Here is a 72,089-nt window from a genome sequence, read left to right on the forward strand (position 1 = left end):
CTTCTCTTACCCCTCCCTTTCCTCTTCCCCTTCCCCCACATCCCCATTCTCTTGCCCCTCCTCTCTTCCCCTTCCTCCTCATCCCCCCTTCTCTTACCCCTCCCCTCTCCTTACCCACCTTCTCTTACCCCTCCCCCCTCCTTACCCACCTTCTCTTACCCCTCCCCCCTCCTTACCCACCTTCTCTTACCCCTCCCCCCTCCTTACCCACCTTCTCTTACCCCTCCCCCCTCCTTACCCACCTTCTCTAACCCCTCTTCTCTCTCCCTCTTCCCCTTCCTCCTCATCCCCTTCTCTTCCCCTTCCTCCTCATCCCCTTCTCTTCCCCTTCCTCCTCATCCCCTTCTCTTCCCATTCATTCTCCTTCCTCCTCGCCCTCCTCCTTCCTCCTCGCCCTCCTCCTCGCTCTCCTCCTTCTTCCTCGCCCTCTTCCTCCTTTATCGTCCTCTTCCTCCTTCCTCCTCGCCCTCCTCCTCCTCCTCCTTCCTCCTTGTTCTCCTCCTTCTCCTTCCTCTTCGCCCTCCTCCTCCTTTCTTTTTGCCCTCCTCCTCCTCCTTGCCTACCTCCTCCTCGCCCTCCTCCTTTCTCCTCCTCCTCCTCCTTCCTCCTCGCCCTCCTCCTTTCTCCTCCTCCTCCTCCTTCCTCCTCGCCCTCCTCCTTTCTCCTCCTCCTCCTCCTTCCTCCTCGCCCTCCTTTCTCCTCCTCCTTCCTCCTCGCCCTCCTCCTTTCTCCTCCTCCTCCTCCTCCTCCTTCCTCCTCGCCCTCCTCCTCATCCTTCCTCCTCGCCCTCCTCCTTCCTCCTCCTCTTCCTCCTCCTCCTCCTCCTTCCTCCTCGCCCTTCTCCTTCCTCCTCCTCCCCCTTCTTCCTCCTCGCCCTCCTCCTTCCTCGTCCTCCTCCTCCTTCCCCCTCCTCCTCCTCCTTCCCCCTCCTTCTCCTTCCTCCTCGTCCTCCTCCTTGCTCCTCGTCCTCCTCCTTCCTCCTCCTCCTCCCCCTCCTCCTTCCTCCTCCTTCCTCCTACTCCTCCTCCTTCCTCCTACTCCTCCTCCTCCTTCCTCCTCGCCCTCCTCCTTCCTCCTCGCCCTCCTCCTTCCTCCTCGCCCTCCTCCTTTCTCCTCCTCCTCCTCCTCCTTCCTCCTCGCCCTCCTCCTCATCCTTCCTCCTCGCCCTCCTCCTTCCTCCTCCTCCTTCCTCCTACTCCTCCTCCTCCTTCCTCCTCGCCCTCCTACTCCTCGCTCTCCTCCTTCTTCCTCGCCCTCTTCCTCCTTCATCGTCCTCTTCCTCCTTCCTCCTCGTCCTCCGCCTCCTCCTTCGTCCTCCTTGTTCTCCTTCTTCTCCTTCCTCTTCGCCCTCCTCCTCCCTCCTCGACCTCCTATTCCTTTCTCCTCCTTCCTTCTCGCCCTCCTCCTCCTTGCCCTCCTGCTCCTCCTTCCTCGTCGCCCTCCTGCTCCTCGCTCTCCTCCTTGCCCTATTTCTTCCTCCCCCTCCTTCCTTCTCGCCTCCTTACCCTTCTTCCGCCTCCTCCCTCTCCCTCCTCGCCCTCCTCCTCCTCCTTCCTCCTCACTCTTTTCCTCCTCCCTCCTCCTCGTCTTCCTCCTCCTTCCTCCTCGCCCTCCTACTTCCTCCTCGCCCTCCTCCTCCTGGCCCTACTCCTTCCTCCTCCTCGTTCCTCCTCCTCCCTCTTCGCCCTCCTCCTCCTTCCTTCTCGCCCTCCTCCCTCCTCCCTTCTCGCCCTCCTCCCTCCTCCTCCTTGCTCTCCTCCTCTTTCCTCGTTCCTCCTCGCTGGCCTCCTCCTCCTCCTTCCTCCTCCTCGCCCTCCTTCTTTTCCTTCCTCCTCTTCGCCCTCCTCTTTTCTCCTTCCTCCTCGCTCTCCTCCTTCCTCCTCGCCCTGCTCCTCCTTCCTCCTCGTTCCTCCTCCCTCTTCGCCCTCCTCCTCCTTCCTCCTCGCCCTCCTCCTCCTTCCTCCTCGCCCTCCTCCTTCCTCCTCGCCCTCCTCCTCTGCCTCGACCTACTCCTTCCTCCTCATCCCCCTTCTCTTACCCCTCCCCCCTCCCCCCTCCTTACCCACCTTCTCTTACCCCTCCCCCCTCCTTACCCACCTTCCCTTACCCTTCCCCCCTCCTTACCCACCTTCTCTTACCCCTCCCCCCTCCTTACCCACCTTCTCTTACCCCTCCCCCCTCCTTACCCACCTTCCCTTACCCCTCCCCCCTCCTTACCCACCTTCTCTTACCCCTCCCCCCTCCTTACCCACCTTCTCTTACCCCTCCACCCTCCTTACCCACCTTCTCTTACCCCTCCCCCCTCCTTACCCACCTTCTCTTACCCCTCCCCCCTCCTTACCCACCTTCTCTTACCCCTCCCCCTCCTCTTCCCCTTCTCTAACCCCTCTTCTCTCTCCCTCTTCCCCTTCCTCCTCATCCCCTTCCTCCTCATCCCCTTCTCTTCCCCTTCCTCCTCATCCCCTTCTCTTCCCCTTCCTCCTCATCCCCTTCTCTTCCCATTCATTCTCCTTCCTCCTCGCCCTCCTCCTTCCTCCTCGCCCTCCTCCTTCCTCCTCGACCTCCTGTTCCTTCCTTTTCGCCCTCCTCCTCCTCGCTCTCCTCCTTCTTCCTCGCCCTCTTCCTCCTTCATCGTCCTCTTCCTCCTTCCTCCTCGCCCTCCTCCTCCTCCTCTTTCCGCCTTGTTCTCCTCCTTCTCTTTCCTCTTCGCCCTCCTCCTCCCTCCTCGACCTCCTATTCCTTCTTCCTCGCCCTCCCCCTCCTTCCTTCTAGCCTCCTCCTTACTCTTCTTCCGCCTCCTCCCTCTCCCTCCTCGCCCTAAACCTCCTCCTTCATCCTCGCCCTCCTCCTCCTCCTTCCTCCTCACTCTTCTCCTCCTCCTTCCTCCTCGTCTTCCTCCTCCTCCTTCCTCGCCCTCCTACTTCCTCCTCGCCCTCCTCCTCCTTCCTCCTCGCCCTCCTCCTCCTTCCTCCTCGCTCTCCTCCTCCATCCTCCTCGACCTCCTCCTTTCTCCTCGACCTCACCCTCTTACCTGGATCTCTTCCTCCTTCCTCCTCGACCTCCTATACCTTCCTTCTCACCCTCATCATCGCTCTCCTCCTTCTTCCTAGCCCTCTTCCTCCTTCCTCCTCGCTCCCCTTCTTCTCCTTCCTCCTCGCCCTCCTCCTCCTCCTCAACGTCCTCTTTAACTTCCTCCTCTACCTCATCCTCCTTCCTCCTCTGCCTCGACCTCCTCCTCGATCTCCTCCTCGACCTCATCCTCTTACCTGGAATTCTTCCTCCTCGACCTAAGAATATGAGTAAAAATGATGAATTAACCCTTATTTTGACCCTGTTTCATTTTACTACATCTAGAAATATACTTTTATATTTCAACATTTATATAAATAACAGCAATAAAAAACTACGTTTATGAAACATTTAAGGTTGCCACAAGGTTTCAATTTTTTTTTAGCTAACGTTTCGTGCAATACGTTTTAGAAACTTATTTACATCCACACAAAATTACGCATCTAATGCGTGAAAACAAACGTTGCCCCTACTTTCCAACACTTTCCAGATACATTGTGGCAACCTAAAATTGTTTCCTGGGCACCCCCAGGCTACATCACCACACTCTGCCACCCATCTGCACCAACGCCCCCCCCCCCTCCCGGGCTGAACCACAACTTTCTGCCCCAAGGCTGCACCAAAATACTCCACCCCCGGGCTGCACTACCACACTCCACCCCCGGGCTGCACTACCACACTCCACCCCCGGGCTGCACTACTACACTCCACCCCCGGGCTGCACTACCACACTCCACCCCCGGGCTGCACTACCACACTCCACCCCCGGGCTGCACCACCACACTCCAACCCCGGGCTGCACTACCACACTCCACCCCCGGGTTGCACCATCACACTCCAACCCCGGGCTGCACTACCACACTCCACCCCCGTGCTGCTCCACCACACTCCACCCCCGGGCTGCACGACCACACTCCACCCCCGGGCTGCACTACCACACTCCACTCACGGGCAGCACCACCACACTCCATCTTCGGGCAACACCACCACACTCCGCCCCAGGGTACAACACCACACTCTGCCACCGGGTTGCACCACCACGCTCCACCCGCCGGGATTCACCAACACCCTTGCCCCGGGCTGCACTGCAACACTCACCCCCGGGCTGCACCAACACACTCCACGCCCCGAGCTAAACTACCACACTCCGCCCCCGGGTTACACCACCACACTCCACCTTTGGATATGCACTAAAACACTTGGTTCCCCAGCCTACTCCATAACACTCCGCCCCCGGGCTGCACTACCTCACTCTGCCCCCAGGCTGCACCTTCGCACTCCAACCCCAGGCTGCACCTTCGCACTCCGCCCCATTAGCTGCAGCATCATACTCCACCCCCTGGACTTCACCAACACACGCCACCCGTGGGCTGCACCACAACCACTCTTCCCCTGGGCTGCAACCCCCCCCCCTGGATTGCACAACCTCACTCCACCCCACGGGCTGCTCCACAACACTCTGCCTTAGGGCTGCACCACCTAACTCCACCCTCCGAGCTGCACCAACACACTCTGCTCCGGGCTACACCACCACACTCCACCCCTGTGCTGCTCCACCACACTCCAATCCCCGACTGCACCACCACACTCCGCCTTCGGGCTGCTCCACCACACTCCGCCTTCGGGCTGCTCCACCACACTCCGCCTTCGGGCTGCTCCACCACACTCCACCTACGTGCTGCACCACCACACTTCAACCCTGGGCTGCTCCACCACATTCCGCCACCGGGCTACACCACCACACTTCAACCCCGGGCTGCTCCACCACACTCTACCCCCGTGCTGCTCCACCACATTCCGCCACCGGGCCACACCACCACACTCCTCCTCCACGGGTTGCACTACCACACTCCTCCCCCCCCCCTTGCTGGCACCACTAAACTCTGCCCCTGGGCAGCTCCAACACACACTGCCCCCGGGGTGCACCACCACAATTCGCCCCCCGGGCTGCACCACCAAACTCCACCCCCGGGCTTAACCATAACACTCCAATCCCCGACTGCATCACCACACTCTGCCTTCGGGCTGCTCCACCACACTCTTCCCCGTGCTGCTCCACCACATTCTGCCACCGGGCTACACCACCACACTCCAACCCCGGGCTGCTCCACCACCAGGCTGCACCACAATACTCTTCCCCAAGTTGCACCACCACACTTTAACCCCGGGCTGCTCCACCACATTCTGCCACTGGGCTGCACCATAACACTTCAACCCCGGGCTGCTCCACCACACTCCGACCCCGGGCTGCACCACCACACTCCACCCTCGGGCTGCTCCACCACACTCCGACCCCAGGCTGCACCACCAAACTCCACCCTCGGGCTTAACCACCACACTCCACTCCAGGGCTGCTCCACCACACCCCACCCCTGGGCTACCCCACCACACTCCAACCCTGGGTTGCTCCACCACACTCTTTCCCCGGGCTGCACCACCACACTCGAACCTCGGGCTGCTCCACCACATTCCACTTTCTGGCTGCACCACCACACTCCACCCCCTGGCTTCACCACAACACCTCAGGAAACAATTTTATGTTTCCACAAAGTTCCTGAAAAGTGTTAGATAGAAGTGGAAACTTTTGTTTTCACGCATTAGATACGTTATTTTGTGTGGATTTAAATACGTTTCCAAAACTTATAACCAAAACCTACGTACTTAACCCTAATATGAAACTATGTGACACCTTTTGTACCCTAATTTGAAACTTTGACACCTTTTGTATCCGAATTTTAAACTTAGTGACACCATTTATGAAGTGTTTAAAGTTAAAATATTAAAATATGAGTAAAGTAGGAAATGTGAAAGTATAAAAATATATATCTACATTTAGTAAAATAAAAAAGGATCATGGTGAAGTTTGGTTCATCATTTTTATTCATTTTTTATTTGTAGTAGCATGGTGTAGTGGCGTGGTTTAGCAGGCTGGTGTAGTAACGTGGTGTAGTGGTGTGGTGTAGTGGAGGGGGAAGAGGGGAGGGGAGGGGTAAGAGAAGGGGGATGAGGAGAAAGGGGAAGAGGAGGGGTAAGAGAAGGGGGATGAGGAAGAAGGGGAAGAGGAAGGATAAGAGAAGGGGGTTGAGTAGGGGGGAAGGGGTAATAGAAGGGGGAAGGGTGTGAGAAGGTGGAGGAGGAGGAGGGGGAAGAGCGGAGGGATAAAAGAGGAGGGGGATGAGGAGAAAGGAGAAGAGGAGGGAGAAGGGGAATGAGGAGGAAGAGGAGGGTTAAGAGAAAGGGAAAGAGAAGGGGGAGATGGGAGGGGTAAGAGGAGGAAGGGGAAGAGGTGGGGAGAGAGGGAAGGGGTAGGAGAAGGAAGGGGGAGAGATAAGAGAAGTGGGATGAGGAGGAAGAAGAGGAGGGGGAAGAGGGGAGGGGTAAGAGAAAGGGGAGGAGGAGGAAGGGGGAGGGGTAAGAGAAGTAGGATGAGGATGAGAAGGGGGAAAGGGGAGTGTGGTGGGATGAGTGAGGAAGGGTTAGGGGAAAGAGAAGGGGGGTTAAGGAGAGGAAGGAAGAGAAGGGGAGGAAGAGGGGAGGGGTAAGAGAAGGAGGATGAGGAGGAAAAGGAAGAGGTGTTTATAACTCTTACCTTAGACTTTCTTAAGACTTTCCCTTCCTTCTGTTACCCATCCCCTCTCCTCCCTTCTCTTACACCCTCCCATCTCCCACTTCTTTTACCTTCCCCTCTCCTCTTCCCCTTCCCTCTCTTACCCCTCCCTTCTACCCCTTCCTTCTCTTACCCCTACCCTCTTCCCCCTCCTCTACTCCATTCTTCTCTTACCCGTCCCCTCTTTCCCCTCCTCATCCCCCCCCCCCTCCTCCGCATCCACCCTTCTCTTACCCTTCCGCCTCCTCATCCCCCTTCTCTTACCCCCTCCCTTCTTCCCCCTCCTGTCTCCTCTCCCCTTTCCTTCCTACTCATTCCCTGCTCTTCCCCTTCCTCCCCATCCCCTTCTCTTACCCTTCCCATCTCCCCCTCTTCCCCTTCCTCCTCGTCCTCCTTCTCTTACCCCACCTCTTCCCCTTCCTCCACATCCCCTTCTCTTACCCCTAGGTCCCCTCTTCCGCCTCTCTCCTCATCCCCCCTTCTCTTACCCGTCCCCTTTCTTACCCCCCTCCCCCTCTGTACCCCCCTTCTCATACCCCTCCCCCATTCTATTCCCCCTTCTCTTACCCCTCCCATATATTCCTCCACCTCTTCCCTTTCTTCCTCATCCTCTTCTCTTACCCCTCCCCTCTTCCTTCCTCTCCTTATCCCCCCTTCTCTTTCCCCTACCCCCTTCCTCACTCATCCCCCTTCTATTACCCTCCCCCTCCACCCACACCCAACTAGCACCCACACCCAGCTGTCACCTGCCAGCATCAAATGTTAATCTTCTTGTTTGATAAACTGTTCGCTTGAGACAGTTAATAAGCACACATCTATATATAAGACAACAAAAAGTTTTAAGAATGTTTCACACCTCAATCAAGCAACATTTACAATTTATATAAATTATTTTAGGGAATTATACATAAATATTATATTTAAACATGATATTACTGTTCAGTGGAATGCATAAGGAGTCAAATTGTTTTAACAGAGTGATTTCTAACAAATTTATGAAAACTAATTTTATCTGATCATAGAATAACTAAATGTATTTTTAATGTTTTATACAGCCATTATATATCATTCACAATTTATTAATGAATTTTACCAAAAACACCATAAATTTTATATTTAAACATGTTAAAACTATTTGTAATACATTAGGAATAAAATAGTTTTAGAAAAACAGTATATTATAAAACCTGTATGTTTAGTAAGTAAGTAATTATCAAAAGAAGGCACCAAACCGGGAAGGTTATGTAGCACCATCAAATACGCAAAATAATCAGAGGGCGCTAAATATCACGAAGGATGCCAATACGAGAACAAAAACGCATAAGGCGAACGATATCAAAAGTATCTGAGTCACCAAGAATTCTATCGAGGGACAGGTGACCGCGAGGGGCGGTCGGAAAGCAAGACACACGCTCGTCCTGGAAGTCAGGACATTCAAGATGGACATGCACGACCGTAAGAGGGACAATGCAACTAGGACAATAAGGAGCAGGGCGGCGCTCCATCAAGTGACCATGGGTTAAGCGAGTATGGCCAATACGCAACCTAGCCAGAGCTGTTTCCCACCGCCCGTTACGGTGGAAGGAGGACGGCCACGAGGAAACACAACGTTTAAGAGTACGTAGCTTATTACCAGTAACAGATAACCAAGAAGCCTGCCAACGGGTAAGGACTGAGGAATGGATAACCGGGTAAAAGTCGGAATACGGAATGCCTTTGCGAGAGATGGGACAAGAGCGGACAGCTTCCTTGGCAGCAGCATCCGCACGCTCATTTAAAGACACACCAATATGGCTGGGAACCCAACAAAACTCAACCGACTTAAATTTACTGTGAACGAGAAACAGCCAATGCTGGATCTCGACAACTACTGGATGAACCGGATTAAAGGACCCGAGAGCCATGAGGGCACTACGAGAGTCAACAACAACCACAAAGGAAGACTGACAACGAGAAAGCAGGAGACGAAGAGCATAGAGAATAGCATAAAGTTCCGCTGTAAAGATGCTAGTATCCGGAGGCAAGCGACACATATAAGTGCGATCAGGAAAAACAACAGAGTAGCCAACACCGTCCGCTGACTTAGACCCATCGGTGAAGACAGAAACGGAGCGGGAGTGAGAAGAAAAGTGCTCGAGGAAAAGGCGTTTTAGAACCGTAGGAGGGGTAAAAGCTTTAGTGATACGGGTCAAGGATGTACAAAACCGCGGAAGAGGGACCCTCCACGGGGGCAAAGAAGGAACAACACGAGGAGAAACATCAGAAATACGAACGGAAAGAGAATCCTGTAGGCGAGGCGAGAGGAAGGATGTTGCAAGGACCGCGCAAGATAGCGAAGACAGTAGCGATCACGGCGGTCCTGGAGAGACAAGAAGCCAGTGTCAACATACAAGCTAAGGATGGGAGTCGAACGAAAGGCACCAGAACTGAGGCGCAACCCAGTATGGTGCAAAGCATCAAGACGGCGAAGAGTAGGAGAAGCAGACGAGTATGCAGGGCAACCATAATCGAGCTTAGACAGGACGAGAGAGGAATGTAAAGCAAGGAGAGTGCGCCTATCTGCCCCCCCAAGAAGTATGGGACAAGACCCGAAGGAGGGTAAGGGCCTTAGAGCACTCAACACGGAGGTAAGAGATATGGGGAGACCAAGACAAACGAGTGTCAAGGAATAACCCCAAAAGCTTCGCGGAATCTTTGTATTCAAGGGGATGACCATAAAGTGACAAAGAGGGACGAAGAACAACCCGTTTCCGCGTAAAAGTCATGGCACAAGTCTTAGAAGTAGAGAACTTGAAGCCATGACCTGTGGCCCAAGACGACACGGCATCAATTGCAAGTTGAAGCCAGCGTTGAAGGAGAGGCGAATCATCACCCTGACAACAAAGGGTAAGATCATCGACCGAGAGCGGAGAAGACACCAGAAGGAAGAGAGGAAAGAAGACCATTGAGGGCAACCGGAAAAAGAGTAGTGCTCAGAACACTACCCTGGGGCACACCTTCGTATTGCTGAAAAGAGGGAGAGAGAGCGGTACCAAGGCGCACCCGAAAGGAACGACGAGAGAGGAAGCTGCGGAGAAAGAGAGGGAGATGACCACGAAGGCCAAAAGAATGAAGTTGAGATAGGATATGATAACGCCAAGTGGTGTCGTAAGCCTTTTCTAGGTCAAAAAGGACGGCAACAACGGAGGTCTTCGCAGCAAAAGCAGTACGAATATAGACCTCCAAGTTCACCAGGACATCTGTCGTGCTGCGGCACTTGCGGAAACCAAATTGAGAAGGGGAGAGGAGGTGATGGTGTTCCAGGAACCACATCAGACGAACGTTAACCATACGTTCAAAGAGTTTGCAGACACAACTTGTGAGAGCAATAGGGCGAAAGTCCTGAGGGGAAGTACCCAGAGACCCCGGTTTGCGAACAGGGAGGACAACGGCATCGAGCCAGTCCTCAGGGACTGACGACGACTCCCAGATCCGATTATACAGACTCAGTAAATACTGAGACGTGCTCGGAGGGAGATGGCGAAGCATCTCCCTCCGCCGCAGAACCGCAGAGGGCCAGGGCAGAACGAAGTTCAGAGAGAGAGAAGGGATCATTATAGGGAAGCTGAAGATGAGTGCAGAAATCTAAAGGACGAGACTCAAGGACAGGTTTACGAAGAAGGAAAGATTGGGGAAGATGAAGACCAGAGCTAACAGAAGAAAAGTGGGAACCCAGTTCGGAAGCGACCTGCAACGGGTCCGCCACAAGAGTATCATGGAGGTGAAGGACCGGTGAAACATCGGGAACGAACTTACCCGCTATCTTGCGGATACGCTTCCAGATCTGGGCCAGAGGGGTTTCGGACGTAATTGTTGAGACATAAGATGCCCAACATTCACGTTTAGCCGTACGGATGGCCCTACGGGCCACCGCACTCGCTTTCCGAAAGAAAAGAAAAGAAAAGAATCGGTCGTCTGCCTACGGCGGTGCCTCTTCCAGGCTGCACGCTTACAGCGGACAGCCCGAGCACAGTCCGCATTCCACCAGGGAACGCACTTCCGTGGACCCTGAGAGGAAGAGCGAGGAATAGAGCGGAGGGCAGCGTTGAAGACAGTGTCATGAAAAAGGAGGAGAGCGCGAGAGAGGGGCAGAAGGGAGAGGTCAGAGAGAGTAGCACTGAGGGAAAATAGGGTCCAGTCTGCCTTAGCAAACTGCCACCTAGGGAAAGAGAGGGAAGGGCGAAAAGAGAAAAAGGAAACAAGGATAGGGAAATGATCACTTCCATGGAGGTCATCAAGAACCTGCCACGTGAAATCTAAGTAAAGAGAAGAAGAGCAGAGAGAAAGATCAAGACAAGAAAGGGTGCGAGTCCGAGAGTCCAAATGAGTGGGCTCACCAGAATTCAGAAGAGACAGGGAAGAAGAGAGGAGAAACGGCTCAAGGAGGCGACCCCGGGTATTCGTCAGAACGTCACCCCAAAGAGAATGACGACAATTGAAGTCACCCAGCAGGAGCACAGGTTCCGTCAAGGAGTCTAGGTGGTGTTTCAAATCAGGAAGAGAGAGCGGGACACTCGGGGGGAGATAAATGGAACAAACTGTGTACCATTTCCCCACAAAGATACGAGCAGCAGAACAATGGAGAGGCGAAGGAAAAAGTAAAGGAACAAAGGGAACATCAGCCCGAATCAAGAGAGCAGAAGAATTAGAAGCCCCAGCAATGGCTGGGGGGGGAGAGAAAGGAATAGCCACGAAAACGACCAGGACGAGCACCAAGCATTGGCTCCTGGAGACAGACACAAAGGGGCGAAAACCGCGAAATCAGAAGTTGGAATTCGAGGAAATTGGCGTAATAACCTCGAACGTTCCATTGAAGAATGGACAACGACGAGAAGAGAAAGGACAAAAACAGAGAACAAGAAAGAAACAAAGGCGAAAGAGCAACAGAGCACGTTAAAGAATATCAGGGTCGGGATCAGGGTCAGCAAAGTCAGGGTTAGGGGGCATGGGTAAACTGAGCAAAGACGGAGGGAAGGAAACGGGAGAACAGATCAGAGGTGGGCGGGCAGGGTCCGGAGGAGGAGGAGGAGGAGGAAGAGGAGGAGACAACGGAGAGGAGCAGTCAAGGACAGCAGCAGGAAGAGGGGGAGTAGAAAGAGGGGAGCGCACCCCAGCAAGAGCAGCAACCGAAAGGGAAGCAGGGGCCAAAGAAACCTCCATAGCAGGAACAGGGGGCGCAAGCACTGAAACGGGAGGGGAAGGAGCAACAGAGCCAGAAGGAGGAGCTGAGGAAGAAAGCGAAGCCTTCTTACCCGCCGGGGAAGAGGAAGGAGAGGAGCCAGGCTTACGCTTCTGACTTAAAGAGACCGGTGTCCCAGCAACTACGTACCGGGCAACGGATTCCAGTGTCTCAACAGGAGAAGCCGAACGAGAGCACACACGACGGCCGTTAGGAGAGCGATGGACATCCGCCCGCACCGACAGGCGGTGGGGAGAGCCGATAGATGGAGGAAGAGGATGGGAAGGAGGATCGGAGGGGGACGAGGAAGAAGACACAGAAGACACGACAGACCGGGTAGAAGGAAGGGGAACCCCAGACAGAGGACCAGGAAGAGGATCCTTTGGGAGAGAACCCAAAGGGACAGAGGAGGGGGCAGTGGGCGCATCAGGGTCCAAGGCCCGGAAACGGTTGTGAGTCTGAGGAAGGCGGGAAGGACGAGGAGAGGAAGAGCGCAACACGCGAGCATAAGAGATATTAGCATAAGGCGGGAGCCGGCGAACCTGGCGCCTCGCCTCAGGAAAAGATAAACGCTCCCGGTGCTTCAAGTTGAGGACGGCTGCCTCAAGCTTGTAATGGACACACGCACGGGAGAAGGTAGGATGGGCCTCACCGCAGTTGAGGCAACGAGCCTGGGGAGAATCGCACTCCGACTTAGAGTGACCTTCGCCACCACACAAAGGACAGAGAGAGACAGTCCCGGAGCAGCGGAGGGCACCATGCCCAAACCTCCAGCACTTGTTGCAGAGCCGAGGAGAAGGAATGTACTCCTGGACAGAGCACCTGGCACCAGCAAGAATGACAGAGGGTGGAAGGGTCCTACCATCAATGGTAATCTTCACAACCCGGAGGGGTTGACGGCGACTACCACGAGGGGGACGAGTAAACGTGTCCACCTGGAGAATAGAATGGCCCTGGGCAGCGAGGATATGTCGAATATCGTCGTGGCAGTCGCGCAGGTCCCGAGCACCGGTCGCAACATGGGGCGGGAGCAAAATAGCGCCAACACTGGCATTCAACTGAGCGTTCTTCGAGACCCGAACGGGGGTCTCGCCAAGGCAGGATAAGGCAGCCAAGCGGGAAGCAGCATCCTGAGAAGGAGCAGCAACGACACGTGTACCGAGACGAGTGGGGTTGAAAGTAATGGAGGCATCCACGGAATCAATGAGATGTCGATGGAGGGAGAAATCGTCAGGAGGCGCAGAATCAAGAGGGAGGAGATCAAAATATTTGGCCCACGAAGCGGGACCAAACAAGGCTTGATAGGTAGTAGAACTGGAAGGAATCGAGCGAGGGCGGCCGTGACGAGGACGGCGGTGAGAACCCCCCGAGAGAGAGGGGTTAAAAGGCGCAGTAGTTACAACTAGAGAAGGAGCCGCGCCAGGGGACGAGGTAGTCACCACTGGGGGCTTGGGGCTCGACCCAACCACAGAGGAGGGAGGGGAGCCAGGGGAAGGAGTCAGAGAGGCCAAAGGAGGAGCAAGGTCGGGGCCCAATACAGCGGAGGCTACAGAGCCCGGTCTTCCAATACGGACCGACTCGGGGGCTTGGTCGCCCACCCCACGAGCCTGAGAAGGTAAACCAGAAGAAGCCGAAACAGGGGTTATCATCTTGACGAAAAGAAGAATTCATTCACGAATGTGCCCCCACACCCACCATGGAGCCACAATTAGAGGCAAGACACCCAACAAGAAGCTATCGCCGATCTTGTCGGGGCCTCCTAGGGGTGCGTCTTGAGTATACGCCCCACAAACGCCACCTTAAGAAACCGACAGTCCGTCGAGATCGGGTTCAGTGACGAAGTGGGGATTGACAATAAAAGGTTCCCCTCGCTCTCGACGTCGGGTGCAAGAGTATGCCTCCTCAAGCACCCGGGCGTCAAACTAGAAGAAGTCCAAGGGAAGAACCAGAACGAGCAAAAGGTCGGCAGGAAACGGCAAGCAGATAGGAGAAGAGGGGGGAGAAAAACGAAACAGAAGGAAAAGGAAAAGATGCCCAGCAAAATTGGAGAGGACGGCAGCAGGAGCACAAGGCTAGAAAAGGACAGAGGACTGTCCCAAGGAGCATCACACTCCGGCAGCCGCCCACTAAGCCCCCACACGGCGACAACGAGCTGAGCGGGGAGGGGGACCTGTATGTTTAGATTTTTGGATTAAAAGTTTCTCGAATGCTCTCCTGCACCATTTTCAATACAAGTTATTTGTACACTTGTACACTCAGGAGGCCTGGTCGACGACCGGGCCGCGGGGACGCTAAGCCCCGGACGCACCTCAAGGTAACCTATGGGATAAGGTAGATGAAAGTTTTCAAAACGTTTTGTGTTTCCTGGCACTCCACCCAAGGGATGCACCACCACACTCCACCCCCTGACTACACCACCACTCCACCCCTGGGCTGCACCACCACACTCCATCCCCCTAGTGCACCACCACTTTCCGTCCCCGGGTTGCACCACTACACTCCACCTTTGGGGTACTTCATCACACTCCACCCCCGGGCTGCACCATCACACTCCACTCACAGGCTGCACCGCCACACTCCACCCTCGGGCTGCTCCACCACACTGTACCCCTGAGCTGCTCTACCACACACCGCCCCCTGGCTGTACCACCACACTTCACCCCCGGGCGTCACCCTCAAACTCCGCTGCTGGGCTGCACCACCACACTCCACCCCCGGGTTGCACCACCACACTCCATCACCGGGCTGCTCCACCACACTCCACCCCCGGGCTGCACCACCACACTCCACCTGTGCTCCATCACACTCCACCCCCGGGCTTCACCACCAAACTCCACTCCCCGAGCTGCATCACCCCACTCCACCCCTAGGCTGTTCCTACACACTCCACAACAGAGCTGCACCACTACACACTGCCCCCGGGCTGCACCACCACACCCCGCCCCCTGGGCTTCACTACCATACTTCACCCTCGGGCTGCACCACCACACTCCACCTTTGGGTTGCACCAGCACACTCCACCTCCGGGCTGCACCACCACACTCCACCTCCGGACTGCACCACCACACTCCACCTTCGGGTTAAACCACCACTCCCCCCCCCCCTGGTCTGCACCACCACACTCGCCCCCAGGCTGCACCACCACACTCCACCCCGGGGCTGCCCATCACACTCATCCCCTGGGCTGCACCACCACTCTCCACCCCTGGGCTGCACCACCACACTCCACCCCTGGGCTGCACCACCACACTCCAACCCCAGGCTGCACCATCACACTCCACCCCCGGGCTGAGTAGTGAAATATGTGACTACGACCGTGCGCAGCACCTGAGCAGGTGAGCTCATTAAGCCCTCTGCTCAGGTCAGCACAGGTGCATAGTCTCAATGGGTTCTGGGGGGGATTCCCCGGGTGTATGAAGAGTGTCGGCGCGTGGCGTCTGGTTGCACGGGGCCTTTGACCGAGGGTTGTGTTGGAGTGGGGGCGGGAGGCTATGTGGTTGTATGTGGTCATGTAGGGAGAGTAAAAGCAGAGGAGAAGAGGAGAGGAATAATACTAGTAGTAGTAGATGAATATGTATGAGTATGTGCCGTAGAGTTAATCCTGTGTGTAGATTGGTATGACAATGTAGGTTATGTTGAGGAGGTCCCCCCTACCTGGCATGGATATGTTGAGGGGGGAGGGGGGGCCCCCTACCTGAGAGGATAGGAGACCAGAGTCTTTAGATGGGTATGGGAGGGGAAAGGAAGGGAGGGAACAGGTGGCGGCGGCTTTGTGTGACAGTGAAGTCATTATTTTTTTTCTTAAAGAATGACTGTTTTATGTAAACAAAAGAACTGTTTAAGTTTTTCTCACCAATTCAGTTGTGTTCGTGGTGTTCAATAACGTTGATTAGTTAGCCGTCAGACCGGGTCGTGTTGGCCATGGGGACATCTCACCGTCAAACGGTTTGTGACAATGGACCCCCCTCCCACCTTCACCCTCACATCTAGCTTGCTTCTAGAGGGAAGCGTATAATGTCCACATAGACCCGAGGTTTGCACTAGGGCGTAGTAGCAACAGAAGTGGGTGGCTCACCCCCCCCCCCTTAGGTTTGCCTGTGTGGGTGAGTGGGAAGTGCCCCGTGCGTACTCTTGAGCGTTCCGCACTCGAGTGAACAGCAACGGCATTAGCTGGTGGGGTCATATGTCTCTCCCACTCCCCCCCCCCCCCCCCCTCACCCCTGTGGCCTCTCCCGGCATTCTGCATCTATCACCTGACAATTTCACGCACACTTCAAACTACCTCAGTCCACAATAAACGAGGGAACAGTAAACACTTTATATAAATTTATTTCTTTTCTTAAACACTTAAGCGATTTACAACGATAATAATAATAATAATAATAATAATAAGACTTCTTGGTGGTTTAGCTAGCAGACAGATGGCGAGAGGCATTCATTCAATCCATCGAACCTTCCTGGCATCCTAGTCAACCATCCAATCTGTAGTAAGGAAAAAGGCTATGAGTTTTGTTGTCAATGTTGTAAAAATAAATACAGACATTATTAAGTTCATCATTCAATCCTAACATATAGTATTACTCACCGCACTATCATCCTAGCCAACTTCGTCACACAGTGTTTCACTCCTGTCATCATTACCGTTTAAGCAGAATGTTTGCTTACACACAGGCATTTTCATCTGAGCATAACTGAATTTCAACACTTTTTCATCGTTCTTGCGAAATTGACCATATTTAAATGCTTCATCAAAGTGAAGCAGGGCTGCCTCTAAGCTTAGTCTGGAAAAATCATAGGCAAAATAAACGGCGTAATTCCCACGACAGTAACTATTCAGGGATTGAATCCTTTTCTTCATAATATATTTGGCATAGTCTTGGAAGTAGGACATAAACTCTTCGAAATATCTTGAATAAGATCCTATTGCAGGATTGGCATAGCTGTCTAGTATAACTATCTCGCTTCTACCTTCATCCTTATTTACATAGAATGTTATCCAATGCCCCATTTTATTACGAGAACCAGAGTCCAGAGTGTTGATTATGAACACCACAGGTCTTTTTTTATGTATTTTTGTCGCTATTTTCCTTACGTCATCAGCTAGGAAACATCCTAAATAGTTTACCTTATCACCTAAATTACTTCTGATTGCCTCATTTATTTCCAAACAATTCATATTAATATATATCCTTGCGTATCACAAGTAACACGGCGATCTGCGGTAATGCTGATCACACTTGTTGTAGACCCGTAAACTAGAATGACTTTATTTCTAGCCACATAGTGTTTAAATTCCAAAGCGATCCGCAGATTACCACTTTTTTCAATCAGGATGGTGTCATCTATATCCTCAGGTCGTAAATTAAATGCCAGTATGGTTCCACCATTCACATATGTATCTTAAGACAATATATTGTCTTTATTCGTAGTAATGCTGTGTAATACAACTTGGCACAGTTATGAGGGAAGTCGCACCCAATATTGACAATATTATTGTTATTCTGTGATATTAATACTTTACTAAGCTCACAGTTTTCCAAATAAAGCGGGTTGCGATTATATGCACCAGACACTGCCTCCATATCAAGGATGATCATATATAAATGTTCTGGTATAACAGTCCCCCACGGTTGGTCCATTGTTATCGAACGCTGACCTGTACCCAATATATATGTTTTGTATAAACTTTTATTAAAAGTATACGTAATAGGAGAGTTGTTCTGCACCATGGCTTTATTAACGGCTATTAATCCTTCAGGGTACGGCAATACCCAATCCACCCATAAACGTGTAGACTTGATATTGTATTTAAAATTAGCATGTTCATTATCACTGAGTATAAGCCATTTATCGGGTTGAAGTTCGAGGTGCACCCTAATGTCCACATTATCCAAAACGTATTCACTAACTGATGTGACATCCAACATTAGTTTAAAACAAGTATTCACGCCACTCGTTTTCATATCAGTCATCCGCTGCTTCTCCCCAGCCGAGGCGTTAGTGAAATAAGCAGCTTCAATTTTACCAGGAACGACACGGTTAAAAAACTGTGACAGTTTATCATAGCGGTTAACCTTACACCCCAAAATCGTAGATAATAACTTTAGGTACGACCAGAATGAGAATAATGAGCTGGTTTCAACTACTATTTCGTTTAAATACACAATAGCGGATTTGAATAGAGTTTGCGATAATCCATTCACTAATGAGACGTTTTTAGCATCTCCTAAAGGTGTTGTTCCATCTTCTTCAGTTAGATCAATAGACAACTCCAAAGCTATAGATGATAAATTCACCAGCTGGCCGTTCACACCCTTGATGATGAATTCCAGATAGGTGTCTGTAAACTTATTATTAACCCCAGAATTCACAGGTAATACATCCACCGTTTGTCTGCTTGCAATTGTTGATTCCACCAATCGAGGGGAAAATACTTTAGGAAAGGCTTCACTAACAGCAGCGGTATAGTGTTCTAATGGCACCTGGAGGCCAAGAGCGTTATATCCGGCCATGTTCGCGCTTTAGACAACACCAGCCGAGTGAGAAGAAGTTATGACAACACATCATTATATTTCGCTTTAGTAAAACGTGTGATGATTACAAATTTTTGTGTTTGTTTATTTTTTTCTGCACTCTTCCGCCTATCATTTGCTTTCCCACTCCTTTCAATGTTTCAACTCCATGTTTTTAAAGAGACTGTTTGAAAGTTTGTTTGTCATTATTAATGTCGTCTAGTACGTTCTGCCCCAAGCAAAGCACAGCTGGAGCCAGTGTTCTCATGATAAAGTGCGCTGCTCGACGCACTATCCCTCTTAAAAAGGAAAATATTCCCCCTCCACGCATTTAACGCCTACTGCTGTTGAAAATCCTTATATCATCGGTCCCCCCACCTCTAGGAGGGGTTAACAGAATGTATAATTCCTTAACAGAGGGAGGAATAAAGTGGACACGCATTTCTTCGCTTGTTTCAGACGAATGAGGAGTGGCGGGAAAGCGTTGGTGTTATATACCTCCTGCAACGGGACGTACATGCAAGACTTCTATGGTACACCCACGTTCATCAAAATGTATTGGGTTACCATCTTGATCACTAATAGTAATGCTGACGCTGTCTATCATGTTGGTGTTAAGACGCACATATAGTTTTTTATAGTTGCTGTTATCACTTCCATTTAGGGAGATTATATCCAAAATATTTACAGACAGGTTTTCATATCTAGTAGAAGAGATTTTATTGCAATAAACACACAGAATATCAACTCCTTCTCTAGGCATTGGCGGGAATAGACATGTATCAACTACACTCGAGGCAAAGTGACGTTTTACGAATATGTCATATTCACTTTCTGGAACTACACCCAGCACTTTCCCAAAAGCTGTCCCAAATGATAATGTAACTCTTCTGATGTTTTTATGCCCTGTTGCAGAGCTAATATTCTCCTCACTAATTACAGTAGTGAACTTGTTTCGATTGGAGGAAGAATCATATTTAATAAAATGCCTTCCATATTTAGGTGAAAATTGTTTTACTGCCTTTCCTAAAAAACTCAGTTTAGCACTACTTGAAAATATGTCGTCTATTTCTGTATTAATCGTGGTATTAATTTCTTTTATAGTTCCGGCTAAAACATCAGATGATAATAAATGTTTTGAATGCATGTATCTCCCCTCGCCCACTTTCTCATACGTAACCCCTACACGTATATATGCCTCGGGATTATCACGCTTAATAACGTAATGGGAAGTAGGGAGGAGTAATTTTTGTAGACACATTTCATAACTCCTCCTGGGATCTAATTCTAGCTGGTTAAACAATCGATTTTGGAATGATGCGGGGATGTTATTTGGGAATAAATGCGTATCTGATACGCTGGTGGCGTATATCACGTGAGTGTCCATCGCTCTATCTCCTTAGACTGATTTTTGCCGAGGAAAGCTAATTACACATTACATACACATTTATACACTCACCTGTTAATATATGTTCCAGAAAGCATTCCTTTTACAGTGAGTATCAATCTTTGCAGTTGCCTTTCTCTTAACAGAAGGAGTCTCATATACTTGACTGCTTGCCGTAGTATTGAGGAATAAATCTCGTGGTGTAGAAGTTAGTGTGAAGAACAGTTGAATAATAGGCAATTTATCAGGTAAAAAAACAGATTTAAGCACAGTCATTTTATGTATGTCATTAATTATATGTATGCCAGATACTGGAGCCAATACATTTCCATTCAGATCCCAACGAACAATTCTACTAGCATCATAATGGTTTAGCAAGGATCTTGCATATTCATGATCTCGTACTTTCAACTTCAAATCTATTAAATGTTTTATGGAAGGGTTGGTATGCAACTGAGGAGGTGGTGGTTTCACAGTAAGATGTTGAGTAGCAGCTTTCACAGTGGGGGTAAGCAGGGCTGTGTGCAGCTTTCCGGTTGTCCACTATTTTACGCGGTATGAGATAAAAGGCTTTCATTTTTCTTTATTTACTGAACAACCGTGTAATTGAACTAGCTGCAATCGGCAAAATAATGGATAAAATACTGCCTCCTCATTTAATATCTATTTCTTAGTTGACACAGAAGGTCTCTTACAGGCTAGTGACCGAATAAGCAATTTATATTTTTTCAACTTTTTAACGACCTTGTAAGGCACAGGCAATTTTTTTTTTTTTTAGTTATTAAAAATTTCTGATAAACAATTTATATGTGGTTTCTTCAATTTTTCAATCAACTGTTTTCTCGAGGAATACTGAAGTTTTGATAATAGTTGGATCAATTCCTTGTATTTATAAACTAAGGGCTTCATTATAAATGTAATATCCCAGCAGCATCAATCCATTGATCGAATGGCCAATCATAGCCTGCGTACCTAACTTTATACTGAAGTTTGCCAGAGACTCTGCGTTGTCCCAGTACCTTTTCAATATTAAAGGTTTGAGGCAAATGTGTGGATGTTAATTCATGTTTATAGAAGCCACCATCAATTTCCTCCCCATTCAGATCTTTTAGAAAGTATAAAGGGATGTGTTGTCTCCGCTCAATATGTGTAACTAAATATCTCTCGGGTGTTCTGCTGCTTAAAACCTTTTCTTAAACTTGGAAATGCGAAGAGATAGTGATGTGTACTGTATCACCAACAGTTAATCGAGGGATGACAGTTCTATTTGATTTGCTTTGGCTTTTATACATTAAATCAAAATGTTTGGTGTGTTGGCTGGGCGAGGATAGAGCGTGCACCTCCGTGGGTGTCTTCCCCTATAATCCTCTGTGGGGGGTTAAATTATATGTTTTCACAATATCTGGTAGAACTTGCATGTATTTTAAAGTGTTGTGCACCGTCATAAACTTATAAAGTTTACCTTTTAAAGTACGTATGAACCGCTCGGGAATTGAAGCTTTAGTCTCCTGAGAAAATACACTATATAACTTAACTTTCTTTGTTGCCTGCATTTTTTTCATAGCGGCGTTATAAAATTCGCCACCTCAATCAGAATTAATTTTGCGCACTCCCTGAGAATGAGGTGAATCTAGAATTAAATCCAGAGCTTTACTGGTACTTTTCCTGTCCTTGCCGTGTAAGTGTACTACTTGGGCGTACCTGGAGAAAATATCTACACATACGAGTAAATATTTCACTTCGTCATTATGTTTGTCCAATAAACTCATCTCGGCCAAGTAAGTAAGTAATTATCAAAAGAAGGCACCAAACCGGGAAGGCTATGTAGCACCATCAAATACGCAAAATAATCAGAGGGCGCTAAATATCACCAAGGATGCCAATACGAGAACAAAAACGCATAAGGCGAACGATATCAAAAGTATCCGAGTCACCAAGAATTCTATCGAGGGACAGGTGACCGCGAGGAGCGGTCGGAAAGCAAGACACACGCTCGTCCTGGAAGTCAGGACATTCAAGAAGGACATGCACGACCGTAAGAGGGACAATGCAACTAGGACAATAAGGAGCAGGGCGGCGCTCCATCAAGTGACCATGGGTTAAGCGAGTATGGCCAATACGCAACCTCGCCAGAGCTGTTTCCCACCGCCGGTTACGGTGGAAGGAGGACGACCACGAGGAAACACAACATTTAAGAGTACGTAGCTTGTTACCAGTAACAGACAACCAAGAAGCCTGCCAACGGGTAAGGACTGAGGAATGGATAACCGGGTAAAAGTCGGAATACGGAATGCCTTTACGAGAGATGGGACAAGAGCGGACAGCTTCCTTAGCGGCAGCATCCGCACGCTCATTTAAAGACACGCCAATATGGCTGGGAACCCAACAAAACTCAACCGACTTAAATTTACTGTGAACGAGAAACAGCCAATGCTGGATCTCGACAACTACTGGATGAACTGGATTAAAGCACCCGAGAGCCATGAGGGCACTACGAGAGTCAACAACAACCACAAAGGAAGACTGACAACGAGAAAGCAGGAGACGAAGAGCATAGAGAATAGCTTAAAGTTCCGCTGTAAAGATGCTAGTCTCCGGAGGCAAGCGACACATATAAGTGCGATCAGGAAAAACAACAGAGTAGCCAACACCGTCCGCTGACTTAGACCCATCGGTGAAGACAGAAACGGAGCGGGAGTGAGAAGAAAAGTGCTCGAGGAAAAGGCGTTTTAGAACCGTAGGAGGGGTAAAAGCTTTAGTGATACGAGTCAAGGATGTACAAAACCGCGGAAGAGGGACCCTCCACGGGGGCAAAGAAGGAACAACACGAGGAGAAACATCAGAAATACGAACGGAAAGAGAATCCTGTAGGCGAGATAACCGGACAGAAAGAGGGAGGTGGTGAAGAGGAACAGGAACCGCAGGAGGGGTAAAAGTTAAAGCACGACAGAGGCGAGAGGAAGGATGTTGCAAGGACCGCGCAAGATAGCGAAGACAGTAGCGATCACGGCGGTCCTGGAGAGACAGGAAGCCAGTGTCAACATACAAGCTAAGGACGGGAGTCGAACGAAAGGCACCAGAACTGAGGCGCAACCCAGTATGGTGCAAAGCATCAAGACGGCGAAGAGTAGAAGGAGAAGCAGACGAGTAAGCAGGGCAACCATAATCGAGCTTAGACAGGACGAGAGAGGAATGTAAAGCAAGGAGAGTGCGCCTATCTGCCCCCCAAGAAGTATGGGACAAGACCCGAAGGAGGGTAAGGGCCTTAGAGCACTCAACACGGAGGTAAGAGATATGGGGAGACCAAGACAAACGAGTGTCAAGGAATAACCCCAAAAGCTTCGCGGAATCTTTGTATTCAAGGGGATGACCATAAAGTGACAAAGAGGGACGAAGAACAACCCGTTTCCGCGTAAAAGTCATGGCACAAGTCTTAGAAGTAGAGAACTTGAAGCCATGACCTGTGGCCCAAGACGACACGGCATCAATTGCAAGTTGAAGCCGGCGCTGAAGGAGAGGCGAATCATCACCCTGACAACAAAGGGTAAGATCATCGACATAGAAAGCGGAGAAGACACCAGAAGGAAGAGAGGAAAGAAGACCATTGAGGGCAACCAGAAAAAGAGTAGTGCTCAGAACACTACCCTGGGGCACACCTTCGTATTGCTGAAAAGAGGGAGAGAGAGCGGTACCAAGGCGCACCCGAAAGGAACGACGAGAGAGGAAGCTGCGGAGAAAGAGAGGGAGATGACCACGAAGGCCAAAAGAATGAAGTTGAGATAGGATATGATAACGCCAAGTGGTGTCGTAAGCCTTTTCTAGGTCAAAAAGGACGGCAACAACGGAGGTCTTCGCAGCAAAAGCAGTACGAATATAGACCTCCAAGTTCACCAGGACATCTGTCGTGCTGCGGCACTTGCGGAAACCAAATTGAGAAGGGGAGAGGAGGTGATGGTGTTCCAGGAACCACATCAGACGAACGTTAACCATACGTTCAAAGAGTTTGCAGACACAACTAGTGAGAGCAATAGGGCGAAAGTCCTTAGGGGAAGTACCCAGAGACCCCGGTTTGCGAACAGGGAGGACAACGGCATCGAGCCAGTCCTCAGGGACTGACGACGACTCCCAGATCCGATTATACAGACTCAGTAAATACTGAGACGTGCTCGGAGGGAGATGGCGAAGCATCTCATAATGAATACCATCGGAGCCCGCCGCCGTAGAACCGCAGAGGGCCAGGGCAGAACGAAGTTCAGAGAGAGAGAAGGGATCATTATAGGGAAGCTGAAGACGAGTGCAGAAATCTAAAGGACGAGACTCAAGGACAGGTTTACGAAGAAGGAAAGATTGGGGAAGATGAAGACCAGAGCTAACAGAAGAAAAATGGGAACCCAGTTCGGAAGCGACCTGCAACGGGTCCGCCACAAGAGTATCATGGAGGTGAAGGACCGGTGAAACATCGGGAACGAACTTACCCGCTATCTTGCGGATACGCCTCCAGATCTGGGCCAGAGGGGTCTCGGACGTAATTGTTGAGACATAAGATGCCCAACATTCACGTTTAGCCGTACGGATGGCCCTACGGGCCACCGCACTCGCTTTCCGAAAGAAAAGAAAAGAATCGGTCGTCTGCCTACGGCGGTGCCTCTTCCAGGCTGCACGCTTACAGCGGACAGCCCGAGCACAGTCCGCATTCCACCAGGGAACGCACTTCCGTGGACCCCGAGAGGAAGAGCGAGGAATAGAGCGGAGGGCAGCGTTGAAGACAGTGTCATGAAAAAGGAGGAGAGCGCGAGAGAGAGGCAGAAGGGAGAGGTCAGAGAGAGCAACACTGAGGGTAAATAGGGTCCAGTCTGCCTTAGCAAACTGCCACCTAGGGAAAGAGAGGGAAGGGCGAAAAGAGAAAAAGGAAACAAGGATGGGGAAATGATCACTTCCATGGAGGTCATCAAGAACCTGCCACGTGAAATCTAAGTAAAGAGAAGAAGAGCAGAGAGAAAGATCAAGACAAGAAAGGGTGCGAGTCCGAGAGTCCAAATGAGTGGGCTCACCAGAATTCAGAAGAGACAGGGAAGAAGAGAGGAGAAACGGCTCAAGGAGGCGACCCCGGGTATTCGTCAGAACGTCACCCCAAAGAGAATGATGACAATTGAAGTCACCCAGCAGGAGCACAGGCTCCGGCAAGGAGTCCAGGAGGTGTTTCAAATCAGGAAGAGAGAGCGGGACACTCGGGGGGAGATAAATGGAACAAACTGTGTACCATTTCCCCACAAAGATACGAGCAGCAGAACAATGGAGAGGCGAAGGAAAAAGTAAAGGAACAAAGGGAACATCAGCCCGAATCAAAAGAGCAGAAGAATTAGAAGCCCCAGCAATGGCTGGGGGGGGGGGAGAGAAAGGAATAGCCACGAAAACGACCAGGACGAGCACCAAGCATTGGCTCCTGGAGACAGACACAAAGGGGCGAAAACCGCGAAATCAGAAGTTGGAGTTCGAGGAAATTGGCGTAATAACCTCGAACGTTCCATTGAAGAATGGACAACGACGAGAAGAGAAAGGACAAAAACAGAGAACAAGGAAGAAACAAATGCGAAAGAGCAACAGAGCACGTTAAAGAATATCAGGGTCGGGATCAGGGTCAGCAAAGTCAGGGTTAGGGGGCATGGGTAAACTGAGCAAAGACGGAGGGAAGGAAACGGGAGAACAGAGCAGAGGTGGGCGGGCAGGGTCTGGAGGAGGAAGAGGAGGAGACAACGGAGAGGAGCCGTCAAGGACAGCAGCAGGAGGAGGGGGAGTAGAAAGAGGGGAGCGCACCCTAGCAAGAGCAGCAACCGAAAGGGAAGCAGGGGCCAAAGAAACCTCCATAGCAGGAACAGGGGGCGCAAGCACTGAAACGGGAGGGGAAGGAGCAACAGAGCCAGAAGGAGGAGCTGAGGAAGAAAGCGAAGCCTTCTTACCCGCCGGGGAAGAGGAAGGAGAGGAGCCAGGCTTACGCTTCTGACTTAAAGAGACCGGTGTCCCAGCAACTACGTACCGGGCAACGGATTCCAGTGTCTCAACAGGAGAAGCCGAACGAGAGTACACACGACGGCCGTTAGGAGAGCGATGGACATCCGCCCGCACCGACAGGCGGTGGGGAGAGCCAATAGATGGAGGAAGAGGATGGGAAGGAGGATCGGAGGGGGACGAGGAAGAAGACACAGAAGACACGACAGACCGGGTAGAAGGAAGGGGAACCCCAGACAGAGGACCAGGAGGAGGATCCTTCGGGAGAGAACCCAAAGGAACAGAGGAGGGGGGCAGTGGGCGCATCAGGGTCCAAGGCCCGGAAACGGTTGTGAGTCTGAGGAAGGCGGGAAGGACGAGGAGAGGAAGAGCGCAACACGCGAGCATAAGAGATATTAGCATAAGGCGGGAGCCGGCGAACCTGGCGCCTCGCCTCAGGAAAAGATAAACGCTCCCGGTGCTTCAGGTTGAGGACGGCTGCCTCAAGCTTGTAATGGACACACGCACGGGAGAAGGTAGGATGGGCCTCACCGCAGTTGAGGCAACGAGCCTGGGGAGAAGTGCACTCCGACTTAGAGTGACCTTCGCCACCACACAAAGGACAGAGAGAGACAGTCCCGGAGCAGCGGAGGGCACCATGCCCAAACCTCCAGCACTTGTTGCAGAGCCGAGGAGAAGGAATGTACTCCTGGACAGAGCACCTGGCACCAGCAAGAATGACAGAGGGTGGAAGGGTCCTACCATCAAAGGTAATCTTCACAACCCGGAGGGGTTGACGGCGACTACCACGAGGGGGACGAGTAAACGTGTCCACCTGGAGAATAGAATGGCCCTGGGCAGCGAGGATATGGCGAATATCGTCGTGGCAGTCGCGCAGGTCCCGAACACCGGTTGCAACATGGGGCGGGAGCAAAATAGTGCCAACACTGGCATTCAATTGAGCGTTCTTCGAGACCCGAACGGGGGTCTCGCCAAGGCAGGATAAGGCAGCCAAGCGGGAAGCAGCATCCTGAGAAGGAGCAGCAACGACACGTGTACCGAGACGAGTGGGGTTGAAAGTAATGGAGGCATCCACGGAATCAATGAGATGTCGATGAAGGGAGAAATCGTCAGGAGGCGCAGAATCAAGAGGGAGGAGATCAAAATATTTGGCCCACGAAGCGGGACCAAACAAGGCTTGATAGGTAGCAGAACTGGAAGGAATCGAGCGAGGGCGGCCGTGACGAGGACGGCGGTGAGAACCCCCAGAGAGAGAGGGGTTAAAAGGCGCAGTAGTTACAACTAGAGAAGGAGCCGCGCCAGGGGACGAGGTAGTCACCACTGGGGGCTTGGGGCTCGACCCAACCACAGAGGAGGGAGGGGAGCCAGGGGAAGGAGTCAGAGAGGCCAAAGGAGGAGCAAGGTCGGGGCCCAATGCAGCGGAGGCTACAGAGCCCGGTCTTCCAATACGGACCGACTCGGGGGCTTGGTCGCCCACCCCACGAGCCTGAAAAGGTAAGCCAGAAGCAGCCGAAACAGGGGTTATCATCTTGACGAAATTACGAATTCACTCACGAATGTGCCCCCACACCCACCAAGGAGCCACAATTAGAGGCAGGACACCCAACAAGAAGCTATCGCCGATCTTGTCGGGGCCTCCTAGGGGTGCGTCGTGAGTATACGCCCCACAAACGCCACCTTAAGAAACCGACAGTCCGTCGAGATCGGGTTCAGTGACGAAGTGGGGATTGACAATAAAAGGTTCCCCTCGCTCTCGACGTCGGGTACTGCAGTTCTACGGGTGCATGAGTATGCCTCCTCAAGCACCCGGGCGTCAAAATAGAAGAAGTCCATGGAAGAACCAGAACGAGCAAAAGGTCGGCAGGAAACGGCAAGCAGATAGGAGAAGAAGGGGGAGAAAAACGAAACAGAAGGAAAAGGAAAAGGTGCCCAGCAGAATTGGAGAGGACGGCAGCAGGAGCACAAGGCTAGAAAAGGACAGAGGACTGTCCGAAGGAGCATCACACTCCAGCAGCCGCCCACGAAGCCCCCACACGGCGACAATGAGCTGAGCGGGGAGGGGGTCATCTCGGCCAAGTCTAAGTAAGTAAGTAATTATCAAAAGAAGGCATCAAACCGGGAAGGCTATGTAGCACCATCAAATACGCAAAATAATCAGAGGGCGCTAAATATCACCAAGGATGCCAATACGAGAACAAAAACGCATAAGGCGAACGATATCAAAAGTATCCGAGTCACCAAGAATTCTATCGAGGGACAGGTGACCGCGAGGGGCGGTCGGAAAGCAAGACACACGCTCGTCCTGGAAGTCAGGACATTCAAGAAGGACATGCACGACCGTAAGAGGGACAATGCAACTAGGACAATAAGGAGCAGGGCGGCGCTCCATCAAGTGACCATGGGTTAAGCGAGTATGGCCAATACGCAACCTCGCCAGAGCTGTTTCCCACCGCCGGTTACGGTGGAAGGAGGACGGCCACGAGGAAACACAACGTTTAAGAGTACGTAGCTTATTACCAGTAACAGACAACCAAGAAGCCTGCCAACGGGTAAGGACTGAGGAATGGATAACCGGGTAAAAGTCGGAATACGGAATGCCTTTGCGAGAGTTGGGACAAGAGCGGACAGCTTCCATGGCAGCAGCATCCGCACGCTCATTTAAAGACACTCCAATATGGCTGGGAACCCAACAAAACTCAACCGACTTAAATTTACTGTGAACGAGAAACAGCCAATGCTGGATCTCGACAACTACTGGATGAACCGGATTAAAGAACCCGAGAGCCATGAGGGCACTACGAGAGTCAACAACAACCACAAAGGAAGACTGACAACGAGAAAGCAGGAGATGAAGAGCATAGAGAATAGCATAAAGTTCCGCTGTAAAGATGCTAGTCTCCGGAGGCAAGCGACACATATAAGTGCGATCAGGAAAAACAACAGAGTAGCCAACACCGTCCGCTGACTTAGACCCATCGGTGAAGACAGAAACGGAGCGGGAGTGAGAAGAAAAGTGCTCGAGGAAAAGGCGTTTTAGAACCGTAGGAGGGGTAAAAGCTTTAGTGATACTGGTCAAGGATGTACAAAACCGCGGAAGAGGGACCCTCCACGGGGGCAAAGAAGGAACAACACGAGGAGAAACATCAGAAATACGAACGGAAAGAGAATCCTGTAGGCGAGATAACCGGACAGAAAGAGGGAGGTGGTGAAGAGGAACAGGAACCGCAGGAGGGGTAAAAGTTAAAGCACGACAGAGGCGAGAGGAAGGATGTTGCAAGGACCGCGCAAGATAGCGAAGACAGTAGCGATCACGGCGGTCCTGGAGAGACAGGAAGCCAGTGTCAACATACAAGCTAAGGATGGGAGTCGAACGAAAGGCACCAGAACTGAGGCGCAACCCAGAATGGTGCAAAGCATCAAGACGGCGAAGAGTAGAAGGGGAAGCAGACGAGTAAGCAGGGCAACCATAATCGAGCTTAGACAGGACGAGAGAGGAATGTAAAGCAAGGAGTGCCCGCCTATCTGCCCCCCAAGAAGTATGGGACAAGACCCGAAGGAGGGTAAGGGCCTTAGAGCACTCAACACGGAGGTAAGAGATATGGGGAGACCAAGACAAACGAGTGTCAAGGAATAACCCCAAAAGCTTCGCGGAATCTTTGTATTCAAGGGGATGACCATAAAGTGACAAAGAGGGACGAAGAACAACCCGTTTCCGCGTAAAAGTCATGGCACAAGTCTTAGAAGTAGAGAACTTGAAGCCATGACCTGTGGCCCAAGACGACACGGCATCAATTGCAAGTTGAAGCCGGCGTTGAAGGAGAGGCGAATCACCCTGACAACAAAGGGTAAGATCATCGACATAGAGAGCGGAGAAGACACCAGAAGGAAGAGAGGAAAGAAGACCATTGAGGGCAACCAGAAAAAGAGTAGTGCTCAGAACACTACCCTGGGGCACACCTTCGTATTGCTGAAAAGAGGGAGAGAGAGCGGTACCAAGGCGCACCCGAAAGGAACGACGAGAGAGGAAGCTGCGGAGAAAGAGAGGGAGATGACCACGAAGGCCAAAAGAATGAAGTTGAGATAGGATATGATAACGCCAAGTGGTGTCGTAAGCCTTTTCTAGGTCAAAAAGGACGGCAACAACGGAGGTCTTCGCAGCAAAAGTAGTACGAATATAGACCTCCAAGTTCACCAGGACATCTGTCGTGCTGCGGCACTTGCGGAAACCAAATTGAGAAGGGGAGAGGAGGTGATGGTGTTCCAGGAACCACATCAGACGAACGTTAACCATACGTTCAAAGAGTTTGCAGACAACTTGTGAGAGCAATAGGGCGAAAGTCCTGAGGGGAAGTACCCAGAGACCCCGGTTTGCGAACAGGGAGGACAACGGCATCGAGCCAGTCCTCAGGGACTGACGACGACTCCCAGATCCGATTATACAGACTCGGTAAATACTGAGACGTGCTCGGAGGGAGATGGCGAAGCATCTCATAATGAATACCATCGGAGCCCGCCGCCGTAGAACCGCAGAGGGCCAGGGCAGAACGAAGTTCAGAGAGAGAGAGAAGGGATCATTATAGGGAAGCTGAAGATGAGTGCAGAAATCTAAAGGACGAGACTCAAGAACAGGTTTACGAAGAAGGAAAGATTGGGGAAGATGAAGATCAGAGCTAACAGAAGAAAAGTGGGAACCCAGTTCGGAAGCGACCTGCAACGGGTCCGCCACAAGAGTATCATGGAGGTGAAGGACCGGTGAAACATCGGGAACGAACTTACCCGCTATCTTGCGGATACGCTTCCAGATCTGGGCCAGAGGGGTCTCGGACGTAATTGTTGAGACATAAGATGCCCAACATTCACGTTTAGCCGTACAAATGGCCCTACGGGCCACCGCACTCGCTTTCCGAAAGAAAAGAAAAGAATCGGTCGTCTGCCTACGGCGGTGCCTCTTCCAGGCTGCACGCTTACAGCGGACAGCCCGAGCACATTCCGCATTCCACCAGGGAACGCACTTCCGTGGACCCCGAGAGGAAGAGCGAGGAATAGAGCGGAGGGCAGCGTTGAAGACAGTGTCATGAAAAAGGAGGAGAGCGCGAGAGAGAGGCAGAAGGGAGAGGTCAGAGAGAGCAACACTGAGGGTAAATAGGGTCCAGTCTGCCTTAGCAAACTGCCACCTAGGGAAAGAGAGGGAAGGGCGAAAAGAGAAAAAGGAAACAAGAATGGGGAAATGATCACTTCCATGGAGGTCATCAAGAACCCGCCACGTGAAATCTAAGTAAAGAGAAGAAGAGCAGAGAGAAAGATCAAGACAAGAAAGGGTGCGAGTCCGAGAGTCCAAATGAGTGGGCTCACCAGAATTCAGAAGAGACAGGGAAGAAGAGAGGAGAAACGGCTCAAGGAGGTGACCCCGGGTATTCGTCAGAACGTCACCCCAAAGAGAATGACGACAATGGAAGTCACCCAGCAGGAGCACAGGCTCCGGCAAGGAGTCTAGGAGGTGTTTCAAATCAGGAAGAGAGAGCGGGACACTCGGGGGGAGATAAATGGAACAAACTGTGTACCATTTCCCCACAAAGATACGAGCAGCAGAACAATGGAGAGGCGAAGGAAAAAGTAAAGGAACAAAGGGAACATCAGCCCGAATCAAGAGAGCAGAAGAATTAGAAGCCCCAGCAATGGCTGGGGGGGGGGGGGGAGAGAAAGGAATAGCCACGAAAATGACCAGGACGAGCACCAAGCATTGGCTCCTGGAGACAGACACAAAGGGGCGAAAACCGCGAAATCAGAAGTTGGAGTTCGAGGAAATTGGCGTAATAACCTCGAACGTTCCATTGAAGAATGGGCAACGACGAGAAGAGAAAGGACAAAAACAGAGAACAAGGAAGAAACAAAGGCGAAAGAGCAACAGAGCACGTTAAAGAATATCAGGGTCGGGATCAGGGTCAGCAAAGTCAGGGTTAGGGGGCATGGGTAAACTGAGCAAAGACGGAGGGAAGGAAACGGGAGAACAGATCAGAGGTGGGCGGGCAGGGTCCGGAGGAGGAGGAGGAAGAGGAGGAGACAACGGAGAGGAGCAGTCAAGGACAGCAGCAGGAGGGGGGGAGTAGAAAGAGGGGAGCGCACCCCAGCAAGAGCAGCAACCGAAAGGGAAGCAGGGGCCAAAGAAACCTCCATAGCAGGAACATGGGGCGCAAGCACTGAAACGGGAGGGGAAGGAGCAACAGAGCCAGAAGGAGCTGAGGAAGAAAGCGAAGCCTTCTTACCTGCCGGGGAAGAGGAAGGAGAGGAGCCAGGCTTACGCTTCTGACTTAAAGAGACCGGTGTCCCAGCAACTACGTACCGGGCAACGGATTCCAGTGTCTCAACAGGAGAAGCCGAACGAGAGCACACACGACGGCCGGTAGGAGAGCGATGGACATCCGCCCGCACCGACAGGCGGTGGGGAGAGCCGATAGATGGAGGAAGAGGATGGGAAGGAGGATCGGAGGGGGACGAGGAAGAAGACACAGAAGACACGACAGACCGGGTAGAAGGAAGGGGAACCCCAGACAGAGGACCAGGAGGAGGATCCTTCGGAAGAGAACCCAAAGGAAGAGAGGAGGGGGCAGTGGGCGCATCAGGGTCCAAGGCCCGGAAACGGTTGTGAGTCTGAGGAAGGCGGGAAGGACGAGGAGAGGAAGAGCGCAACACGCGAGCATAAGAGATATTAGCATAAGGCGGGAGCCGGCGAACCTGGCGCCTCGCCTCAGGAAAAGATAAACGCTCCCGGTGCTTCAGGTTGAGGACGGCTGCCTCAAGCTTGTAATGGACACACGCACGGGAGAAGGTAGGATGGGCCTCACCGCAGTTGAGGCAACGAGCCTGGGGAGAAGTGCACTCCGACTTAGAGTGACCTTCACTCCCACACAAAGGACAGAGAGAGACAGTCCCAGAGCAGCGGAGGGCACCATGCCCAAACCTCCAGCACTTGTTACAAAGTCGAGGAGAAGGAATATACTCCTGGACAGAGCACCTAGCACCAGCAAGAATGACAGAGGAGGGAAGGGTCCTACCATCAAAGGTGATCTTCACAACGCGAAGGGGTTGACGGCGACGACCACGAGGGGGACGAGTAAACGAGTCAACCTGGAGGACAGAATGGCCTTGGGCAACAAGGATATGCCGAATATCATCGTGGCAATCCTGCAGATTCCGAACACCGGTTGCAACATGGGGTGGGAGGAGAATAGTGCCAACACTGGCATTCATCTGAACGTTCTTGGAGACCCGAACAGGGATCTCGCCAAGGCAAGATAAGGCAGCCAAGCGGGAAGCCGCATCCTGAGAAGGAGCAGCAACGACACGTGTACCGAGACGAGTGGCGTTGAAAGTAACCGACGCATCCACGGAATCTACAAGATGCCGATGGAGGGAGAAATCGTCAGGAGGCGCAGAATCAAGAGGGAGGAGATCAAAGTATTTGGCCCATGAAGCAGGACCAAACAAGGCCTGATACGCATCAGCACGAGAAGGAATCGAGCGAGTGCGGTTGGGGCGCGAACTGCGTTGAGAACCCCTAGAGAGAGAGGGGTCAAAAGGCGCAGTTGTCACAACGAAAGACTTAGCCACACCAGGGGACGAAGTGGTCACCACCGGGGGCTGGAGGCTCGACCCAACCACAGAGGAGGGAGGGGAGCTGGGGGAAGAAGTCAGGACGGTCAAAGGAGGAGCAAGGTCGGGGCCCAACGCAGCGGGAGCTACAGAGCCTGGTCTTCCAATAGAGGCCGACTCGGGGGCTTGGTCCCCCACCCCACGAGCCTGAGAGGGTACAACGGAAACATTCAACGACATAGAGACGAAAAGTGACAAATTCATCCACGAATGTGCCCCCATACCCACCATGGAGCCACAATTAGAGGCAGGACACCCAACAGGAAGCTATCGCCGATCATGCCGGGGCCCCCTAGGGGTGCGTCGTGAGTATACGCCCCACAAACGCCACCTTAAGAACCGTCAGTCCGTCGAGATCGGGTTCAGCGACGAAAGGGGGATTGACAATAAAAGGTTCCCCTCGCTCGAGACGTTGGGTACTACAGTTCTACGGGTGCAAGAGTATGCCTCCTCAAGCACCCGGGTGTCAAAATAGAAGAAGTCCAAAGAAAGAATCCAAGACAAGCAAAAGGTCGGCAGGAAACGACAAGCAGATAGGAGAAGAGGGGGGAGAAAAACGAAACATAAGGAAAAGGAAAAGCGATCCGGCACAATTGGAGAAGACAGCAGCAGGAGTGCAAGGCCAGAAAAGGACAGAGGACTGCCCAACGGAGCATCACACTAAGGCAGCCGTCCACCAAGCCCCCTCACGACGCCAACGGGCCGGATGGGGAGGGGGAAGCAGGATACAAGGTTTTACAAGGAGCACAAGCTAGGGTAAAGTTTACTAGGCAAGGGACACTAGCAAGGACTCTAGGTAGCTTACTGGTACTACTGGAACCCACGTGGTTCCACTGGGACCCCCTTAGAATAACTTAGGAATATAAACACTAGTGATCACTTGATAAATAATACACCGTACTACTTTACACATAGAACATGCTTATGCCAGAAAATGAGGACACAATACAGTATACTTATCTTGGTAAACTAGACACAGAAATAGGTAAGGGAGAGAAGCAAGAGGAAGGGTAGAAGGTTGTTCTCGCCACGACGCCAGCTCAGAGAAGGAAGCTATCCACAATGCTCAGCTCTCTCCAGCTGATTCGCTGCCGGCCGATTACTCAGTTAATCGTACAGCAGCCCTATATTCACGTTTATTCAGATCTACTTTACTAATACTTTCTAATCATTTGTAAACATAGTTGATGCCTATTTTATTATTTAATAATCAACCACAAGCTCAGTCTTTAAATGCTCTGTGAGAAACAAGAATCGTCTTACGTCTGGCAGGGAAGATACAAACAGACAAACATCTCCAAGCGTCCCACATATAAAGTAGTTTATTTAGCTCAATTTGACCTCTGGTTTCCAACTGAGGAACCCAGGGTCATAACAGTCCTCCCCCCTTCAGAGAAAAAAAAAATGTGACTACTAGAATAGTAGTCATATTTTTTTATAAGAGTATACAGATAATAAAAAGGAAAATCTATGACAAAAGAAAATAAATCAAAACAGCAATTTCTCTGCAAGAAAAGTACAAAGAAATTCTCTGAAAGAAAAAACACATACACAAAAAAAACAGGGAAGTAAATAAATTGGACACGGAATATTTAATGTCACAGGAGAACCTACAAAACAAATAACTAAAGCATGACAGTTGGTATATGGCCTCCTGTGGCCCAGATGAATGTTACTCAGGCAACCAGGACAGTTTTTAATTGATGGGCCTCAACTCAACCTTGTGTCATGCGGCCATTTTGTTCCCCCCTAGTTCACCTTATCCCCAAGAGCAGTTTTCTTAATGTGTTTTTAATTGCCATGGATACTGTCACGCATCCCTAATTGATTTTTAATGGATTTCTAATGCGCGCTGCTCTGTCTCGTGTCTTGTATCTTAATTGATGGGCCTCAACTCATGTGTTGGTGAGGATGTGTTTATTTTTTTCCTTCATTTGATTCATGAAGACTAGTGGGTTATGGTCCGTGTACACTTCCACTATATTACCTGTGAGGTAGACTTCGAACTTTTTACATGTTAACACTAGCGCCAACGCCTCATTTTCTACCACTGAATAATTGCGTTGTGCCTTGTCAAATTTCACAGAGTAATAATATACTGGGTGTTCCACTTTATCATCCCCAGTTTGCAACAACCCTGCACCAGCACCCGAGTCAGATGCGTCAACATGAATTTTAAATGGTCGGTCGAACTTTGGACTAGTGAGCACTGGGGCGGAAGCTAAGATCTATTTCAAATTTATAAATGCCTCTGCACAGTCTCATGACCACTTAAATTTAACGGCCTTCCGCAACAAGTCTGAGAGGAGTGGCAACACTGGAAAAGTTCTGACAAAAGCGTCGATAGTACGCACACATACCGATAAACCTTTGAATGTCCTTTTTAGACTGGAGCACGAGATACTCAAGGATGGCACTGATTTTATCTTGCCGAGGTAACACTTTTCCTTGGCCCACTTTATAACCGAGGTACGTCACTGTGCCTTGGCCAAAATGACACTTTTTTGCATTTAAGGTTAGATTTGCATTTTTAAAAGCTGTGAACAACTGGCGTAACCTAGCTATGTGGTCAGCCCAATTACTATCAAAGAGCACAATGTCATCTAAATACGCCCGGCAATTTGGCACATTAGCAAGCAAAGAGTTCATTAGTCTCTGGAACGCGGCAGGGGCATTACGCAAGCCGAACAGTAACACTTGATACTCAAAAACACCCTTGGGTGTCACAAACGCAGTTAGTTGTTTAGCACGTTCAGTGAGTGGGATTTGATAATATTTCCTCGAGAGGTCGAATTTCGAGACGTACTTGGCGTTTCCAATCTCGTCAATGCAGTCCGCAAGGAGGGGCAGCGGATAGGCATCCACAATGGTCACCTTGTTGAGCTGCCGATAGTCGGTGCATAATCGCCAGGAGCCGTCTGGTTTGGGGACCAAAAGGCAGGGCGAGCACCAAGAGCCCTGGCTCGACCGGATGAGGTCGTGCTGGAGCAGGAAGTTGACCTCCTTCCGTACGATGCCCTTCATTTCCGGACCCATCCGATAGGGTTGAAGGCGAATGGGGGTGTAGTCCGTCAACTTGACATCATGGCAAATGGCATCAGTCTGGGTCGGGACCTCCCCGAACAGACTGGAGAATTTGTCAAGTAACGACTGCACCTCTTCACGTTGGGCCATCTGCAAATGGGACAGTCCCTCCTCCACAGCATTCACAGAACTAGAATTATTGAGAATGAGATTAGTTGGGTCCCCAGAACAATCATCCCCTCCCTCACTGGAAATGGAAACATTGGTTAGTGCAATGGGCCTGGGGCCCTGGAACTTCTTCAGCCGATTTACATGTATGAGCATTACCTGGTTACGCTTGTCAGAGTGCCTCACTTTGTACGTGAGGTCCCCAGTCTTTTCTGTCACAATGTAGGGGCCTTCATACTTGTGGGACATAGTGTTCCCTAGTCGAGGCTTTAATACCAGGACAGGGTCACCAGGCTGAAATACCCACAACTTAGCCTTAGCATCGTTTCGTTCTTTCATATTTTCTTGTGCTTTCGCAAGATACTTTAGTGCCGCCGCCTTGCAGTCCTTGATTCTCTGGTGGTGGTGCGCAACGAAACCCGAACCTTCAGTTAACGTTACGTTCCCTAACAGATTCTCCTGTAACATTTGCAAGGGTCCACGAACTTTATGGCCAAAGACTAACTCAAAAGGAGAACAACCCAGTGAACTTTGTAATCCCTCTCTAGCAACAAACAAAACATACGGCAAGTTCTCATCCCAGAAGGTGAGGGGAACTCTCGCACGATGTCTTCAACATCTGCTTCAGAGTTAGATGGAACCGTTCAATTTCCCCCTGACTCTGTGGATGGTATGGGTTGGAAACCTTACGAGTTATTCCATGGTCCTTACAAAATTGTTAAAAAATATCAGACTTAAAGTTAGTACCATTGTCAGTTTGCACGACCCGAGGCAGTCCAAAAGTGGAAAAAAATTGCAACATACTTTACAATGTAAGTACATTGTACTTACATTATGTACAACATACATACATAATTGCAACATACAGGGAATACAGAGAACATATACGGCACGCATAGACGCAATAAAGCACCTAAATTATTGGGATCGTCTCAAAGCCCTCCAAATGTACTCACTAGAAAGAAGACGAGAGAGATATCAAATAATATACACCTGGAAGATACTGGAGGGCCAAGTACCAAATCTACACAGTAAAATAACAACGTACTGGAGTGAACGACATGGAAGAAAATGTAGAATAGAACCAATGAAGAGCAGAGGTGCCATAGGCACAATCAGAGAACACTGTATAAACATCAGAGGTCCGCGGTTGTTCAACGTCCTCCCAGTAAGCATAAGAAATATTGCCGGAACAACCGTGGACATTTTCAAGAAGAAACTAGATTTATTCCTCCAAGGAGTGCCGGACCAACCGGGCTGTGGTGGGTATGTGGGCCTGCGGGCCGCTCCAAGCAACAGCCTGGTGGACCAAACTCTCACAAGTCGAGCCTGGCCTCAGGCCGGGCTTGGGGAGTAGAAGAACTCCCAGAACCCCATCAACCAGGTATCAACCAGGTATACGAGCAACAACAGTCTTTGCTCGGATGTTCCTTACAGCAAAAGCCTCTGGGTAACGGGTCGTGATACACATCATCGTGATTAGGTAAATATTACCAGACTTAGTTCTAGGTAATGGACCAACACAGTCCATTACCACATGAGAAAATGGATCCTCCGGCACGACAAAAGGCCTTAGAGGAGCTTTAGGTGGAGTCTGGTTTGGTTTCCCAACCAGTTGACAATACATGCATTACAAAACTTTGCCGCATCGCTTTTCAGCTTGGGCCAGAAAAAATACTTTAAGATTTTGTGATAAGTAATATTAATACCTTGATGTCCCCCCATAGGATCATCATGAGCAGCTGACAAAATTCTCTCTTTATAGCAGGTCGGCAACATAATCTGGTGGACTACCTCCCACTCATTTGACAAGGGAGCACTCTGTGGTCTCCATTTTCTCATCAAAATCCGATCATTGTAGTAGTACCCAGTTGCTGCATCTACAATTTCCTCCTTAGAGATGGCTACCTCGTGGCATTCTGCAAGACTGGGGTCAGCTTTCTGTAACTCACTCAAGGAGGCGTCCAGGCCTTGGTCAGATGCCATTGGCCGAGGCTCAACAGTTCTCCTCCACCTCCTTACTACTCTCGGTAGGCGGCGGTGGCAGGCTCTCCACAATGTCCTCGGCCACTTCATCTAGTCGGGCCATGAATGTGTCCGCAAGGTCCACTTGGCTTTCACCACTCGGAAAGTTCCTTGTGTCCTTGGGATTTACCACCTTGGCAAGCACAGGGGCTGCCCTTACATTTAAGTCCCATAGACCGGGTCACCGCGCACGCAGGGTACACACCATTATCCTCTGCGGCGGGTAGATCCAGTGAAACCTTAGGGGTAGGCAACATAATAGTCAGTCTGGGGTCCCCTACCTTATCCCCTGCTAAATCATTACCCAATATTACATCAACATTACGGAAAGGTAGGTACGAAGTGACTCCGACTGTACAAACACCCTTGTGGAAATCAGATTCCAGGGTAACCTTATGGAGGGGTACTGCTCGAGTATCACTAGTGACACCCTCGACCAGTACCAACTCTCCAGTGTCGAGAGTGTTGGCACCTTGCAATGCACTCTCTAAAATTAAAGTCTGGATGGCACCGGTGTCTCGGAAGATCACCACGTCCTTCCAGGAAGAACCCTCAGACAAAAGTAGTCTCCCTTTCGATAAGAATGGGGTAAGCAGGTCCAACCACTGTGGGTTGGAAGTCTTACTCCCTAACCCTTCAGAAGGCCTAAAGCCCTGTGTCACAACGAGAGCATTGGGTCTTTTTTCTGGGTACAGTTGCCAACAACTGCTAGTAATGTGGTTTGGACGTTTACAGTGACCACAGATACGTCGGGGAGAAGAGACATTACTAACATGATTACCCTTCGGTTCACTCTTAGGTGCCGTGGGGTTAGACAATTTAACATGGTTAGTTATGTCTGAAATAGAAGGTGCATTAGTTATAGGGTTAGAATGAGCTGGTCTGGACTGGCTGTGGGTATAAGTTTTGCTACTCTGTGGGGTATAATTATTTTTATTGGGCCTTTTGCCCGCCAACTGGTAGTTTTCTGCCATCTTGGCCAAATCCCCTATTTTAGAATCTACCTCTATCCTTCCTCTAATGTACTGTGCTACATTTTCTGGAATATTATCTATAAAGTGTTCCATTAAAACTAAATTCTTCAGTGCCTCGTATGTTTCGGCTTTAGCCGAGCGAATCCTTTTTTCAAACAATTTAATTTGATCAGCAAATTCAGTGAGCGGTTGGTTTTGAGTAGGCCTAAGGTTGCTATAAGCTTGGCGGTGAGCTTCAGGAGTAATTTCATATGGCCTTAAAATTCGTTCCCTGACTTTATCATATTCAAAACACTCATCGTCAGGCATGTTTATAAAAATATCTTGGACCTTACCACTAAGTCTTCCCTGTAGGATTTTCACCCACTCTTCCTTTGGCCAGTTCATGGACATGGCCAATCTCTGAAAATGGTTGAAAAACCTTTCAGGGTCCGACTCTGAAAATTCAGGCAAGTATGCCTTTTCTCATAATACCTGGGGTTTGATACCCCGGCAGGTGGTGGTCCAGTGGTATTCGCTCTAATTTTAGCCTCCTCGGTTTTTAGTTTTTTCTTCTCTAGTCTTATTTTTGCTAACTCTAGAGCTATCTCTCTGTCCCTATGAGCTGCACTTTCCGCTTGGCTAGGTTGGCATAAAGGTGTATCATCTGGCAATAGTTCTTGAGCCATACAATGTTGTAATATTTCATTCACCAAAGTCCACTTTCTATCCCCGTCATTTAACTCGAGGCCAAATTCCTTGCCTAACAATACTAAATTAGACTTGGTAAGCTTCTTGATCTCTACCACTGAGGGATCCTTTGCCAGTTCCTGCATTTTAGCCTCCATCACTAATTAATTAGCTCCTAGCCAAAGAAAAAATTAAAAAATATAAATTGGAAAAAAACAAATTTGCACGGCCCCTAACACAAGGCCACACTTACCTCAATCGTGAAGGGATCCAGCTGGGTGTCCAGTCAGTACGAGCTAGCCTTTGCTAGATGAACTGGGCCCTAGGGTAACACACAACAGTTCTGCGGAAAACAAGAATTTTTATTTTTGGCACTCAAAAATTGTATTTTTTACAATTATAGTTCATCCCAATCTGGCCAACCGCTTGTTATAGATTGTTGTGTCTGCTATAGGGGGATCAAGTATTAGATTGGAGTGGGGTCATCAGTTAGCATCAAGATGTATCAAGTATTGGAGATCTTAAGGGGGCATGTCGATGTAAAATTCAAAGTGTTCAATTTGCTTATAATTTTTTGTGAAATGGTTATAGAAAGGGCTGCAGCTGGTCCAAGTTTCATCATCACACCCTAAACAGAAAAGGAGAAAAAAAATAAACAACGAATTATGCAACGAATTTTCAAATAGTTTCAGGGAACACATGTGTCAACTAAAATCATTTCTATAACACTCAGATATTAAATTAAGCACATAATAAAGGATTCTAGTGATCAGTTTTATCAAAAAAGTGTTTAGTGCAGTAATATAATTTTTCAAAGTTACCCTACTAAAAAAATATGCAATATATGATATTTATAAATTTTTATAAAATCAACAAATAGACTTTGGACTAAAATGTCTACTAGAGTCTGTAGAAGCACAAACGCTACATATAAGGTGTACTTTGCATGTAAATTGATTAATAAATGAAAGCTCTGAAGTAATTTGAAGGTGTAAATTACTTTCCAGAGTAAAATAAAGATCCAAGTTCGGCCACCTGTAGCTGAGCTTGACTTCGACAGATTTCGTTCATAATTGGCACCCTTGCAGATAGGCATCCATTGAGCAAGGTGTGCAAGTTTCATTAAAATCCCTTGATAACAAACGAGAAAAAAAATTGGCCAAAAAAAAAGAAAAAAAAAATTTAAATATAAATATATTGAACATACATATTACAATTATTACAAGAGTTTGTGCTTCTACAGCACATAGTAGACATTTTAGTTGACACATGTGTTCCCTGAGATTATTTGAGAATGTTGAACATTCGTTGCATAATACGTTGTGTATTTTTTTTCTCCTTTTCTGTTTAGGGTGTGATGGTGAAACTTGGACCAGTTGCAGCCCTTTCTTTAACCATTTCATAAAAAAATTTATAAGCAAATTGAACAATTTTAATTTATAACGATATTTTTTTATATGCCCCCTTAAAGGCCCAGCCCCCAATGAAAATATAATTAATAATTATAGTGGCTTACTGCAGAACGTCAGCCTAGAGGTAGATCATAGATCTCCTACACAGGAAGAACGGATACTCCTTTAAAACTAACTAACTTATTTATTTATTAAACCCTTAACAATCCCCATATACATTCACACTAATAACAATAATTACTTTACCACACTATCTTACGTTAAAAGCCTTGGTCCACATAAGCAGGATACAAGGTTTTACAATGAGCACAAGCTAGGGTAAAGTTTACTAGGCAAGGGACACTAGCAAGGACTCTAGGTAGCTTACTGGTACTACTGGAACCCACGTGGTTCCACTGGGACCCCCTTAGAATAACTTAGGAATATAAACACTAGTGATCACTTAATAAATAATACACCGTACTACTTTACACATAGAACATGCTTATGCCAGAAAATGAGGACACAATACAGTATACTTATCTTGGTAAACTAGACACAGAAATAGGTAAGGGAGAGAAGCAAGAGGAAGGGTAGAAGGTTGTTCTCGCCACGACGCCAGCTCAGAGAAGGAAGCTATCCACAATGCTCAGCTCTCTCCAGCTGATTCGCTGCCGGCCGATTACTCAGTTAATCGTACAGCAGCCCTATATCCAAGTTTACTCAGATCTACTTTACTAATACTTTCTAATCATTTGTAAACATAGTTGATGCCTATTTTATTATTTAATGATCAACCACAAGCTCAGTCTTTAAATACTGTGAGAAACAAGAATCGTCTTACGTCTGGCAGGGAAGATACAAACAGACAAACATCTCCAAGCGTCCCACATATAAAGTTGTTTATTTAGCTCAATATGACATCTGGTTTCCAACTGAGAAACCCAGGGTCATAACAAGGAGTCAGAGCTTTTCAGATAGTCCTTTACATCGGCTAGAGTTATATTAGAGTTAATTAATTTGGCGGCATTATACAACCTCTGTATATCTCCAAGCCCCCCCCCCCCCCGCCGCTAGATGAGGGGTCGTTATATACTCATTCCAATACATCTTTCTTGCTCACCATTGGTAAACTATCTCATAGGGCTGTTCATGAACAATATTACTGCGTAATGTTATAGTAGAGGGAGTGTTCGAGCCCAGATCTACCAGCAAATAGCTGTAGGGTTGGCTAATAACTTTCTTATTTAACTCTACAAATTTCTTTGAATCCTGTTTCCCAAATATTTGTCGTCCGAGTGTTTCAATTTGTGATAGGTCTCTTGATTTTTATAAACTTAAATCCATCCCTAGCTAATATATCTATTTCACTCCCTGGTCGATTTTTCATCTCGTTTAGGATTACTTCTAAATCACAGGAAGCGTTGTGAGAAAAAGTGTATAGGAACTTGTATGAATTTATACACTGCAAATTTCATCTATCACAGTATCATGCATTATAATTTTGTTATTGAATCTTATTGTGTGGTCATGATGCCGGACTTTGATTACATCTTCCCCGTTAAAAGGTACATCACAGAGTTCACAGGCAGTTTTTGTCTCGAATATTGCCTGCTGTTGCTGGGACATGTGAAGTTCATAGGATACTAGCCCCTTCATGATTCTAGCCCATGACGCTTCTAGCGTGGTTACAAAGTGATTGACTGCATCCTTACCTAAATAGGTGTCATTCTCAGCAATATTCCTCTGTTTGTCAATGATGATGTATGCATTCACCACTGCATTGTGACGTGATTCTATCATCTCTTTAGGGTTAGAGCGGTCTAACATGCACTCATAGTCATAAAAGCATATGTGACTAGGACCATATCCCCGTCCGTAGTTACGGAAAGTAATCTTCCTCTCTGGTGGGTAAAATTTGAGAGTCTGATGTACTTTGCATGTACTTTCGTGAGTCTGCATGCGATCTGCTTTGAGTGATATCAAACAACAATGACAAAAGCTGTGATGACTTGGGATTAGATCTCCATGACCTCGCATATTACTTACATATTGGTTAAAATCCTTAATTAATACTAAGTGTTGAGCTTCCAACATCAGCAATGGTATGACATCTGTATATACCCTCTTCCCTTCCTAGCTAGTGTAATGTAGTGCCGTTCTCGCCTAACATTTTCATCCCGTTCTAGTGAATAGATAAATATACTGGCTTTGTTAATTTTCTCTACCTTGTGAATATCCTCAAATGTTACTGCAGAATTGACATCGGGGGGCCAATTAATGTGTCTGAGACACCAACTAGCATTCACAGATCTAGCGCGAATATTATCTAGATGCATTCCCCTTAAGGGCTAAACATTTATAAGCCGCAACACACTGCATAAGGCAAATATTGTCGTCTCCCTCTGGATTGAAAACCAACTGCTTTCCACACAAGCCTTAAGGATAGTGTACATGTGAGCCTAATCTTATTGGGTGTTCAATCTGTGCACAGCTAATGTAAAACCCTGTGAGCCGCTCAACCAAGACATTGGACCACTCCTTCTCTTCCAAGTATTGCGATATTTTTTCTGTCAATTCATCAGACCAAAAATAAATAAGTATATCTACTTCCGCTTGAGTTACTGTTCGCCCCTCACCTGGTATGGGTTGTTGTTGTTATAGATTCAGCTACTCGGAACAGGTTCCAAGTAGCACGGGCTATGGTGAGCCCGTAACTTACCTGGCACAGGAGTGGGGCAAGTAGCACGGGCTATGGTGAGCCCGTAGTGGACTTACCTGGCACGATGCTGGTATGGGAAAGCCGTCGTTATTTATAGGATCCAAGACATTCTCCTCACCGTCTTGTTGTAGATTTAAATTGCACACAATTACAGTGATGTCTGGCTAAATTAGGAGGGGTGGGTGTTGTTGGGAGAAAAGGGATCGAATCTCATTAATGAAAAAATCTCTGTCATTCTCAGATAGAACCCTGTTAACATGCTCTGGTATGGAGAATGAAAGCCGAACATATCCACCATTATAGTTATCAATTCGATCCAGCAGCTGAGGTTGAATTTCTAGCACAGGTGGGGGAGAGGGAGAGAGCGGTGGTTGGGATGATGGGAGAGGACTAGGGGAAGTGGGTGGTGGTGAGAGCCCCCCCGACATGAATGGGCGAGACTGCTCAGTCAACTGGTACGCCAGACGGTGCTAACCAGTCAGAATTATCAGAAGCTCACGAGTCAAGGTCAGCCGAGCTATCATCATCCGAATTTTCTCGGATTGTTTCTCCGTAAGAAACCATCAACCAAATCAACCAACCATCCGAGAAAAGGTTTTTTTCTCTGTAAGGTTTGTTAAGGATCTTGATTCCAAGCTCATTGACACCACAAGAGACCCTAGAGTGGCAAGTTTTCTCTTTCAGCGCCTCAGTGTTGCAATCCAGAGGGGGAATGCCCGCTGCATCCTCGGTTCCTACCCGGCGTCGGAGGAGTTCGAGGAAGCCTCTAGGAAGCGAACTTTTTCTTGTGTCCTCTTAATGTTCATTTTTTGTATAAAATCAGATATGTAACTGTATAACCTTGCATAATAAAATGTACACCATAATATAAAAAGGGGGTGGTAGGAGAAGCAAACACTCTTTTGTATTCAGAGTTAAATGGCAAGTTTTTCCCTGAATGCTCTATGTTCCCTTCTCTGAGGCTGTGGGTCCCTATAATTGCACCAGAGGTGGTACCCCCCCTATAATATTATATATATATATATATATATATATATATATATATATATATATATATATATATATATATATATATATATATATATATATATATATATATATATATATATATATATTCCCTCTGGCTGGAAGAAGGGGGACCCATAGCCTCGGAGGAAACCACACATAACGCATTGGAGGGAATGTGGGTCCCCTCCAATACAGTTTCTGTGTGCTTTTCTCCTACCACCCCCTTCCCTTTTTTTTTTCCTTTATTGTGTATTTAAAGGTTACAAAACATACAAGACAAATGCCTAAAGGTTATGGATCTCTTGAAGCTCCTCCGCTTCTGGACAGGAACCGAGGACGCAACAAGCATTTCCCCTCTGGATCACCACACTGAGACGCTGAAATAAAAAACTGGAAGCCCTTGGGTCTCTGGTGACGTCAATGAGCTTGGACCCCAATTCCTTGAGAAATCCCAAGGCACTCTTGCCCCAGGGGCCATGCGTCTCAGACGCTATGGGAACAAAGAGGTATTGACCTTCCAGTCGCCTGTACTTGAGTGATTTTGCTGTTTCCCTGTGGTTGGCCGCCCCACCTGCTTGATCAGCTCCCAAGTGTACATAGGTGTCAGCCAGGGTGGATACACATGTGTAGTCCCACACCAACTGTCTACCCTCCTTCCATGAGTACATGGTGATGCCATCAGGGCGAAGTGCTGGGAAATCCGGGTTTTGGACCCCTAGGATGCGAGGTTCTCTCTCCGCTGGGCACCCAGCTGAGACGAGGCTTCTCTTGATGGTGTCATTGACCTCGTTGTGTCTTGCATGCCAGCCCTTTGTGCTTCCGCAATGCAACCCATGCAGTCCGTATTGGTCTGCTTCCACCCTGTTGCAAATACACTTGTATTCAGTGTGAATTGGGGCACCAAGGCGGAGGGCCACTGCTACACGAAGGGATTCTGGATCTAGAAGCGCGCCCATTGCAGACATGGGCACTACTGTTTTATTTCAGTCTATTTCCTAAGCATATTAATTCCTACTAGACTGTTCCCTCACCTTAATATATATATATATATATATATATATATATATATATATATATATATATATATATATATATATATATATATATATATATTTATATATATGTATATGTATATATATATATATATATATATATATATATAAATATATATATATATATATATATATATATATATATATATATATATATATATATATATATATATATATATTAAGGTGAGGGAACAGTCTAGTAGGAATTAATATGCTTAGGAAATAGACTGAAATAAAACAGTATTAACTTATGTCCCAGTGAGGGGGCTGAGCAGGTGTGAGGCTAAGAGTCCTTAACGTTGTGTTAACTGGGCATGATAATGTCTCGCAGCCCTCCATCTGCTGCTGCTGCCCTTGTTGAAGGGCGGTGAATGCTCACGAGTGACATTAGCTCTCCTTAGCTGAGTGTGGGCTGGATAGGATACCGACTCGATGACGTCTATCTGTTTCCTCCGTCGATTGAGGTAGGGACTATAACCTGAAATGGAACAATGTTATTCAGCATGTGTGTATGGGGAAAATATTATTATTATTATTATTATTATTATTATTATTATTATTATTATTATTATTATTATTATTATGCATGTGTCTGCTTACAGGTGGATGATGATGAAAATGTAATACAGGTAAGAGAAGTATATTTATATATTAAGCGTACATCTATGAGAAGCTTCATTCCGACGATGTCCTCCTCAAGGGGCGGGTAAGCAGTATGGACACTTCACTGTTTTGTAAACTGAAATTGAAAAAGAACATATTTAAGTGTGTGGAATGTAATAGCCCGGTTAGTAAATATTCTCACACTATAAGAGAGAGAGAAAAGTTTACACTCCTGATATTTGACCTGTGGCTGCAATAAAATGAACTGTGGAATAATAAATAAGAATATCTCTCACGGTTATCACAGAAAATCTTCTGACATCGCTTGCATTTAATGTCGTAATGGCCTAGGGATGGTTTTGCACAGCTCTCACATTGTAGACGACAGCGTTGATTTGGTGACAGTATATAGAACACCCTGCATTTCATGCAGGCGGTTACAGTTTGTCTTTCATGATGCAGAGCTGTAAGGTGTGTAGCGAATGAAGACTCGCAGTGAACTAACGTCGCGTTTGAGGGTGGGGGAAACAATCCCAGTCAATTGAGAAGTGATTGATGATGACAGGTGAGGGCCTGATGGCGGTAGTAACAACGCCCCTCCTTAACGAAACCGCAGTGGAGAGAGAACCCTGACGGGGTGAACATCTCCCAGACTTCCCTGTAGACTTTGAAAACGATTAAGGATAATGGACGGCATCCGCACTGATGCGGTAATAGGATATTCACCCTATCACGACATAATGTTTAAGCTCTGCGTGCTGTGCCAAACTTCACAGAAGTGATCCGCCACAACCTAGCCACGCGAAGCAAGGTGAAGGGGGGTGACCCGCACCTCTGTTGGCCATCCATCCCACACTGTTTACAGAAAAACCAGATACAGCTCATTGTCACACACCATTTGCTGCTGAGACACCAACACGACCCTATCTGACGTCTAACTAATTACCGTCATTGAACACCGCCGACACAAACTGGATTGGGTGGGAGAAAAGTTAAACGAATCTTTACATAAAACAGACATTCTTTAAGAAAAAATAATGGCTCCACTGTCACACGAAGCCGCCACCACCTGTTCCCTCCCTTTCTCCTCCTTCTCCCCTCCCATACCCATTTTAAGCCTCTGGTCTCCTACCCTCTCAGGTAGGGGGTCCCCCTCCCTCCTCAACATATTCATGCCAGGTAGAGGGGCCCTCCTCAACATAACCTACATAGACGCATCAATCTACATACAGGATTAACTCTACGGGGCATACACATATATATTCATCTACTAGGAATTCTATTCCTAGAATTCTACTATTCCTCCTAGAACTACTATTCCTCTCCTCTTCTCCTCTGCCTTTACTCTTCCTACATGACCACATACAACCACATAGCCTCCCGCCCCCACTCCAACACAACCCTCGGTCAAAGGCCCTGCACCACCACACTCGCCCCCCCCCCCCCCCAAGTTGCACCACCACACTCTGCCCCAGTCTGCACCACCACACTCCATGCCTGGGCTGCACCACCACACTCCTTCCCAGGCTTCTCCACCACATTCCACCCCCGGGCTGTTCCACCACACTCCACTTTCGGGCTGCATCACCACACTCTTTCCATGGGCTGCACCACCACACTCCACCCTCGGGCTGCACCACCACACTCCTTCCCCGGGCTACTCCACCACGCTCCGCCCCCGGGCTGCTCCACCCCACTCTACCCCCGGGCTGCACCACCACAGTCTTTTCCCGGGCTGCACCACCACACTCTTTCCACGGGCAATGTGTGACTCGGACTGTGTTAGATAACCATATGCCAGGGCGTTCAAGAGTTCATATGTAGTTTGTTTGTGGTCAAAAGGGATAGATATTTTCACCTTTATCAAGCAAATCTTTCTATAACATTTACAGTTCGTGTTTTATTAAAGATGGAGGTACAGTGGCTTCTGGAGGAATTCGTTTTTTTAACGAAACTCATCATGAGTGGAAAACAAAGATGCGAGAAGGGGGAAAAAACAAAACAAACCCTCCCCCCACCCTTAAGATTAACCTTCACTGTTGGTTGGACGAACTGCTCCGAGTAAAGTCTTGGCCTGCAAAGTGTGGCGGTCGATCGCCAGAAGACTCTCTTCTCTCTGAGTGTCCCTTTGTTACCTCGAATACAAAGGTAAGGATATTATTCTTGTATATTTGCCAGAATATCTAGTGAAACGGAGGCTGTGATGGGGTTTTAAATTTTAAGTTCACTTGTCATTATAGAAGCCTTAATTTTCAACAAACCTATCTATCTATTTCCTTTTCCATCTGCCTCCAACTCTCCTTCAATCAATTTTCATTTCTCCATTTTTATTTGTCTATCTCTGTATTGATTTGTCTATCTCTACCTCTCTCTATGTATATATATTTCTCGTTATCTATCTATATCTATTTCTCTGTGTCTATCTCCATCTTTCTCTCTTAACTTCCCACGTTCCCTCTCTCCCCACAGGTCACATTTCCATACTATCATACCGTGAATACTATCTTCACTATTCATTATTTTCATTGTAACCATCTTCCGTTCTCCCTACTTTGTCACTAAATCCTGAATGAATTCAGCTCATCTTTTCTAGTAATTCATCAAAGTTCAGAGTGGATTACTCTCTGGCATTACATTACACCATGGCAATCACATCTCGACTTATTTCAGACTTCATAAAAATCGCAATTGGTAGGGGAAAGGGGGGTGTTGAAATACTTTATTTATTATATCTTTAAGCATGGGGTCTATCCCAACCAGCCTATGTCCGTCCTGTACCCCAGATCATCCCCTTTCATTTTTGGGTGAGGGTAACCCCAAGCCCTGGGCTTCAACTTTGGACAAACAGACAAAAAACAGACATTCTCTCTTATGTTACAGATAAGTGTAATGGGAGCAAGCGGAGCTGCGCAGCAACATGGTCAAGACACAGACTTGGGATGTCTTTCATATTCAGTTTGATATATAACTTCTCGGATGCAAGCATCTCACATTATTAAATATATGTTAAAAGAATTCCTAATGAAGATCAATCTTGCTTATCATGAAATCTCTCTTAGTTTCACAATCAATTGTATTTCTAAGACAGCACCCGAGGGACATTGTGGTGTAGACGTGGATGAAATATTCATTGTACTGAATATTAAACATGGGTCATTTTAGGTCTTCGTGGAACGAAATCCTTATGTTTTAAGTATAACATTTTAAATCAAAGGGGAGAAGGACGAAAAGATTTAAAATGTTAATTGTCGACTTCTCAAAGTTGGGTTAAATATTACGCTGGCAAGGATAGATTTGTTCCAGATGACTTCAGTGGCGTCAGCTATAGCTGTTGTTCAGTATTTGTCTATTACATAATATTCAGTTCATTCATAAAATATATGGAATCATTTGTCTGTACTTCGTTGTAATGAAGTCATTAAACAGTCTAAATTGCCTAACTGATATGAACGAGTTACTTATAAATATCTCACTGATATATTATTATAAAATATGATATTAGCCTATTTGGCTATTAAACACAAGGCTAATGACTGGAAGTAGAACAATGTAACAATGACAGTCAGGAACTGGTATAGTGTCCGTCGTATCATATCTGTCATATGATTTGATGCACCATGATATATCATAGCCCGATGATATGTTACTAGATATATGTCATATAGTAATTTGATGAATTAATAAAAAAGATGAGCAGAATTGATTCAGGTTTTAGTGAGGAGAGTAGCGAGAAGGGAAAATGGTTACGATGATGCTAATGTGTTTACCAGTTATGTCATCGTCTCTCAATGTTACCCATTTGAGTTGCATGGGAAAGTCCAGTGAGATAATTTGCTTCGGTGTTCCACTCTTTATTACTGACCGTAGCTGCTCACTTACCTCTTATGTTCCAAGCTATATTACTGACTGAAGCTGCCCACTTACCTCTTATGTTCCAAGCTATATTACTGACTGAAGCTCTTCCTGACGCCGAGCTCCACATGTTCACCATGTGCCTGGGCGTGCTGGTGGCCGTGCTTCTCAGGTTCACCGTCGACCTGGGCGTGCTGGTGGCCGTGCTTCTCAGGTTCACCGTCGACCTGGGCCTGCTGGTGGCCGTGCTTCTCAGGTTCACCGTCGACCTGGGCCTGCTGGTGGCCGTGCTTCTCAGGTTCACCGTCGACCTGGGCGTGCTGGTGGCCGTGCTTCTCAGGTTCACCGTCGACCTGGGCGTGCTGGTGGCCGTGCTTCTCAGGTTCACCGTCGACCTGGGCCTGCTGGTGGCCGTGCTTCTCAGGTTCACCGTCGACCTGGGCGTGCTGGTGGCCGTGCTTCTCAGGTTCACCGTCGACCTGGGCCTGCTGGTGGCCGTGCTTCTCAGGTTCACCGTCGACCTGGGCCTGCTGGTGGCCGTGCTTCTCAGGTTCACCGTCGACCTGGGCCTGCTGGTGGCCGTGCTTCTCAGGTTCACCGTCGACCTGGGCCTGCTGGTGGCCGTGCTTCTCAGGTTCACCGTCGACCTGGGCGTGCTGGTGGCCGTGCTTCTCAGGTTCACCGTCGACCTGGGCGTGCTGGTGGCCGTGCTTCTCAGGTTCACCGTCGACCTGGGCCTGCTGGTGGCCGTGCTTCTCAGGTTCACCGTCGACCTGGGCGTGCTGGTGGCCGTGCTTCTCAGGTTCACCGTCGACCTGGGCCTGCTGGTGGCCGTGCTTCTCAGGTTCACCGTCGACCTGGGCCTGCTGGTGGCCGTGCTTCTCAGGTTCACCGTCGACCTGGGCGTGCTGGTGGCCGTGCTTCTCAGGTTCACCGTCGACCTGGGCGTGCTGGTGGCCGTGCTTCTCAGGTTCACCGTCGACCTGGGCGTGCTGCTGGCCGTGCTTCTCAGGTTCAGCGTCGACCTGGGCGTGCTGGTGGCCGTGCTTCTCAGGTTCACCGTCGACCTGGGCCTGCTGGTGGCCGTGCTTCTCAGGTTCACCGTCGACCTGGGCGTGCTGGTGGCCGTGCTTCTCAGGTTCACCGTCGACCTGGGCGTGCTGGTGGCCGTGCTTCTCAGGTTCACCGTCGACCTGGGCGTGCTGCTGGCCGTGCTTCTCAGGTTCAGCGTCGACCTGGGCGTGCTGGTGGCCGTGCTTCTCAGGTTCAGCGTCGACCTGGGCGTGCTGGTGGCCGTGCTTCTCAGGTTCACCGTCGACCTGGGCGTGCTGGTGGCCGTGCTTCTCAGGTTCACCATCGACCTGGGCGTGCTGGTGGCCGTGCTTCTCATGAACACCGTCGACCTGGGCGTGCTGGTGGCCGTGCTCCTCGTGTACACCGTCGACCTGGGCGTGTTGATGGCCGTGCTCCTCGAGTACACCGTCGACCTGGGCGTGCTGGTGGCCGTGCTCCTCGAGTACACCGTCGACCTGGGCGTGCTGGTGGCCGTGCTTCTCAGGTTCACCGTCGACCTGGGCCTGCTGGTGGCCGTGCTTCTCAGGTTCACCGTCGACCTGGGCGTGCTGGTGGCCGTGCTTCTCAGGTTCACCGTCGACCTGGGCGTGCTGGTGGCCGTGCTTCTCAGGTTCACCGTCGACCTGGGCGTGCTGGTGGCAATGTTTCTCAGGTTCACCATCGACCTGGGCGTGCTGGTGGCCGTGCTTCTCATGTACACCTTCGACCTGGGCGTGCTGGTGGCCGTGCTTCTCAGGTTCACCGTCGACCTGGGCGTGCTGGTGGCCGTGCTTCTCAGGTTCACCGTCGACCTGGGCCTGCTGGTGGCCGTGCTTCTCAGGTTCACCGTCGACCTGGGCCTGCTGGTGGCCGTGCTTCTCAGGTTCACCGTCGACCTGGGCCTGCTGGTGGCCGTGCTTCTCAGGTTCACCGTCGACCTGGGCCTGCTGGTGGCCGTGCTTCTCAGGTTCACCGTCGACCTGGGCGTGCTGGTGGCCGTGCTTCTCAGGTTCACCGTCGACCTGGGCGTGCTGGTGGCCGTGCTTCTCAGGTTCACCGTCGACCTGGGCCTGCTGGTGGCCGTGCTTCTCAGGTTCACCGTCGACCTGGGCGTGCTGGTGGCCGTGCTTCTCAGGTTCACCGTCGACCTGGGCCTGCTGGTGGCCGTGCTTCTCAGGTTCACCGTCGACCTGGGCCTGCTGGTGGCCGTGCTTCTCAGGTTCACCGTCGACCTGGGCGTGCTGGTGGCCGTGCTTCTCAGGTTCACCGTCGACCTGGGCGTGCTGGTGGCCGTGCTTCTCAGGTTCACCGTCGACCTGGGCGTGCTGCTGGCCGTGCTTCTCAGGTTCAGCGTCGACCTGGGCGTGCTGGTGGCCGTGCTTCTCAGGTTCACCGTCGACCTGGGCCTGCTGGTGGCCGTGCTTCTCAGGTTCACCGTCGACCTGGGCGTGCTGGTGGCCGTGCTTCTCAGGTTCACCGTCGACCTGGGCGTGCTGGTGGCCGTGCTTCTCAGGTTCACCGTCGACCTGGGCGTGCTGCTGGCCGTGCTTCTCAGGTTCAGCGTCGACCTGGGCGTGCTGGTGGCCGTGCTTCTCAGGTTCAGCGTCGACCTGGGCGTGCTGGTGGCCGTGCTTCTCAGGTTCACCGTCGACCTGGGCGTGCTGGTGGCCGTGCTTCTCAGGTTCACCATCGACCTGGGCGTGCTGGTGGCCGTGCTTCTCATGAACACCGTCGACCTGGGCGTGCTGGTGGCCGTGCTCCTCGTGTACACCGTCGACCTGGGCGTGTTGATGGCCGTGCTCCTCGAGTACACCGTCGACCTGGGCGTGCTGGTGGCCGTGCTCCTCGAGTACACCGTCGACCTGGGCGTGCTGGTGGCCGTGCTTCTCAGGTTCACCGTCGACCTGGGCCTGCTGGTGGCCGTGCTTCTCAGGTTCACCGTCGACCTGGGCGTGCTGGTGGCCGTGCTTCTCAGGTTCACCGTCGACCTGGGCGTGCTGGTGGCCGTGCTTCTCAGGTTCACCGTCGACCTGGGCGTGCTGGTGGCAATGTTTCTCAGGTTCACCATCGACCTGGGCGTGCTGGTGGCCGTGCTCCTCGTGTACACCGTGTACCTGGACGTGCTGGTGGCCGTGCTTCTCATGAACACCGTCGACCTGGGCGTGCTGGTGGCCGTGCTTCTCATGAACACCGTCGACCTGGGCGTGCTGGTGGCCGTGCTTCTCATGAACACCGTCGACCTGGGCGTGCTGGTGGCCGTGCTCCTCGTGTACACCGTGTACCTGGACGTGCTGGTGGCCGTGCTTCTCATGAACACCGTCGACCTGGGCGTGCTGGTGGCCGTGCTCCTCATGAACACCGTCGACCTGGGCGTGCTGGTGGCCGTGCTTCTCATGTACACCTTCGACCTGGGCGTGCTGGTGGCCGTGCTTCTCATGTACACCTTCGACCTGGGCGTGCTGGTGGCCGTGCTCCTCATGTACACCGTGTACCTGGACGTGCTGGTGGCCGTGCTTCTCATGTACACCTTCGACCTGGGCGTGCTGGTGGCCGTGCTTCTCATGAACACCGTCGACCTGGGCGTGCTGGTGGCCGTGCTTCTCATGAACACCGTCGACCTGGGCGTGCTGGTGGCCGTGCTCCTCATGAACACCGTCGACTTGTGCGTGCTGGTGGCCGTGCTCCTCATGTACACCGTGTACCTGGACGTGCTGGTGGCCGTGCTCCTCATGTACACCGTCGACCTGGGCGTGCTGGTGGCCGTGCTCCTCATGAACACCGTCGACCTGGGCGTGCTGGTGGCCGTGCTCCTCATGAACACCGTCGACCTGGGCGTGCTGGTGGCAATGTTTCTCAGGTTCACCATCGACCTGGGCGTGCTGGTGGCCGTGCTTCTCATGAACACCGTCGACCTGGGCGTGCTGGTGGCCGTGCTTCTCATGAACACCATCGACCTGGGCGTGCTGGTGGCCGTGCTTCTCATGTACACCGTCGACCTGGGCGTGCTGGTGGCCGTGCTCCTCATGTACACCATCGACCTGGGCGTGCTGGTGGCCGTGCTTCTCATGTACACCGTCGACCTGGGCGTGCTGGTGGCCGTGCTTCTCATGAACACCATCGACCTGGGCGTGCTGGTGGCCGTGCTTCTCATGAACACCGTCGACCTGGGCGTGCTGGTGGCCGTGCTCCTCATGTACACCGTCGACCTGGGCGTGCTGATGGCCGTGCTCCTCATGAACACCGTCGACCTGGGCATGCTGGTGGCCGTGCTCCTCATGAACACCGTCGACCTGGGCATGCTGGTGGCCGTGCTTCTCATGAACACCGTCGACCTGGGCGTGCTGGTGGCCGTGCTTCTCATGAACACCGTCGACCTGGGCGTGCTGGTGGCCGTGCTCCTCATGTACACCGTCGACCTGGGCGTGCTGGTGGCCGTGCTCCTCATGTACACCGTCGACCTGGGCGTGCTGATGGCCGTGCTCCTCATGAACACCGTCGACCTGGGCATGCTGGTGGCCGTGCTCCTCATGTACACCGTCGACCTGGGCGTGCTGGTGGCCGTGCTCCTCATGAACACCGTCGACCTGGGCGTGCTGGTGGCCGTGCTCCTCATGTACACCGTCGACCTGGGCGTGCTGGTGGCCGTGCTCTTCAGGTTCACCGTCGACCTGGGCGTGCTGGTGGCCGTGCTCCTCATGTACACCCCCCCCCCCCTCCCTGTCCAGCTCGTTGCTGCCGTGAGGGGGCTTGGTGAGCGGCTGCCAGAGTGTGATGCTCCTTGGGACGGTCCCTTCCTTTTGAAGCCTTGTGCTCCTGCTGCTCTCCTCTCTAATTGTGCTGGGCAACTTTTCCTTTTCCTTCTGTTTCGTTTTTCTCCCACTCTTCTACTTTCTCATTGTCATTCCCCGCCGACCTTTTGCCTGTTTTCATTCTTCATTCTCCCTTTTTTTATTTTGACGTCTGGGTGTTTGGGGAGGCATGCTCTTGCACCCGTAGAACTGTAGTACCCAACGTCTCGAGCGAGGGGAACCTTTTATTGTCAATCCTCCTTTTGTCACTTAACCCGATCTCGACGAACTGATGGTTCTTAAGGTGGCGTTTGTGGGGCGTATACTCACGACGCACCACTGGGGCACCCCGTCAAGATCGGCAATATGTCTCTTGTTGGGTGTCCTGCCTCTAATTGTGGCTCCATGATGGGTATTGGGGCACATTCGTGAATGAAAGTCTTTCCTCGTTTTTATGTCAAATAATGTTTTCCCTTGTACCTTCAAAGGCACGTGAGGAGGGCGACCAAGCCCCCGAGTCGGACTGTGTTGGAAGACCAGGCTCTGTAGCCCCTGCTGCATTGGGCCCCGACCTTGCTCCTCCTTTGACCCTCCTGACTACTCCCCTCAGTTACTCTCTCTCCTCTGAGGTAGGGTCGAGTTCCCAGCCCCCAGTGGTGACCACCTCGTCCCCTGGCACGGCTCCGTCTCTCATTGTAAATACTGCGAGTTTTACCCCCTCTCACTCTGGGGGTTCTCAATGCCATCCACACCACAGCCACTCGCACGATCCCTTCCCATATTAATATTTACAACACCTTGTTTGGTCCCGCTACATGAGCTAAATACTTTGATCTCCACTATCTGTATTCTACTCCTCTTGACGATTCCTCACTCCATAAACACCTTGTTGATTCAGTAGATGTCAATGTTACTTTTAACCCCACAAGCTACGGTACGCGTGTCGTCGCTGCTCCTTCTCAGGATGCAGCTACTTGCTGAGCCGCTTTGTCCTGCATTGGGGAGACCCCTGTTCGGGGTCTCCAAAAACGCTCAGTTAACCCTTAAGCTGCTAAGGGGTCCTGAGGAGATTTACACCCCTGTGCGCAAGAAAAAATCTAAAAAATTATTTCGTCTTCTAAAAATGTTAATATGAGTTCCCTGAGCACGGGAAAAATAATAAAAAATCGTAGGTGACATATTTTGGGCGCAATAGACCGAGGAACTCTGGCAAAAAGTGGGCCTTGACCGAGTGGTCGTCAGGGCCGGTCAGCATCACCCACGCTTAAACATGGGAGTTACCACAAAGATATTATCACTTAATTATTTCAATGTCTCTGATTAATTTCTTCTTAGTTTTTTGCAGTAATAATATTCAATAATGTGTATTGTGATATATTTATATAATAAAAGGGGTGAATAATCCCTATACTTAAAAGTATGGTGTGCATATTAGTGATTCAATTATGATGTTCAGAAAACAATAAACAAATAGTTTTGTTGTTATTACACTCTATACACAGGTTATATATAAGTATCTGCATGTTTTGTTCACTATAACGAACCACTAAGTTGGTATTGAGAGTCGAAAAGCAACGAAGAGTTACCGCCACACACCAGCCAGCCACTCGTTGCCACTCACTCCCTCAATAATGCCGCACTGGCCCACTTTCTCCTCCCACCATCCGGTTTTATATTTTATTCACAATATACAGACGTTATATATAAGTATCTACATGTTTTCTTCACCACAACTGTACAAGTAAGCTGATATAGTTAGTTCAGGCACTAAGAGACGTCGCTACTGACGGCTGCCTCCTGCACTCATTAAAGTTCACACGCACTAAAATTTCTCCCCCAACAATACTGTTTGCAGTGTTATTACACTATATACAGACGTTATATATAAGTATGAATATGTTTTGTTCACCACAACTGTACAAGAAAGCTGACATAGTTAGTTCAGCCATTAAGAGTCGTCACTACACACATTCAGCTGACGGCTCCCTCATTCATTCAAGGTCACACGCACTAAACTTTCTCGCCCAACAATACTGTTTGCAGTGTTATTACACTACATACACATATTATATGTAAGTATCTACATGTTGTATGCACCGTAACTGTACACTTAAGCTTGTAGTGCGCCCAAAGACCATAGTGGCCACCCTCTGCACAGCTAGACAAATCATGCAGACGACGTCACCTCCGTCACCCAAATGGCTCCTCCCAATATAATCCTTTTGCTGTTATTACACTAATACACACATTATATATAAGTATCTACATTTGTGTTCACCATAGAGAACCACTGAGCTGGTATGATGAATGCAGACAATAACAGGTTGGCCACACAGTCAGTAAACGATGCTATCTCTCTCCTTCCCTCAGCATCACTCCTTCCACAGCGCTAATTATTACAACAATCCTGCTCCAGCAGGTAAGAAGGCGTCGCTTTCTTCCTCGCCCCCTCCTCTGACTCTATCACTACGTGCCCTCCCATTTCAGTGGTCGGGCCCCCTGTCCCAGATATGGAGGTTTCTTTCTGCCCCGATTCCCTCTCAGTTGCTGCCCTTGCTGAGGTGCACTCCCTGATTCCCCCCCCCCCCCTCTTCCTGCTGTCCTTGACTGCCCTTCTCAGTTGTCCCCTCCTCCGGGACCCTGTCAGTCCGCCTCTGGCCTGTCCTCCCGCTCCCTTCCCTCCAAATTTTCTAAGTTTACCCATGCCCCCTAACCCTGATTTTGTTGACCCTGCTCCTGATCCTGACCCTGATGCTGAGATTCTTTAATAAACTGTGTTCTTCTTTCCTTTGTTTCTTTATTGTTCTCTGTTACTGTCCTTTCTCTTTGATAATGTCTATTTTTTAGTGGAATATTCGTGGATTTTATGCCAACTTCCATGAACTCCAACTTCTAATAACACAGTTTTCACCACTTTGTGTTTGGAGGTCCATATTTGGAACTTGGAGGTCTATATTCGTTCTGCTTTTGCTGCGAAGACCTCCGTTGTTCCTGTCATTTTTGACCTAGAAAAGACTAATGTCACGGCTTGGAGATACCATATTCTGCCCCAACTTCGTTCTTTTGGCCTTCGTGGTTATCTCCCTCTCTTCCTCTGAAGCTTCCTCTCTCGTCATTCCTTTAGAGTCAGGCTTGGTGCCACTCTCTCTGCCTCTTTTCGGCAATACGAAGGTGTGCCCCCAAGGTAGTGTTCTGAGCGCTACTCTTTTTCTGGTTGTACTCAAGGGTCTTCTTTCCTCCCTTCCTTCTGGTATCTTCTCCGCTCTTTATGTTTGACGATCTTACTCTTTGCTGTCGAGGTGATGATTCGCCTGTCCTTTAATGGCGGCTTCAACTTGCGATTGATGCCGTACCATCTTGGGCCACCAATCATGGCTCCATGTTCTCTACAACCAATACATCTGATATGACTTTTACTTGGAAGCGAGTCGTTCTCTGTCCCTCTTTGTCGCTTCATGGTCATCCCATTGTGTACAAAGATTCTGTGAATCTTTTGGGGTTATTCTTTGACACTCGTTTGTCCTGGTCGCCTCATACCTCTTACCTACGAGTTGAATGCTCTATAGCTCTTAACCTCCTTAAGGTTCTGTTCCATACTTCTTGGGGTGCGGATAGGCGCACACTCCTCTATTTCCACTCCTCTCTCGTCCTGTCTAAACTCGATTATGGTTGCCCTGCATACTCTACTGCTTCTCCTTCTACTCTTTCCCGTCTTGATCTTTTACACCATACTGGGTTGTGCCTTGGCTCTGGTGCCTTTCGTTCCACTCCTGCCCCTCAGCTTGTACACTGACACTAGCTTCATCTCTCTCCAGGACCGCCGTGATTGGTACTGCTTTCACTATCTTGCGCGGTCCTTACAGCATCCTCACTCTCGCCTATGTCGTGCTTTGACTTTTACCCCTCCTGTGGTTCCTGTTCCTCTTCACCGCCTTCCTCTTTCTGTCCGTTTGTTTCGCTTACAAGATTTCCTTTCGGTCCGTCTTACCAATGTTTCTCAATCCCCGACCGTCCAAGTGGTTGGGGCACCATTCCTTCCCCCGTCTCATCCCAAATCCTTATCCTGACCCCTTCCCAGTGCTATATAGTCATAATGGCTTGGCGTTCTCCCCCTGATAGTTTTTCTTCTTCTTCCTCGTATTGTTCCGTCCTTGCCCCCGTGGAGGGTTCCCCTTCCCAAATTTTGTGCTTCCATGACCTGCATCACTAAAACTTTTACTCCCTCCTATGGTCCTGAAACGCCTTTTCCTCGAGCACTTTTCTTCACACTCCCTCTCCGTTTCCATCTTCACCAATGGATCTAAGTCTGCTGACGGTGTGGGTTACTCTGTTGTTTTTCCTGACCCTACTTATATATGTTTCCTCACTTCGGAGGCTAGCATCTTCATGGCAGAACTTTATGCTATTCTCTATGTTTTTCGTCTCCTGCTTTCCCGTTGTCAATCCTCCTTTGTGGTGGTAGTTGACTCTCGTAGTGCCCTCATGGATTTATGGTTCTTTATTCCGGTCTACCCGATGGTCATTGAGATTCAACATTGGCTGTTTCCTATCTCCAGTAAATTTAAGTCGGAAGAGTTTTGCTGGGTTCCCAGCCATGTTAGCGTCTGTTTAAATGAGCATGCGGATGCTACCACTAAGGAGGTTATCCACACTTGTCCCATCTTCCGTAAACGTATTCTGTATTCCGACTTTTACCCAGTTATTCATTCCTCCATCCTTGCCCGTTGGCAGGGTTGTTGGTCTTCTGTTATTGGTAACAAACTGCATACTCTTAAGGGTCGTGTGTCCCTGTCGCCTTTCTCCTACCAATGTAACCGTTGGTGGGAAACAGCTCTGGCTAGGTTACGTATTGGCCATACATGTTTAACTCACAGTCACTTAATGGAGTGCCGCCCTGCTCCTCATTGTCCAAATTATATTGTTCCTCTTACAGTCGTGCACATTCTTGTTGAATGTCATGACTTCTAGGACGAGCATGTGTCTTGCTTTCCGACTGTCTCTCGTGGTCAATTGTCCCTTGATAGAATCCTTCGTGAATCGAACACATTTGATATTGTTCGCCTTATGCATTTCTGTTCTCGTATTGGCATCCTTGGTTATATTTAGCGCCCTCTGATTATTCCACACATTTGGTGGTGCTTCATAGCCTTCGCGGTTTAGTGCCTTCTTTGATAATTACTTACTTACTCCTCTTGTACACCTTCGACCTGGGCGTGTTGGTGGCCGTGCTTCTCATGTACACCGTCGACCTGGGCGTGTTGGTGGCCGTGCTCATCATGTTCGACCGAGACCGTCGACCGTTAAACTTACATAACCTAACCTAACCTAATCTTACTAGCTTAATGTAACTTACCTAACTAACCAAAATTGTTGGAAATTTTCATCATCTAATTACTAATTCCTAATACAATAGGGTGTATTTCCTGAACTAGGCATCATAATCATCCAACACTAATTTACTAATCCTTAGTACAACATGATGTATTTCTTTTACTAGGCATCATAATTAACTAACACTACTAATCCGTCGTTTATGGATACTGAATTCATTTCATTAAGACGTAGAATGGCATATAATTTTTCCTAGAATCGTGCATTGTTGCGTCAGTCAGCTAGCCACAGGAAATCAATTCATATATTAACAGATCTCGTAGAATCTAGCCTTATTTTGCCCTTTTATTATGGATAATCGTTTAAAATAGATTCATCTTCTAGTTAGTAAATATATTATTGTTTACTGGAATTAATTTATACAGCCACGATTAGCTGTACCAGTGATTATAATGATAAACCGTATCTCCACTAAATATTTCTCGTTCATTTAACTTAATATCGTCTAAATTAATTGACTGTATTACGAAAAAATAATTGTTGCCGCATAACACATTTATTTATGACGTAAATATTCGTTATACCCCATTTCCTTCCATATTATTATACTCGGGATCCCAGCTTTGGGTGCTATTGCGCATGCACCACCCGGAAAGGAAGGGGAGAGACATACGAGAACCACCATTGTATAGGTGTTTAGAAGTTTGCTTATAGACATCTGTCCAAATTTGAAGCATCTGGCTATCTACAGGCTCCAGACTGATTCTACAACTTCAATTATTTATGAACACCTCGTTATGGCAGGGAAGAGAAGTATCTTTACTAAATATTACAGGCCTTTAAAATTTAATTAGGATGTTTCCCTGTCGTGGCGATGCATGGCAACATATAATCCCTACGTAAGTTTACTGCTGATCCCCAAATCCATTTAGAATTTACTATTAAATGAATGATTCTAGAGTTTGGAACAGAATTTACATACTATTTGTATTTCAGGTGGAAAACAAATATATGCAAGACAGTAACTTCTGCCACGATCACGTGTTTCTTCGAGTAGCCTATGCAACAAATTTACATCTACGAGTATACGATTTGCGAGACACATGCTGTGATACCTACTTACAGCTAAGCTGTCTTTCACGTTTCTAGTAGACAAACATTGCAGGTAACTAACCATTGAATATTGTATTATTCATAATCTATATACATGCATTTCTAATTCTCATCATTTATGTAATTTATTATACACTAGCTGTACCCACCACGCGTTGCTGTGGCTCAGTTTAAATGGAAAAGAAAGAAAAGAGAAAGCGTACTTTTCTATTGTTAAATTTCTCAATGCTTGTGGGGTTGGGGTATACAGTGTATTTTGTTTTTCTATTGCCTGTGGAGATCAAGAGATTGTCTGGTTTGCCGACTCTAGAACACTTAACATATAATTGTCCACGTGAGAAGCAATCTGTGTCTAGATATAAACTGTACAATTCTTAAGATTGGCCCTGAGCTTTGCTGATGGTGATTGCAAACGCCAATCGAATTGGAAATTAGAATCTCTTAAATTTAAATCGCTTATCTGTTGGAATCATAGGAATGTGAGGAATGAGGACATCTTCACCTTCAAAAGGTTCTGTCAAGATTGTTGCTTCTACGACGTTGCTGATTTGCAACTTGGCGTGGCAAAGTTTTGACTGGTTGATATTTCACAACATGACAATTGGCACGCCGATTTTCAATTGCAGTTCGTGCAGTGGTATCTCTTGCAGATCGAATGAATTCAAAAACTCTGTTGGATAATTATCCACTTCATCTGCTTCCTCAACAGTGTAGACGGACTTGTATGTGACTGCCTTGCTTTGAATGTTAGACTGAATAAGATTGTTCATAGACATAGACATAGACTGTTCTTGGGCGCAAAAATAGCTCGTTCACTCAGCCAATCGTTATTCTTATAATTAGTTTGAATAATGGGCAAAACTTTTTCTACCAATTCTTCTATTGATGTCACTAAATTGAAGAAGTTATGAGGCAATGAAATTCGTCCTGAGGTCAGATCAACCGGCACGTTTACGTTCCACATTTCTGGCAATTGATGTGAGAATATCTCAGTTGATGGATCGTTTTGCAGCTGGACACACATATTTGTAGTTAATTTTAACGTCTTTACATAGCACCACAAAGTAGAGTATTTCAGGCAAGCATTTGTTTCGTCCGCTGGAGTCGATCGAGGAATTACAGGTAATGTTTGCATGAAATCTCCTGCAAGCAATATTAATGCTCTCCCAAATGGTCTGATGTTTCCACGCAAATCTTGCAATGATCGATCAAGAGCCTCGAGCGATTTTTTGTGGGTCATTGTGCATTCATTCCAAACAATAAATTAACATTTCTGCAAAACGTTTCCCGTGCCGGATGCTTTGGAAATGCTGCACGTGGGAGTTTCAATGAATTGCATGTTCAATGGCATTTTCAAAGCCGAAGTAGCAGTTCTTCCACCTGGTAGCAATGTCGCAGCTATTCTGGACGATGCAAGAGCTAACGTAATGCCATTTTGGGATCGAAATGCAGCCAGAATCAATCTAATTGGAAAGATTTTACAGTTCCTTCTAGCGCATCAAAGAAGATTTCTCCAAACCCGTTATTGACAGTTTGAACTATTTAATTGTAAATGCCTTTTCGCTCAAGCGTTAGCTTAAGAATATTTGATTGCACATATGGTAACAGATCACCCGTGTTGTAATTTTGTTTACGACGCAATTCTACATCGAACGAAGCAGCAGCAGTTCGATTCGGTGATGGCATTTGCAATTGATTTAGAAATTTGTTCGCGATTTCTAAGCACAAATCTTCAATCATTACCAATGCTTCATTGTAGATTTCTGCTGTGAAATCCATGTTCATAATTGAACTTTCCTTGCGTATTCGACGAATAATATCTTCAGCCATGTGCGATTTATATTTCTCCCATAAATCTGTTGGAGATGAAGGAGAGCCGGTGGTCAATATGATTGCAAACAATGCACGAATTTGTTATGAATGTAACGTGTTGGATGCGTCATTAAGGCATACATCACAGTGTCGGTAGCTCTCCAATAAATTCAGAGCTTGACATGCACTACGAAAAGTGGCATGTGTAACGCCGTTGACAAATCTCAATGGCTGGAAAGAAGTTGGACCAGGCACATTTACCAATAGTATGCGAAGAAAGAAGCATTCATCTTGATTGGGATGCACAGTGTACAGTCTACATATCGTAGTTTGTTTGAATATGTCAGGATGCCCGTCGACTCGCTCCCCTCGCTTACGTCGTTCAAATGATTTTCTACTGGCATTCCATGTGTAATACATGGCACTTCCAAATACAGCAGTGTTTTCGGAAATGCGTCATTTTGACATAACGTGAAGAAAGCAGTTAACGTTGCAGCTAGTAGATTCATGGCTATTTGTTGTACATTTGCAGCTGTGAAATAAACGTGTTGTCCATTTTCTTGTTTTCAAAACAAAAACAACAAATATTAACGAAATATTTCAATTCAAATGCAGATCAATCGACACAGCTCAATTTCACCACCATTTGCACTGGAAAATAAGAAGAACAGTTAAAAGATGAAATGAAAAACAATGAAAAAACAAACAAATAAGCTATACCCATGAATTGAATGGTATGGTAAACTTCACCGCTCAATTCCTATGCAACATCACTCAAAATAATTAAATCAAAATGAAAAGAAATCCAAATCTAAGAAAATTCAATATATCAATGCAATCAGAAACGTTGAAATGGAATCGTAACATATTTTGAATATCATCTGTTGCTCTTACGTGCAACAGATGGCGCTGTTTTTAAAAAAATGCATGTTTTCACCTGTCACAGGTGTGGCATCTAAATAGTAGGTATATCAGAACACGCAGGTATTCGAATGGAACGTTGTGTCAAAATGTCAAAGCAATCGGTGATCACAGCGTGTGTTGCTCTTACGTCCTACAGATGGCGCTGTTTTTCAAAAAAAGAATGTTTTTTCATGTCACAGATGAGGCATGTATATAGTAGAGATATAAAAACACTCGCCTATTCGAATGCAATGTTGTGTAAAAATTTCAAAGCAATCGGTATTGAGGTTTCGAAGATTTCTCTCACATGAAAAGCATACGAAAAACACAGATTTTCAAAAAAGCGTGTTTTTTTCCCTGTCACAGACGTGACATCAATACAGTATGTATATAAAAACTCGGTCGGATGAGAATGACACGTTGTGTGAAAATTTCAATGCAATCGGTGAAGAACTTTCGGAGATTAGCGATTTTGAACAAACGAACATTTCCATTTTTATTTATACAGACTAGCAGTGCCCGCCATGCTTACCTGTGGCTCAGTCTGGTTAAAAGGGAAAAAAAGAAAAGAGAAAGCGCACGTTTCTAATATGTTTAATTTCACAATGCTTGTGGGTATACAATATTTTTTGTTGTCCCATTGTCTGTGGAGATATAGAGATTGTCTGGTTTGCCGACTCTAGAACACCCAACATATTAATTGTCCACGTGAGAAGCAATCCGTGTCTAGATATAAACTGCACAATTCTAAAGATTGGCCCTGAGCTTTGTTGATGATGATTGCAACCGCCAATCAAATTGGAAATTACAATCTCTTAAATTGAAATGGCATATCTGTTGGTATCATAGGAATGCATGGAATGTGAACATCTGCCCCTTTGAAAGATCCTGTCAAGATTGTCGCTTCTACGACTGATTAATTTTTTACTGCAAGGTGTGTGGCATTGCAAAGTTTTGGCTGGTTGATATTTCGCAACATGATAACTGGCAAGCCGATTTTCAATTGCCGTACGTGTGATGGAAGATCGAGTGAATTAAAAAAATCTGTTGGATTATTAACCGCTTCATCTGCATTCTCAACAGTGACGACGGACTTGTATGTGACTGCCCTGCTTTGAATGTTAGAGTGAATAATATTATTAAGGTCGTAGACGTCTTTGTTCTTGACCCCAAGAATAGCTCGATCACTCAGCCAATCATGATTCTTATAATTGGTTTGAATATTGGGAAATACATTTTCAACCAATTCTTCTTTTGACGTCACTAAATTGTAGAAGTTATGAGGCAATTAAATTCATGTTGAGGTCAGATTAACCGGCACGTTTACGTTCCCAATTTCCAGAAATTGATGTGAGAATATCTCAGCTGGTGGATCGTTTTGCAGCTGAACTCGCATATTTGGAGTTAATTTTAACGTCTTAACGTGGCGCCACAAAGTAGAGTATTTAAAGCAAGCATTTATTTCATCTGCAGGTGTCGATCGAGGAATTACAGGTAATGTTTGCCTGAAATCTACTGCAAGCAATATTAATGCGTTCCCAAATGATCTGATTTTTCCACGCAAATCTTACAATGATCGATCAAGAGCTTCGAGCGATTTTTTGTGGGGCATTGTGCATTCATTTCTGCCATAACTCTGTTGAAGATGAAGGAGAACCGGTGGTCAATATGATTGTAAACAATGCACGAATTTAATTAGGATGTGATGTGTTGATCCCATTATTAATGCATACATTCCAGTGTCGGTTGTTCTCCAATAAATTCAGAGCTTGACATGCACTATTGGAAGTGGCATGTGTTATGACGTTGACAAATCTCAATTGCTGGAAAGATGTTGCACCGGGCACTTTTACCAACACCATGGGAAGAAAGAAGCATTCATCCTGATTAGGATGCACGACATACTGTCTTACATACTGATTTTCTACATGTATTCCAAGTGTAATATGTAGGCACTTCCGAAAACAACAGTGTTTTTGCAAACCGGTAATTTTGACATAACGTGAAGAAAGCAGTTAACATTGTAGCCAGTGGATTCATAGCTGTTTGTTGCACATTTGCAGCTGTAAAATAAACGTGACATACATTTTCTTGTATTCAAAGCAAAAACAAAAAATACTAACGATATTTTTCAATACAAACGCAGATCAATTGACACAGCTCAATTTCACCACCAATTGCACTGAAAAAAAGAACAGTTAAAAAAAACGAAATGAAAAAAGAAGCAAGTAAACTGTACCCGCAACACAGCTCAATTCGAACGCAATGTCACACAATATAAATATATCAAAATAAAAATATACAAAAAACTATAAAAATTTAATTTTTCAATGCAATCGGAAACATTGAAGTGGAATTGTAACATATTTTGAATAACTTGTGTTGGTCTTTCGTGCAACAGATGGCGATGTTTAAAAAAAAGCAAGTTTCTACCTGCCACAAGTGTGGCATCTAATGGAAGGTATATAAAAACATGCACGTATTCGAATGAAACGTTGTGTCAAAATTTCAGAGCAATCGGAAAGAACTTTTGGAGATTAAAGATTGTGTTGCTCCTAGGTCCTACAGATGGTGCTGTTTGTCAAAAAAGCCTGTTTTTTCCTGTCACAGGTGAGGCATGTATTATTAAGGTTTCCCACATGAAAAACACAGTTTTTCAAAAAAACTTGTTTTTTCCCGTCACAGACGTGATATCGATATAGTAAGTATATAAATACCGGCTCGTATGTGAACGGAATGATGTGTGAAAATTTCAAAGCAATGAGTAAAGAACTTTTGGAGATTAGCGATTTTTAACAAACGAACATTTCTATTTTTATTTATATAGATTACATGCAAATTAGACTAAATTAGATATTAGACTTACATGCAACGTAGACTAAACTTATAGAATAACCCCCAAAATGTGTTATGGGAAACGGCTTTAGAATTTATAGAATTTACAGTTCATTTATTGCATATTAATAGAATCTTTTGAATTTAATTGCATTTATTCATAGAGAACCATAAGCCACTGGTTCTCTCATATAGAATAGAATTCTGGTCCTTCGAGCACATTAGAATTATACATTATTTTATTAGCATATAATCTAGAGCCAAATACCCCACATATTTTATGGTCCTTCGAACCAAGATAGTCTAGAGAGCTAGACTATAATTAAGAACCAGTAAAATTAGGAGAATATAGACAGAAGTTAGGCTGTCTACAATTCATTAATCATTTATCATCCCTGATAACATTATATGCTTTAATTAAGTAGTATTATCAGGAGCTAGGATATAGAATTTGTTATCCTTGATAACATTATACTTTTTAATTAAGGGTATTGTCAGATGCTAGGATATAATCGTAGAATTTATGGCAGCATACCTGCCACATGCATAAGATTTACAGCAGCATACCTGCCACACATATAGGATTTACGGCAGCATACCTGTCACACATATAAAATTACGGCAGTAGAAAACCTGCCACACATTTTTTTTTTTTTTTGAGATATATACAAGAGTTGTTACATTCTTGTACAGCCACTAGTACGCGTAGCTTTTCGGGCAGGTCCCTGGAATACGATCCCCTGCCGCGAAGAATCGTTTTTTCATCCAAGTACACATTTTACTGTTGCGTTAAACAGAGGCTACAGTTAAGGAATTGCGCCCAGTAAATCCTCCCCGGCCAAGATATGAACCCATGACATAGCGCTCGCGGAACGCCAGGCGAGTGTCTTACCACTACACCACGGAGACAGTAAATTTACATATATAATCATTCATAGTAGTAGGATACTTGTTACATGTTATCACTTGCATATATTCTATATAAATCAAAAATGATAAAAAACAAAAATATTGCACTATCCTGAATTTGCACCATTAGCATCATTATTGTATTTTATGCCAACCCATTGAGGTAGGTTTTAAACTTGAATTGTACTAAAGTGTCTACAACTCTAGCCTAATTTATTATTCTTAGCTAACTTAGTTAGGTACGATAACTAGTAGACTAGCATTGTACTAGGCAGTACAACCTAGTCAACATTTGATATTCTGCAAACCCAAATCAGGGTAGGATTTATCATTAATTTACACAAATTGTGCTACCATATCTTATTATAATTTACCTAAGTACATTTTGAGTGTTACTGAGGTGTCACTACCCATCCAACGCTGATAATGATGAGCTAAGCTTGGGAAAATCCTGTAGAGACACCAAAATACAACTCAAATATTAGCTATTTACTTTTAGGTAGGTAAGCTAACCTATACACGAGGTAGAATAACGTAGCCTAACCAAGGAATTGGATATTAGGCTATCAATAACCGTACTGGTTCCACGTATATATGGAACAGCACCCCAGTTATTTCACAACCAAATGGAACTCAGCAGACTGTGCATCAGCCAAAATATCCTGCAACAGTGACTTGTATTATTCATCTTACTTATGTCACACAGAGTACTTGACTCGATAACTGGATAAGTGTGATGAGTCAGTTCAGTCAGGTGGCATAGCCCAAGTACTGAAAAACTACATAGAGATGGCTAAGCAAAGGTTGCAGTGAACAAATGCAGCTGCAAATGATTATCTCAAGAGTCCTTATGCAACAGAATGCTGAGCCGGATTAGCTAGACGCCTTCCATGCAGAAGCAGAAAAATTTTAAGGAGGGTGTACATGAACGTCTGGATGATCTGGATATTTATAAGCCTAAACCTCGATACGGAGTAGATCCTTACACTGGATCAGTAATAGAGGTTCAAACTTCATTCTCAAAAGTCTCATCTGATACAGCTTCACGCAACACTACATTAACAGAACCTGAACAGTTTTCTGAACAATTATCCATGCATTCTATAGATTCAGGAAACTCAGTACATGAAGTTTAGGTTAACCTGAAGGTCAGGTTAATAGGAACGGAACGAACGAACGTCAACAACACCTGTCGGCCCTGCCCTCCCTCCTCTTGTATCAGCTGATCCTTGAGCTCTCGGCTACCAACAAATGATGTAGCATCACCTGAAGGCAGCTAAGTACACAGTGACCTAAATGTGATTGAAAAAAACAACAAGACCAACCCGTAATTCTCTCATTTCGACCTCATTAGTGTTGCTCCCTGGAGCTAGGAAGCTGTACCCGACGTTCACTGCTGCCTATCAACGAGTCTTCCCTATTTGTTCCTGCCTACATTTATCCTGCTACCATGCAAAGTAAGACCGGTAAGACCCTTAAGAAAGATAGCACACCTAACAAGAATAACCCTACTAGCCAGGCTAACAACATGATTAATTCAGCTATCTCCCCCTCGGTGGCCGCCGTGGGGGGTACCGACTCTCCCCCCCCCCCCCCGTCAACAATAACAAACAATCTCAGCTGGGCGCAGCGCCGTCTCTGACACGGGCCATGCAACTATTAGGTAGCCATATGGACCAACTTAAACGAGCAGCTGCCCCTTGTTCTGACTTCAAGCGCCTTGCTGATAACCCTTGGCTCAAGTTATTAACTCAAGTACATGAAGATCAAATGGCAGTAATCAAAGAGCAGTCGGCCTTAATAATGAACCTGCAAGGCTCATTATTATCTTTGCAGAATGAAGTTGTAGACTTACGCAAGAACAATCAAGATCTATCTACCAAAGTCGTCAACCTCGAACAAGAATTAAACCTTCTCAAGAACACAGTTACTAACTTTAATCCAGATGCAACCACTAAAAATCAGGAAGAAATATTGCAACAGTTTGAGAACCATCTGAACAACCTACAGCAACAACACACTGTTACCCAAGATGAGACTGACCAACATAAACTACTTGAGTCTGTAATTATCTCTTCACGGGATCTTCCCCAAGAAACTGATGGTGAAGACTGTGCTGCCATCGTGATCAAAGTATTGCAGGATAAGTTAAGGTATTCGATCCAAAAAAAAGACATCAAAGCAGCTTATAGAGTGGGTACCAAATCATCTGGTACTAATACCAGGCGAATTCGCTTAAAACTAGATAGCTGCTCCCGCAAGTCTGATCTTATTTCATCTGCAGTCGCTCTTAAGTCCACTGTTTATGTGAATGAATGTCTGACCAGGTTCAGGCAAAATCTCTTTTTTAAACTGCGTGGCTTCTGCAAAAATTCCCCTACAATTAAACACTGTTTTGTGCGAGATGGTAAAATTATAGCTAGGAGGACTGACACTGGAAAAACCTATTCAATAACCACAGAAGCTCACCTTAATTCCTTCCTCAGTGACTGTGGGATATCTGCTGTATAGCCTGAATTCAAATTATAATCTCATTTAACTACCTTGTGTACTTTAGCTCTGCCTTTCCTTTCAAAAGGTTTTAACTTTAGTTAAAAAAAAAAGAATAATAGTCATCTTTATTATTGTCTTTTTTTTCTTTTTACTCCCATGTTCCATAGTACACTGGCTTTGCCTGTGTCCTCTAGTATTAACTTCATTATCCAGTGTTCCTGAGTGTATCTCTATTTAAACTACCTCAGTTTGTTTTAGTGTAACTTTAGTATTCAACTATAGTGTACTTATAATAGTATAGTAAGCAAGCTTTTCATCTTATAGATTTCATAATTGCTTTTTTACTTTTTTGGTCATCTATTGTTATTAATTATTCTAGTTAATTTTTTACATTCCTAGTTCCCATTAAGTTTGTTTTTTTCTTTTTACTTAAAATTACCATTAAGTTTATATTACTTTAGAATTTTTATTCTACTTTTTTCTTTGTTTTCTATTTTGTAATTTGCCATTCTTGCCTTGTTTTCCTGCAAACAGCCTTTTTATGCAGACATGTATAGACCCAGAACTAAACCTCTTATCCCACTATCTATGACAATCATCACTTCAATGATCAAAATTGCAGATATTTTACAGCACATGATGTAAACAATGTATTAACAGATAATCACAATATCTCTGTAATCAACTTGAACGTTAGATCCCTAGGTAAACACTTCGATGATGTTAGTGCCTTGATTGAAACTATTGACAACAAATTCTCTTTTATTATACTTACTGAAACGTGGTTGAAAGAGGATACTACTCAACTCTTTAACATGCCTAACTACTCGGCAATTCACAACTGTCGTCAAATGCAGAGAGGTGGTGGTACTGCTCTTTACTACCACCAAGAACTAACATGCTTAAAAATAATTA

Source organism: Procambarus clarkii, chromosome 21, assembly GCF_040958095.1.
Source record: "Procambarus clarkii isolate CNS0578487 chromosome 21, FALCON_Pclarkii_2.0, whole genome shotgun sequence".
Taxonomy (NCBI): domain Eukaryota; kingdom Metazoa; phylum Arthropoda; class Malacostraca; order Decapoda; family Cambaridae; genus Procambarus; species Procambarus clarkii.